Source organism: Lactuca saligna, chromosome 6, assembly GCF_052625555.1.
Source record: "Lactuca saligna cultivar CGN05327 chromosome 6, ASM5262555v1, whole genome shotgun sequence".
Classification (NCBI taxonomy): Eukaryota; Viridiplantae; Streptophyta; class Magnoliopsida; order Asterales; family Asteraceae; genus Lactuca; species Lactuca saligna.
In genome coordinates this window covers 10,466,291-10,538,379 of record NC_136422.1, presented here as the reverse complement: position 1 = coordinate 10,538,379, position 72,089 = coordinate 10,466,291, and the positions used below count along the sequence as shown (strand labels likewise).

General features: G+C 35.4%; 4 protein-coding genes and 1 long non-coding RNA gene across 25 annotated transcripts; all 5 read right to left on the bottom strand.

The window, feature by feature from the left end:
• Positions 1 to 8,213: 8,213 nt before the first annotated feature.
• LOC145001099 (ethylene-responsive transcription factor CRF1-like) lies at positions 8,214 to 9,985 on the bottom strand. Its single transcript, XM_078960433.1, has one exon. The coding sequence runs from the start codon at positions 9,491 to 9,493 to the stop codon at positions 8,462 to 8,464; it is 1,032 nt and encodes a 343-aa protein (XP_078816559.1). The 5' UTR covers positions 9,494 to 9,985; the 3' UTR covers positions 8,214 to 8,461.
• A 16,288-nt stretch (positions 9,986 to 26,273) lies between these two features.
• On the bottom strand, positions 26,274 to 27,920 carry LOC145000136 (ubiquitin-conjugating enzyme E2 10). Its single transcript, XM_078959300.1, has 5 exons — positions 27,808 to 27,920; positions 27,564 to 27,655; positions 26,957 to 27,084; positions 26,769 to 26,873; positions 26,274 to 26,679 (listed from the first exon to the last, which is right to left on the bottom strand). The coding sequence occupies exons 2-5, from the start codon at positions 27,631 to 27,633 to the stop codon at positions 26,536 to 26,538; spliced, it is 447 nt and encodes a 148-aa protein (XP_078815426.1). The 5' UTR covers positions 27,634 to 27,655; positions 27,808 to 27,920; the 3' UTR covers positions 26,274 to 26,535.
• A 4,383-nt stretch (positions 27,921 to 32,303) lies between these two features.
• Positions 32,304 to 36,023, bottom strand: LOC145001016 (origin of replication complex subunit 4-like). The gene is made up of 16 exons (XM_078960334.1): positions 35,889 to 36,023; positions 35,681 to 35,771; positions 35,536 to 35,592; positions 35,349 to 35,396; positions 34,705 to 34,755; positions 34,573 to 34,616; positions 34,221 to 34,284; positions 33,992 to 34,078; positions 33,753 to 33,844; positions 33,546 to 33,627; positions 33,356 to 33,441; positions 33,155 to 33,264; positions 32,989 to 33,081; positions 32,850 to 32,920; positions 32,615 to 32,755; positions 32,304 to 32,521 (listed from the first exon to the last, which is right to left on the bottom strand). Exons 1-16 carry the CDS (start codon positions 36,002 to 36,004, stop codon positions 32,486 to 32,488), a joined length of 1,269 nt encoding a protein of 422 aa, XP_078816460.1. The 5' UTR covers positions 36,005 to 36,023; the 3' UTR covers positions 32,304 to 32,485.
• A 4,384-nt stretch (positions 36,024 to 40,407) lies between these two features.
• Positions 40,408 to 45,615, bottom strand: LOC145001157 (kinesin-like protein KIN-14P). 21 transcript variants are annotated; one of them, XR_013661501.1, is made up of 12 exons: positions 45,105 to 45,615; positions 43,120 to 44,838; positions 42,959 to 43,039; positions 42,780 to 42,879; positions 42,549 to 42,667; positions 42,292 to 42,452; positions 41,965 to 42,092; positions 41,793 to 41,876; positions 41,580 to 41,621; positions 41,424 to 41,501; positions 41,275 to 41,342; positions 40,408 to 40,900 (listed from the first exon to the last, which is right to left on the bottom strand). XR_013661501.1 is itself a non-coding variant. In XM_078960509.1 (4 exons), the coding sequence occupies exons 1-4, from the start codon at positions 42,127 to 42,129 to the stop codon at positions 40,898 to 40,900; spliced, it is 294 nt and encodes a 97-aa protein (XP_078816635.1). In that variant the 5' UTR covers positions 42,130 to 42,285; the 3' UTR covers positions 40,408 to 40,897. The 21 variants fall into 21 exon arrangements, 1 of the variants encoding a protein (XP_078816635.1); XR_013661502.1 differs by having other exon boundaries at positions 42,300 to 42,452; XR_013661509.1 differs by lacking the exons at positions 41,275 to 41,342; positions 41,424 to 41,501; positions 41,580 to 41,621 and having other exon boundaries at positions 42,027 to 42,092; positions 43,120 to 43,380; positions 44,081 to 44,838.
• Positions 45,616 to 65,407: 19,792 nt separating this feature from the next.
• On the bottom strand, positions 65,408 to 67,529 carry LOC144999814 (uncharacterized). The gene is made up of 2 exons (XR_013661009.1): positions 66,983 to 67,529; positions 65,408 to 65,753 (listed from the first exon to the last, which is right to left on the bottom strand). It is a non-coding gene; the product is annotated as an uncharacterized LOC144999814 (long non-coding RNA).
• Between the last annotated feature and the right edge of the window lie 4,560 nt (positions 67,530 to 72,089).

The following is a 72,089-nucleotide window of genomic DNA, read 5'->3' as shown; positions in this document are numbered from 1 at the left end:
TGTTTCTCTGTAGATCTTCACAAAACCGGGCTCCTCGCGGGCAGCGTTTCGGCTCGGGAATAACGCTCTTCGGGATCCTCGGGGCTTCGGATCTTACTTCGAGGCTCGGGAATATTACCGGGGCTTTGGGGTATGTTTGGCACGCAAATCGAGGAAAAACTTTGAGAGAGGGAAGAGTTTGAACAAGAGAAAATGGCTGAATTCGAGTTCTATTTATAGGCTGCTGGGTCTGGGAGTACGCGGGGCGTACTCGGGTTACGCGGGGCGTACTTTGACGTCACTGCGTGCGTTGACTGGTGGCACTCGAGTATTGGTCAGACAAGTTGCAACCGACTGAGTACGCGGGGCGTACTCAAATTACGCGGGGCGTAATTGACTTGTCAAACTTCTAAATTGCGTAACTTTCGCATACGAGCTCCGTTTTTGACGTTCTTTATATCCACGCGAAGGTCAGACCATACTCTACAACTTTCATTTAGACTCCGTTGGCAAATTTTGACTTTTATTTTTATTATTTATTTTTAGAAGGCCGGGACAGAAAAACTTCGTTATAAATTCATAACTTTTTCGTCTGACGTCCGTTCTCGCCTAACTTTTCATTGCTTCGCTACTAACAACAAGATCTTCGATTCTCATTTAGATTGTTTCGGCTAAAAACCGCTCGATCTCAAATCGAGTATTCGGGCTGCATACTGCCACGTCGAAACTTCAGAAAATCATAACTTCCTCATACGAAGTCAGATTTGGGCGTTCCTTTTATGCATGCTCTCGGTTTAACGAAATCTACGACTTTCGTTTAGATCGCTAAGGCTAAATATCGCTCTATCTTAAATTCATATTTTACGTCACTCAGCGTCGTACCGGTTCTGTCGCGAAACTTCGACAGGTCATAACTTCTTCGTTATAACTCGGATTTTGGCATTCCTTATATCTCCGGAATCCTTGTTTCAACCACTACAACTTTATGCAAAGATATCGGGCTTATCTCACACTTTAATTTTGATGCTTATTTTATTCTTAATTCATTAAATTATAAAAATTAAGAAAATACACACAAAAATTACATAATTCAAATAATTCACAAATAATACATTCTTATTATTTCAAGTTGAGTTACAAGGTTAACCTAGACTATTACATCGCTAAAAATGGCAACACTAGAAACACGGGCGTTACAAAAAGTTACACAATTTTAAGACAAACATAAAAAAGTCTTACCGTAACAATAAAAATCATAGTTTAAACTTTAAAATCAATCAAACTAACAAACTTCATAAACTCATAATCTAATCTTCCATTTAAAAGCTAAATTTTTTCAGCTTTGATAACTCTACTTTGAAGGATTGTAACTCAGTGAATTTAATACCAAAATAAATATATATATATATATATATATATATATATATATATATATATATATATATATATATATATTCTAAATTCATCTAAAAACTATAAACTAAATTTTGGAAAAAAACCGGAGGTCAATCCGACTTAAAACGAATGAGTTATGGGTGTTTAAAAAACGTCACATATTACAAAATCTTGCTGAAAAACTGAATTTTTTCAGCTTTTATAGCTCTACTTTGAAGGATTGTAACTCAGTGAATATAATACCAAATAAACAAAATTATAGTCTAAATTCATCTACAAACTATATACTAAATATTGGAAAAAACCGGAGGTTAATCCGACTTTAAACGAATGAGTTATGGGTGTTTAAAAAACGTCACATATTATAAAATCTTGATGAAAAGCTGATTTTTTGTTAGCTTTAATAGCTCTACTTTAAAGGATTGTAACTCAGTGAATATAATACCAAAATAAACAAAATTATAGTCTAAATTCATCTACAAACTGTAAACTAAATGTTGGAAAAAACCAGAGGTCAGTCCGACTTAAAACAAATGAGTTATGGGTGTTTCAAAAATGTCATAGATAACAAAATCTTGCTGAAAAGCTGAATTTTTTCAGCTTTGATAGCTCTACTTTGAAGGATTGTAACTCAGTGAATATAATAACAAAATAAACAAAATTACAGTCTAAATTCATTTACAAACTTTAAACTAAATGTTAGAAAAAACTAGAGGTCAGTCCGACATAAAACGAATGAGTTATGAGTGTTTAAAAAACGTCACAAATTATAAAATGTTGCTGAAAAGCTGATTTTTTTCAGCTTTGATAGCTCTACTTTGAAGGATTGTAACTCAGTGAATATAATATCATAATAAACAAAATTATAGTCTAAATTCATCTACAAACTATAAACTAAATGTTGGAAAAAACTAGAGGTCAATCCGACTTAAAACGAATGAGTTATGGGTGTTTAAAAAACGTTAAAGATTACATGTCCAACCAGTTCTAAACCCGGTAAAAACCGTATCGACCCGGGAAAAAAACTGGACCAGACCGGATAGAAATCTTAGAACCGAGAACTAGCCCGGGGGTCCAAAAAAATGGTCCGTTCCGGTCTGGTCCGGTCCACCGGTCCTAATGCTCACCCCTAGTATGCATGACTCTTGTATATGTTATGTACTTGTATGCTTACCGGGCTTAGTCCGATGTCGGGCGAGGCCCGATGACCATTTTATATGCTATTTATCTATGTGATTATTGAATGTTTATGTTTTTATGTGAGATATGTTTATGTGTATGACGGGCGGGGCTCGATCTGTATACCGAGCGGGGACTGAAGGCGGGTGGGGCCCATTATGTGTTTATTATGTATGGTATGTGGTATCTAAGGGAACTCACTAAGCTTTGTGCTTACGGTTTTCAGTATATGTTTCAGGTACTTCCAGTTCCAAGGGGAAGAGCTCGGGATGATTGCAGAGCACACACCACCTCGTTCCGCATTTTCTTGATTTGCTTTGATGTGATACATTGATTGTTACATTTGTTTTATGTGGATTTTTATGATGATGTTCTTTGGATACTGTATTTATGAATTTAAAAATGAAATTTTTGGGACGTTACACATGATGTTAACAGTTAGATGAAAATGTCTTATCCTTTGATACATATGACCTAAATTAAGATTGTTTTGTGTGTTTCGAACTTCATGACCATTTATAATCCCTCTGTGTTCCCGTCGTTGATTTTTGATACTTTTGACTATTTTTCCAACATGAACTAAATGTGTTTGTGTTGGTGATTAGGTCTAACGCGAAATTTGGGTTAAGGTTTTGTATGGATATTAGGAAAGGAAGGAGATGAGAGGGTCGAGGTAAGTTATCCCAAAGATTAGGTCAAAATGCATCCATTGATGAATCTTTTTTTTCGGGTTTGGACGAAAGAACTATCGTTAGCTTTACTGTTGTGGAAAATATTATGGTTTGCTAAGACAACTGCTATGGTGGTTCCCTTATTTTCTGACAATCACTGCCAATGGAATATTATGGAGGGCTCCACCTTTAGTCTAGTAGCGTTGGCAAGTTTTGAAGAAGTACCATGAATGAGTGATTTTCTAGCTGTTGTAGCATTGACAACTCTTTCTAAAAATTCGTTTGACCCGGCGGTTAAAACGGTTGACCATGACCCAATTACCACATCGGCTCAAGTTTTAACGAAGTAGCATGAATGAGTGATTTAAACATTGAATCTAGGTTTGTTAGAAAGGCCATAAAAGTCCAGGATGGATAAAGTTGTTAGAACTAATGGCTCATACATAACAATGACATATCCCATAGAAATGAAGAAAGGACGAGGTGGATGTTAACGAACTTACCTCCTCGTGTAGATAGAATGATAGTTTTCATCAATGGCCTTCACCATATGATAAGTACAAACCAAAATGGTGTAGGTCAAAGTAAGAAGAAAAAAAAAGCAAAAACTAACTCTGATACTAACATCACAACAAAAGAGAAATATAGTTACATAATCACTGAGCTAAAAAATATGTAATAAAAAATGACATGGAAAAATATGAGAGGTATAAATGTTGGATTTAGGTGTCTAAGCTCATAACTAAATTGGTATATTCGTGTAATTAAAAGCAAAGTTATTTTTGGGTTGCCCTCATAAATTGAAATAGTATAGAATGACATTTGGAGAAAGTGGAAATAATTTGTTAATTATTAATTTATTATGATTAATAAATTAAATAGAAATTGATTAGAATTGATAAAAATTAATTTGGAATTAATTTTGGGGTCAATTGAAATTAATTCGAATTGCAAGGGTTGATTTATATTTGTTTAATAGTTGATCATTTAAGATATTCCAGAACCTTCCATGCTTGGACGGTTTTGGGGATCCCTTTATGGGATTCTAGAAGCCTCCAATTGATATAACAAAACTAGATATTCACTGATTTGAAATAATATTATTTTATGTTCAAATTTAGGGTTTCTAGAGTTTCAATGCAGCTATATAAAGGGTCATAAGAGGAATCATACTTTCGACAATCTCTCTCTTGTGAAGGCATAACCAAAAATTTACTCTCTTATTAAAAGTCTTCTAGTTTCTAGGGTTTGGGTATGAGCCATTAGAGGAACCATACTTTTGGTGTTAAGCTTTCTAATGTTCTACAAGGGAATCAAGGGTATTGTTTGCTATAACAACATCAAATGTATGTAACCCTAAGTTGTAAATTTCGATTATAGAATAAGGTTCTTATAGTTTCATAGTATGTTGCTATTAATGTGAAAAGACATAAATCCTTTAGGTTGCATGTACCCTTAAGTATTTTAAGTAAATTTTCTACATAGACTAGTAAGCTACAAATTCCATCAATAACAACAAAATATTAGGCCAAAGCATGGTCATATAAGGAAGGTGTCTAGGGTCCTGAGCTACTCCACTATTCTAATACTAAGTCTTCATACCCTAATATTTGAGGTCATGTACTTGGAGAAGGCCATATCCTTCAACACTAACCTTACATTGTCTTCTCACTTACTTGTAGGATCCTCTCCTTCTCGTACCACCTATTATTTCTGTCTCTACCCGACTAACGGGATCCATCGATGGCCTCCTTTCGACATACTCATACGAACATTATTGTCTCGATTCCTATTACACAACTCTTATTATTACACTTAGGATTCCATTCAAGAATGTTCCATCATAACATACTTATTTTTGTATCTTCCTTTATTCTTATACTCATTCATCAACCAACATTCGAATACATACAACATGGCTAACCTAATTGACACCCTATAAAATTTTCCATTTAATTTCTACTAATGAATCATACAATAACAATATAATTTAATGGTGTACCCCATCACCCAATCTTGGACATCCTTAAGATTATAAAGATACACATGCTCATATGGACACAATCAATATTATCTCGGTTCCTCTTAAACGTATCTTATTATCACACTTAGGATTCCATCCAAGAATGTTCCATCATAATATTCTCATTTCTACAACTTCTTTTTTCCTCTTATACTCATTTATCAACCAACATTTGAATACATACATCATGGCTAACCTAATTGACACCCTAGAAAATCATACATTTTGATATGTGGTCTAGATCTTGGACATCACTAAGATTATGAAGATATATTCAAACCATTACTAGATAAATCCTGAAAAACCGAGTAAGAATGGCAACTATATCCCAAGCAATAACTGCAGCTGATACCACTTTATGTCTCACTATAACTATTAGATGACTACGTTATACCATGACGACTAAGAGGTATAACAATGTTCCCATTAATCATGTGTTGTTGAAATAAATGGCAGTGGATTTTTGTCATTAACTCACATGATTTGTGGTAGAGGTGGCAATTGGTCGACATGGGTTAGGTTCAGAATCAAACCATTTAATAATTGGGTTGAAAATTTCAACCCAACCCAACCTCTTTATTTCAATGGGTTGATATTTCCAACTCAACCCAACCTTTTAGATAAATTGGTTGTTACTAGGCTGACTTGTTTATATAGTTACCGACCCAATCAATTATATAAATTATCTAATTAAATATTATACCACTGAAATTATTAAACGTAAATAAAACTTCACAATTATGAATAAAGCACAATCATAATTCATAAATAAAAATAAATTTTCCAAATAACATTAAAAATGTTTAGTTTCACAGTGATTTTGGAGAGTGATCAGTATTATCGATGCTAAAAAAAATGATGTGAATTAAGATTGAATTTTTTTGAACATAGATAATAATAATGCAACATTATAATTTACAAATTAATACTTTGATTAATATATAATAATATTCAAATAATATTAAATTTATCAAATGGGTTGAGGGGTTGAAAACAGGTTGATAATTTTTACCTAACCCAACCTATTTAATTAAATGGGTTAGACGGGTTAACCCATTTAAATTAAATAGGTTGAAAATCTCAACCCAACCCACTAATTTTGGGTTGGGTTCGGGTTGTGTTTGCGGGTTGGATCATTTTTGTCAGCTCTAATTTGTGGGTTAAAGTTATTCGTTCTGTTCATGGTAGGAAATGTAGTTTTGGTCTTGAAGACGGGTTAAGTTGCAATGTACTTGGTCTAGAATAGTCACTTTGATAAATGAACCGCATGAGAGAGTCATTTAGAGCGTGTTTAGGAGTTCATTTGAAAATCCTTATTGACTATTTGGAAAAGTCAAGTATTCTTGGCTTTTTGAAAAATACATTTTTATACTTAAAAGTTAATCTTTATCAAACACATTTTTAACTTAATGGCTTTTTGAAAAAACCAATAAGCTAATAAATCATTAAAAAAACCCTTAGTTACACTCTTTTTACTGAAAAATGTTGGCAACGACTCCTATACCATCCTTTTGATGTATGTTTAGCTTGGAAAGAGCCTTCTCCGTCATAGATTTGCAAGACTTTATTTGTTGAAAATTGATAGAACTAACATAATTATGGATCAGATCGTGAATTTCATATGTTGTTGATATTGTTGTCGACTGTAGATAGATTAGGGTGGAGTGAAGAGGTTTGATTTTCGGAGTTAACCCAATTATCACACTCATTTGGTTTTTCATTCAAACCGTATAAATGGTCTTTAAGTCTTGATTCTTCAGGTGTTTTCACATTAAATTCTACCTTAAGCGAGATTAAGGTTACTCTTGATGTGAAAAGTTATGTGACTAGGCGGAATATATTTATTCAAAAGAAAGTTAATATTTTGATTTAGAAAACGTATTAGGATAGGTTGTAGACTCGAAGAAAATTTTCTAACACGAATCTATATTATGCCCTATGTGTCAGAATGAGCTTACTGATCACATTATGATCCAATGTGGGTTGTTGAACGTGATTTGCTCTCAGATAGGTTGTTGGTAAGATTTACACCTTCAACTTTTTTCTACGGTTAGAGAATACTCTCCATGGGTGGATACGGTAAAGATGACGACTTTATAAATGGTGGAACTTCATAAATTCTTTGGTGTTTGAATATCAAAAGTCGGATGAATGATTCTTTGTTTGATAAGATAGGTTTTTTTAGCTAGTGTATACAAACTCAAAGTTGAAAGTCAATTGTATTTCTTGATCATAATATAATGTTGGCTATCACTTCTCTACGAGTGTTTCGTTTTGTTTCTTCCATCTTGCTCCTTAATATCATTAGAACCCTACACTTTGTCTTCATAACTTACACTTTGTCTTCATGACTTTGCTCACCTCAACCACCACAATAACTTGATTATCGGAGTACATTGTTGTGCTCTATTTAAGAGATACAACAAACTATTTTCCTACCATTACCAAATTCATCTACAAAATCATCTAAAATCGTTAGAACCCTACACTTTGTCTTCTTGACTTTGCTCACCTCGACCACCATAGTAACTTGAATATCGGAATACATTATTGTGCTCTACTCAAGGGATACAACAAACTATCGACGTTGCACCTTCCGGTATCGTATAAATACAAAACAATTGTACCATGGATCTCGAATCACCAATTTCTATTCATATCTAATCGGTTGCCTTCATTTAATATAATCGTCATTTCCATTGCCCATAAAACTACTCACGTCATTTGATACCGTAAGCAAATTCACTCTTATTCCTATTCATATCTACTTGTTTTAGATTCACATTGACGCCATCACAACAATATGGAAACAAGAAAAAAACAATATCGGTATTAGCATACGGTAGTATATATAAAATAATAAAATTAAAGAGTAAAGAGATGTTGTACACCATGCATCATGACTGTTATAAAGGTATACGCATTGAATACGATTGCAAAAAATAGGGTAGAAATCAGATAAAGCATGATCAAAGCACGTAGCATTCATTCCATTTCATTCCTCCACCTAATTCGAAGTACCATTAACATTTTTCACTCACGTGCACTAGCACGTGCCTCGCCTTAACGGCATCACTAACTTCAACACACTTTAACAACTTGTCCGTTACTATTAACGGTAACGGAGTTTACCTAAATATTTATATATATAATAAACAAATAATTAACTTCCTAAATTCGTACAAAAATTTCCTCAGATATCCGAAACCCGGTTTTAGAGCGAAACGAGCGGATCCGACCCGAATATATCTCCAAACTCATTGAAGTAATCATCAGCGGGCCAAGCACCAAACCCGACATCAATGGCGGAATCGATGAACATGTTCACAGGATCGGAGTCTTGAAACGGAGTACCAGACAGGCTTGTAGGGTCGAACATGCCGGGTATGATGTCCGGGAAATCGAACAGATCGGAGGTGGAAAGAGGAGCGTCAAAAGCATGGAAACCGGAGAACTTTTCCAACGCCGATGCGTCATCATCTTTGGTGGTATCTGAAGCTTCGTTGCCAGCGTCGTTATGAGTTGATTCGGTGGTTGAGTCGTCTGTGGAAGGGGAGGCGAAGCGTAGAACAGATTTCGGAGATGCCGCTTTGTTATTGTGAGAGTCGTCACCGGAGTTGTAATCAGAAGTCACAGGAGAGGGCTTCTTCTCCGGTAACTGGAAAGTTGCAGGTGGTGGCACAGTGAAGTTAGTAAGCGCGTCGGGTCCACGTAGTTGGATAGCAGCGTGGTCGTAGACCATGGCAGCTTCTTCTGCAGTATCATATGTACCCAGCCATAGCCGTACACGTCGCATCGGATCTCTGATTTCAGCCGCCCATTTCCCCCACGGTCGTTGTCTTACGCCGCGAAACCTTTTACCTGTATTAACTTTTAACCTCTTCTCCGCCGTGGAGTTAACTTTTCCGACGACTTTCTTCCTCCGACTAGACGCCGTTCTACTCACGCTTTTGTTTCCATTCCCGTTTCTCAAATCTTCTCGCGAACGAGTCTCGATTGTAACTTCATTAACAAACTTCCTCACTCTGCGCCGGCCATCACACTCACCCCCTTCGTCCCCGGAAGAATCAGTTGCATAGGCATCAGTCACTGATATCCTAACAACTCTAGGACCGGTGGAGATGGCATTCGTTTCCCGATTGGTGGATTTTTCTCCGACTGATGTGAACAGCGACTTAGTAACCATTGTAGTGCGGGTTTTGTGCTCAGTGAGCTTGACACAATCGAACTTTTCTGGTTTACCCATTTACTCTGCTTTCAGTGAATTAATCAAATATTCAGATTCGCATTGGGTGCAAGAGGAAGATAGATAAATAGGAGCAGAGCGTGCAAAAAGAGGAGATTCCTTTATCGATTGAAGAATAAAGATGTTTCTATGTAGAGAGAGAAAGCGTTAAGAGTACTCGTGCGACGGAGGCCGTGGAAAAATAGAGACAGGGGCTCAATGTAGAGGGGTAACCTTTTTACCGGTAAAAGGAAAAGGGATAGGAATCGAGGAATAAATTGATGTTGCAGAGGTCTGTGATTGTGTACGGAGGTGATGGTATGAGAGAGTGTATCTATGACTTTGCTATTTCCGGTGAGACAAAAAGGTAAAGGGAAACTACAGAGTAGGGAGGTGGAGGGTGCAGCTAGGAGGAGCTCCGGTGTCTGAACTTTCCGGCGTGCTATTGAGGTTTGGAAGGAGAGAGAAAGAAAGTGGCGTGAGGAGTGAAGAGTGAAGACGGAAAGCCTGCACCCAACTTGCTGTTTTATAGGGTCCTATCACCAAGAATTTTTATATTGATTTTTTTTTTTACACCAATATAGGAAAATATACTAATTTGAAATTCAAATAACATTTTTTTCCAACCATTTCTTTTTTAGAAAGATTACGTTTAAATTTACTTTCGTATATAACTTTTTTTTTCATATGAATATAATATCAAAATATCCATTTCAAAAATCGAGCAACATCATTTTAGTAAAGTTCCAATAAGATAACATGCGATCTTTTACTTCTTTTATTACCATGCGAGTATTGAGAACAATAAATAAATTCATCAAATAAAAAAAAAAATCATATGTGTGAAACGGTGCGTATATATCTATGTAAATTATTTTTTAAATATGGTAGTAATTCATTTTCAAAATCTAATTGCTATTATATTTTACCTTCCATTAAAAAGTTGAATAATATTAATGATTAATGATTAATGATTACATGTTATGATGTTAAGTACGATGGAAGTAGAATCCTTGGGAATGGGATTTGATGGGAATCGAATCATGTATGTCGTAACAGAAAAACCGTTAAATGGATTCCGGTAACGTTTTCCGGCAGAGGGAGAGGAGAGGGGAGGAAGAGGGAATCCGTGACACGTGATGTCTGTTTATATTAATGATATTTTGGAAGAGGTTGGTGATGAGTCAGCAAATATTGTGTAATGCGAGCACCTCACGTGACACAAGCACAGTAGAGGACTCCGTTAATTCTCCCATGCTGCCACGTCACTTGTTTTTTTTCACTCCACCACCGCTACTTCTTTTCTTTTTTTTAATCACATCCGTATCTCATGGCTCGATTAATTAAATTAACATATTTTTTACATATGTTTGAAGTGGTAAATGCTCTGTTTTTACAATGGAATTCTAGGATTTTAACGATTGAGGTATGAAATTTTATATTCAATGTCTAAAAGTTCAAATTTTGATTATATAAAAATATTATTAATGTTCGATAATTTATCTTTTACATGGCATATTTTGAAACAGGTTTACGTAAACAATTCAAATAGTACAATTTTGCATTCTTTTATTGTGATATAAAGAGAAAAGGAGGAACATTTATGTGTATGCTATAGGCAGAGTATACATTAAATTACTAATTTATTGTAAAGGTACACAAATCTATCTATAGGTAATGAGCATAATCAATGGCAACTTGATAACTTTACCAAATTTGATCAAACTTATTTATTACACTAAACATAAACGTTTTATTTCTAATAATAAATTATTATCATTTATATGTGGGAAATGATTTAAAATGCTAATAGATTTTTGATTTGTACTGAGTTTTTTTTTTCATCCATGTTATATATTCAATTCTTATATATATACAAATCAAAAAATGATTTAAATTATCAAATATATTACCATTTTAAATCATTTCTCACGTATAAATGATTTAACTTTGCCGACTCATCTAAATATATTATTCTATTAAGTCATTTAAAATTGTATATATTTATGTATTCGTATTTTAGTCTACTAAAATTTTCGTTTAGATTACTCATGTTAAAAAGAAATATATTTTTACTTACAATCTTTATATCCATACGTTTTTTTATTAATGCATGTATGGATGTTTTTTTTATAAAATTGTAAGCAAAAATATATTACATTTTAACGGGAGTAATCTTAAGGAAAGTTGTAGTATACTAAAAAAATGAACACGTGAATATAAAGATCGTTAAAAATCTGATATCGTATGAAGAAGTTGCGACGTTTAAAATACAATGCCTAAGCCAAACCACAAGACCTACACAACTAAGCAGTCGAGATCGCGATGAACATAAGCATCAACAACCCCAACACAACTAATTAATGATTGTTCCACGTAAGATGTCGTGAAAAAACCTACATAAATCATTAATAAGTATCGAATGAGTACAAAAACAAAAAAAACACTCATTTTGTCATAAAAAAAATGTTAAGAACTAAATGTGTATAAAACTATTAAGGACTAAATGTGTACAAAATGAGAAGTATATTATATTATTAAGTCATTTTTCACGGCTAACCTAAAGTAACTGATCATAATGATTAAATGTGTACAGTTTAACAAGTTGAATGGGTAAATATGGATAAAAAAAAAATCTCAGTAACTATATGTGTGCAAATCAAAAAATATAAGCTTCACAAAACTAACCCATAGATGGAATCAACAAACTAATAGCTAAAAATTGTAAGCTAAAGTTGCACTTTTTATATGTAAATATGTGTTCTGCAAAAATATTTGATAACTTTTCACTATATTAAATTACATAAAAATAACTAAAATCCATGTGTGTTGCATTTAGATTAGAAGATTGTTATTCAAAATAATAACTAAAAGTTTAAATTGTCAAACGAATTTTTGTTTTTATTATTGTTTAAACAAAAATATAAAAGCTCCAAAGGCACTCAAAAGTGTTGTGTGGACACTCCCAAAATCTCATAATCCAAAAGCGTATTCAAATAGCTTTGGATGTTTTTAGCTTTTAATTTTTTTTTCAAACAGTTTTCTACAAACAAAAATTACAGTTTCTACCTTCCAACTACTAACTGGAAGTTATTTCTACCAAAATACGTCCATTGTATATATGTATTGCTAGATTATATTTTGAATAACATGTAATGTGTGAATGTGGGAAACTACGTATTTGATCAAGATATTGAATGATGAAGATTACCATTGGCATGATTGTAAATAAAGAAGAAAATAATAAAGACTTTCGTTAGTGAAATGGTTTTAGAGGGTAACATAAATATTTTGTTTAGAATTAAAAAAGATTTGATGGATATATAAGGTAACACCACATTGTTACCTGGTAATTGATTATAATCAGATAGACATTATCACAAAAGAATACATCTATATAAATCTATATAAATGGAGTTATCTGGAAATAATTCTCAAAAACAAAGATATTTTTTAGAACGACACACGTTAATTAATTATACTTCTAATTCTAAATATTTTGTCAACCATCAGAGTTTAAACACTAGACCACTTAAGAGATAGATAGTTGATACCACTAAGATACAAGCTTTTTGGTCAAAATCAAAGACCTTTATTCCATCAATTCTCAGAAAATATAAACCATTCTTACCGGAAGAGAATGATATGGATCGTACATGAAAGTGAAAATATACAATCTAAAAGAAATGATTTATGCATGTCTTCCTTCTTTTCTTAAAAATGAATAATCATATATTGCATCTTTTTCGTTCTTAATCCTGCACAATTTTTGAAGAAAAAAGTTCTGATTTTTTTTTTACAACTTATGATAAAGTTTAAGACAGAATACAATTTATTTAATTTTTCAAATTTTCATATATGTTACATAGATTTTCATATACTTGATTTTTGTAAATAATAAACAAATGTTCATTTAAAAAAAGAAATCATTCAATTGCTAATAATCGATTTTTAAGGTTCCTAATTTTTCATGTTCAAATAAGACGAAATTATCATTTTTATATTTTGGAGGAAAAAAAAACCAACATAAGACATGTTTCCTAGGAAACAACAAGAGTAACAATATCATAAGTATTTACAAATTACAAGCTTAAATTTGGATATTTACTGCTGGACCAAGCCGGCCCAAGTTTATTGGGTTTCTGATGGTCCAAAGGCCAAACAGTTTATAACAACGGATCAAACAAAATATTGCCGTCCCAATTGTTTATTTCCAACGTTCTTTTCTTTTATTAAATTTATATCTAATAATATAAAATCAAATAAATAGTATTTGCCTAGTTTGCTAATGATTAATGTCTATTATTAATTATTGTTTCGAAAGTAACATACTTTCAGTCCATGTTATATTGTTAGAAAATTTTAATATTCAAAAAAGATAATTTGATAATTTGAAGATAAATTCATAAAACACACATTCAACACTCATTTTCTTTCCTAAAATATTAATCAAATGGAATTACTTTTTAATTTATGTATATACATGTAATGTGCCAAATGAGATTTTTAAGAGTTTATAATGTATGAAAAAACCAATTTTAGACAAATATTACAAACACAACGGTCAAATAACTTTGTTCATTTCAACTTTAAATTGCCGTCACGACAACCTACGAAATTACACGTTTTCGTCATTACTAATGATACTTAGGCCTCTAATATTTAAAAAATAACAACAATTTTATTATTATTCAGTCAACGTTATGTTTAAAACAATCATTTCGATCTCTCCTAAGTATGAAAGTTACATGTCCAAGGTGATGGAGTATATAGATGTCATATTTGGTATTCACTAGTGAATAAATATTCTACAAGGTATTATTTTGTAAACATATATAATCAATTAAAGTTGTATATAAATTTTAATAAAATCAACAAAAGAATTTTTGGGTTTTTCTCTATACAACAACATAACTATAATTATTTATATTATAAAGCATCAGAGCACCGTGCTCCTAGAGTTGTGGGTTTTTCTCTACATACACTGTACACAACAAAAAGCCTTTTTATGTGGTTAAAGCTAAAAACAAAAAAGAATAATAATTATTAATCCACATTTGGAAACAAAATTATTTTAATTTTGTCTCAAAAGATGATTCCAAACCAACTTGCTAATTATGTTTTTCCACGACTTATGCCTAAATCATTAGAAAGGGCTTTATAACGTTTTATTACTTAAGTTTTTCGATATATGTCCTATTTTATTAAAAAAAAAAAAAAAAAGCTCTTGCTAAATTCTAATATGATGTTATTTATTTCAAAAATAACAAAGAAAACATGCAACTATCATGCAAGTATGCAAACATGTCTTCTAATTTTTCAACTTCATATATACTTTATATCTTATAAGTTTTCGGCTGCCATATATGTGACAAACATTTTTTGCGTATGCTAATATATTACGTAGGCAAGTGCATGGTGTTAACTTAGAACAATAATTCAGAAGTATGTAGTTAAATTATTGATTGATTAGAGCTATACGTTTTATCTTGGAATATGTTTAAATGTATCAAACTTTCAAAAGCATTATATTGAAAGGTTCTAATTATTATTATTATGACGATATAATTCTTGAAAGTATATTTCATACGTTAATGATTTAAAAAACAATAAAGTATAAGCAAATAATTGTTCATGAGCCGATCATGTTAGGTTGTACTTGTTTAATTCTAAATCTATTTTGCTTAATTACAATTATGAAGGGAAAGTTTAGGAGAATAAACATTAATTAATGTTAACTTATAGCTTAAAATCAAAATAACGTATTGCTTGGGTGTCATCTAACAAGTAGTTAATCATTAAGCTCTCTTAATCAAGGGTAGAGACTTGGAAGACTTCAAAATTTGTCTTTTGAGAATGATAGTTTTAATATAATTAATCCACATGCCGTTTTGTCTCTTATTCAATTTTGGATTATACATTATCATTTGGTGCTTATAATTATCCCCATGTTATTTTCCTCTTAATATATTTGTCATATTCCTCGCATACATTTCAATATAATTTGCATTGGCTTTTGTTCTGCAAAATTTCTAAGCTTTTGTCATTGTTAAATAATGTTTTAGATGTTAATTGGATCACAAGAACTATTATATTTAATGAAGTATACATAGTTCTATGTTAATGTGTAACTATTTATTTAATATCTTGACCTCAGTGGTGGGTATTGAGTATTTACTCAATAACTAGTTGTCCAAAAGACCAGATGAAAGCCATATGAACGGTGACGATTATTACATGTAATTAATGATTAATCATCGTGTTTAATTAAGAAATTCAGTAATGAAAAATAAATAAAGAGCAAAAGGATAACTAAACAAGTATACTAGATGAGACAAAATGCAAGCGAGATGCATATTAAAATAAGCCACTTTGAACTTTGTTTTGTCTTTCTTTCTAATAACTTAAAAACACTTATTTGTATATATCTGTAATTACGATTTGCATGGGGTTTTGGTTAAACATGGTGAGGTAGAAGTCAAAATCTGCATCAACACCCAATTAGCCTACTTTTTGGGCCACTAAACTCATGAACATGACATTAAATACTTGTAAAGTTATGGTAATAGGAAGAAAAAAATCGAGTAAATGGGATTTAGAGGAAAATGTTTGTAATTATTGATCTTCGGTATCCGCTTGAACTTAGGCGGATATGCTGAATTGCTGATGCCTATAGAAATTGAAAGTCCACCACATCTTCTGAAAACCAATGGACCAGGCCCAAAGAAATGTTAAATACAGTATCCAATGTGACAATTTCGGGTATTTAGCATTTCATATATCTTTATTAAACATTAAAACAATATATATATATATATATATATATATATATATATATATATATATATATATATATATATATATATATATATATATATAAACATAAAAATATCAATGATAATATCTAAAATATCTTCCATCTACAACATAGCAATATTCAACAACAATTAAAACTAAACAATCAATACATACATTCTACAAAGAGGGTTAAAGATGAAGTGTTTTGTTTGTCAAGAGATCGAAATTTCAACAATTTAGAAATAGATGTTCCACTATTGTTGTAGTGGTGTTAATCATGATGACATATATGGAATTGATAAGATCTAGTGAATCATAGTAAGAATCATGAACATGAAGAACACAATAGTAAATAAATCATGTAAGCTCTCATTAGATTTTAGAAAGAGTACAAGTGGGTTGTAATATTTCTCTCTCTAAACTAATTCTCTCATAAATGTTCGTTAGATAAAATGAATGTCACTTACTTCCTATAAAGGAAAGACAACTCATTACACACATACAAATGAGTAAGCACACACATGACATCTAAGAGTGACTTTGCACCCTAACATTCTCCCCCTCAAAGTTAGGATGGATCTCCCGACTTCAATATCCAACGAGCTTGCACGATCAAGACCAACTCTCCCTCGAAGTAATACGGGTCTTCAAATCCGCAAATGAATACCCAAGAAGCTTTGAATACCCACTCTTCATTCTCCCCCTTTTTATAATAAAAAAGTGATTATAAAACCCACTAAGGTTGAGAAGCGCCCGATGAATAATCTTCACAAAACTCCCCCTTGATGCGTGCCAAAACTGAAACCATAAAAAACTTGCATGGAAAAACAATCATGAAAAAGTTATAATTTTTTTTCAAGTTTTGTGAAAATTTTCAACTTTTGGGTGAAAGTTGCAAGAATTTCGAAAATCTAGATAAAAACTGCCAATATCATAATTCAGTAGGGACCCATTGCGCCAAAAATAGCCTCAGATGTGAAACTTTACCCTAATTGCGAAACTGGACATAAATCGACAATTCGCATCAACTACAAGAGCCTGAAATGTAAATTTCACCATTTCTCAGAATTTTTAGTCCTATTTCGAAGTTAGGTAGTTTCTGCCAACATTTCAAAACTACAGGGACTCATTGCGAAAAGTTTTCATTCTTCACAATGTTTTTACTCCAATGTCGAATCTGGACCTTTTCTGCTATTTCATTAAAAGTTCAGGGATGTAATTTGAAAATACTTCTTTTCATGTTCACTTCGTTATCAGTCGATTATTCGCTTTTCATCTACAAGACCTCAATAACAAACCATGTATCTGCTTCTCGACAACGAAGCACGTACGGGTCCTCGATAACAAAGCGTGGCTAAGGATTCTCGACATCGAATCCACAGCCTTCGTTTTTCAGTCAACCCAAAACACCCAAGTCGAGACTCATATTTTGAAATCAACAATAAATCCTTCGAACAACAACCATCGATATCGATCCCAAAACCAGTCCTTAGAAATCGAATCTTCATAAGGAACCATCGACCAAATCAAACCCATTTGATTAACCACCCAAACTTTCACATTCCCAAATCTTTCAGTTGACTTACAAGCAACAAATTCGACTCTCAATTCCAAATCAAACCAATCGAAATCGACATTAACTACAAGTTGATTCCAACTCCAAAAATACTTTCGATTATACGCACCTGATTCGATTCTAAAAATCCATTACAGTCGATATCCCATGTGTAAATAATAGATGTTCACCAGTCGACTGTTATTCATGTTTGACTCCACCATTCTTGATTTCAAATCAATCGACCTACCATATGTCCACAAAATTGAAACCTTCTTCTATTGATTCCAATCCAATATCAGTGAAAATCAATTTCGATTAAAACATATATTTCAATATAGACAACCGTGAGTCCTTCAAACATAGATATCACAATTTTGACTTTTCATTTTGTTCGATTATTCAATTCCAGATGTTAAAGTAGTATGGGTTCGTATTACTAGAAGCAGAAGATACGTACTCAAGTCAAGGAGAGTCGCGATAAAACCAGGGAGCTTGTAGAGTTGTGATCCCTCGATATATTTTGATGCATATTTTGATGGTTTATATGGTCTATTTTCAGTATGGTGACATTGCGGGGAAGACCTGTTGGCAGCTCTGATGTTGGAGAGTGCTCGAGCTCAGGTTCTTGAGTCGGGCAGCTAGATGATCAGACTAGGGAGTTCATCTCGTGTGAGATTATGCGTTGCATTCTTGAGCAGACTATTGTGATCTTTGGTACGGTCAAGGAAGGCATTCTGGAGATTCTGGATGATCGGTTGAGCGCCTTTCATTCCGAGATTGTGACCTTGGTTAGGGTGTGTTCATTGACCTTTAAGGAGTTTTGGGCATGTAGAGCTCCAGAATATCACAGGGCGAAGGACTCGCTAGCAAGCAGGAGGTGGTTAGCGGATGTTGCTAACTCCTTCCGCACCAACAATTGCCTCAAGGGGCAAAGGTCAGACTTGTATCCTATTTCTGAAGGACAGGGCATGAGATTATTAGGAGGAGGTCGGGCGTGCAGTTGGTGATGAGGCTGTTGATTTGATGACCTGGGATGATTTTTTGACCCGGTTCAGGGCTGAGTTTGCACCAGTGATTAAGGTGCAACAGTTGGCGCGAGAGTTTCAGGATCTCCTCCAGACTACTAAGACGGTGACCGAGATCACCGCGATGTTTTAGGAGAGGGCACTTCTAGTTCTGCAGACTACTATGATAGTGACATAGATTCCAGTGTCAGCATCCACTACTACAACTCTTCGGATTACTAACGGCTACCAGGGCCGGGCAAATACACATGTGGTGAAAAGCAGGGCTTTTCAGCTGACAGTCGAGGAGGCTCGTGCAACTCTTAATGTGGTGATAGGTATGTATCTTCTCCTTATCTCTTTATTTATATTGAATTGTTTTCTTATATTTATGTGTTTTTATATTATGATCGTTCCTCATGAACGGTATTTTGCCTTGGTATTGTTTGATTTGGTGGCTATTCGATCCTATTTATCGCTTACTCTTAGTAAGAGGTTTGTCGGACCTCCGAGGGAGTTGGATTGTCCTCCAGATGTCGAGATCGCAAATGATAGGTATGTTTGGGTTGCGATGGTTCATCGGGGTTGTACTCTTCAATTATTCAGCAAGTAGTATTTGGTCGACTTGGTTCCCGTTTTTTTGTGTGGGAACAAGGTTATTATGGGTATCAATTGGTTGAGCGCCAATGGGGCGGTGATCGATTGTGAGCAGCAGTTAGTCCGGATTCGAACCCCAAGTAGGGGAGAGTTAGTGGTTTGGGGTGATAGAGATCAGAGTGGGTCGTTATTATGTTTAGCAGCGAGGGCCAATCGCAATTTTCAGCAGGGTTGCTTAGGATTTGTTGCCTATGTAATGGATACCCGCATTAAGGGTAAGGAAACCGTGGATGAAGAACTGATTGTATGGGATTATCCCGATGTGTTTTCAGAGGATTTTCCTGGGGTGCCTCTGTAGAGGCAGGTGGAGTTTAGGATTCATCTGGTTCCATGTACGACTCCAATAGCCAAAGCACCTTATTGGTTAGCTCCTCCCAATATGCAAGAGTTGTTTACACAGATGCAGGAGCTATTAGACAAAGTATTCATTCGACCAAGAAGTTCTCCATGGGGAGCACTAATCTTGTTTGTGAAGAAGAAGAATGGGTTTCATCGTATGTACATTGACTACCATGAGCTGAATAAGGTAACAGTGAATAACCGTTATCCACTCCCGAGGATTGATGATCTTTTTTACCAACTTCAAGGTGCATCTTGGTTTTCCAAGATTGATTTATGTTCAGATTATCAGCAGATGAGGGTTAGGGATGAGGATGTGCAGAAGACAGCTTTGTGGACTCGTTATGGTCATTACGAGTTCATGGTGATGCCTTTTGGGCTCAACAATGCTCCAGTCGCGTTCATGGATCTCATGAACCGCGTGTGCAGATCGATACTGAATCGACTTATAATTGTATTCATTAATGATATCTTGGTCTATTCCAAGACTCAGGAGCAGCACGAGGACCACTTTAGGGGAAGTGTTAGAGACTTTGAGGAGGGAGAGACTTCTCGTAAAGTTCTCCAAGTGTGAGTTTTGGTTGAGCGAGGTGCAGTTTCTGGGGAACCTTGTCAACCAGAATAATATTTTGGTCGATCTGGCTAAAGTCAACGTCTTGATGCAGTGGGAGATTTTGAGGTCTCCATCTGAGATTCAGAGTTTTCTTGGTCTCGCGGGTTATTATCGAAGATTCATCTAGGATTTCTCCAAGATAGTTTTTCCTTTGACTTAGTTGACAAAAAAGATGGTTATATTTCGCTGGGGGCCTGAGCAGCAAGCTACTTTTGAGACTTGAGACAACGGTTGTGTGAGGCTTTGATTTTGACCCTGCCAGATGGTGTTAAGGATTTTGTGGTCTATTTTGATGCATCAATCATGATTTTAGGGGCCGTGTTGATGTATAGGGGTCGCGTGATCGCTAACGCTTCAAGGCAACTAAAGCCTCATGAGGCGAACTATCTGACACATATTTTGCAACATTACCTCTATCGGGTCCGTTGTACTTTACACGGATCACCACATCCTGAGGTACCTGATGGATCAGACAAATCTGAATATGAGGCAGTGTCATTGGTTGGATATTGTGAAGGATTGTGATTATGAGATCCTGTATCACCTAGGGAAGGCCAATACGGTGGCCGATGCTCTTAGCCGCAAGGCAGTCGCGACTTCGATCAGGGATATATGTTTGAGAATGATCGCGATTACTCCTTTGTTGGAGCGAATTCGTGAGGCTCGGGTTGAGCCTATAAATGAAGAGCACCATAAGGTTAAGCGTATTAGTGGTCATGTGGTTTCCTTCGACTATGATATCCGTGGGTTGTTGACTCTGCATCAGCGGGTTTGGGTTCCGTATTGGGGAGGTGTGCGTTAGGTTCTAATGGAGGAGGTGCACAAATCTAGGTTCTCCATTTATCGTGGGGACGACGAAGATGTATAGGGATCTTCGTTCTGATTATTGGTGGTCATGCATGAAGCGGGACATGAACTGCTACTTGAAGCGGGACATGGATTGCTACGTGGAGCGATTCTTGTCTTGCAGGAAAATCAAGGTTGAGCATCAGCGACCTCACGACAAGATGCAGCCATTCAAGATTCTCGTATGGAAATTGGAGGATATTACTATGGATTTCATCACCAAGTTACCCCAGACTACTCGTGGAATGGATTTGATCTAGGTTATTGTGGATCGTTTGACCAAGAGCACGCATTTCATTCCAATTCAGGAGAGTATTTCTACAGAGAAATTTGTTGAGATATATATCAGGGAGGTTGTGGCACGTCATGGGGTGCTGGTGTTGGTAGTTTCCAATAGAGATGTTCGGTTTACTTCCAGGTTTTGGAAGAGGTTCCATGACAAGTTGGGTACTCGTCTTCATTTTAGCACAACATTCCGTCCACAAACCTATGGTCATAGCGAGCGGGCTATTTCGACCCTAGAGGATATGCTGCAGGCATGTGTTTTGGATTTTAGTGAGAGTTGGGATATATATCTCCCTTTAGTGGAATTTTTGTATAACAACAGTTACTACGCCAACATTAATCGACCTCCTTTCGAGATGCTCTACGGGAAGAAATACATGACCCTGATTTGTTGGGGTGAGCTTAGTCAGCGAGTTATAGGGAGTACTGAGGTGGTACTCAAGACCAGTGAGCTGATTCAACAGGTTTGGAGTAGGATCCAGACAACTCAGAGTCAGCAGAAGAGTTATTCCGACAGACGTCGGTCAGACTTAGAGTTCCAGGTGGGGCATATGGTTCTTCTGAAGGTGTCATCCGATTTAGGAAGAGGGGGAAGTTGGGCCCTAGGTATATTGGTCCTTTCGGAGTTTTATTTCGGGAGGTTCGAGTCGCATATCGCTTGGATCTTCGAGATGAGCTCGGTTAGCTTCATAGCACCTTTTATGTCTCTCAGCTACGGAACTGCTTAGTGGATGATTCCGTAGTGGTACCGTTGGAGGAAATTCAGGTGGATAACCGTCTAAATTATATTGAGAGACCAGTGTCGATTCTTGATCGGAAAATGAAAACCTTGATGAATAAGGTTATTGAGTTGGTAAGAGTTCAGTGGCAGCACCGCAAGGGTTCAGAGTAGACTTGGGAGCCGCAAGATGAGATGAGGGATCAGTATCCGGAGTTGTTTGGGGCAGCAAACTTCGAGGACGAAGTCTGATTTAAGTGGGGGGAATTGTAACATTTAAAATGGGTATGTTTCCTTTTATCCCTTCTTAATTAAAATGTTGCATTTTGGTCCTTGGTGTTAGTACGTGGGGGGTACCATAGGGTACACTTAGCGTACTAGCTGAGAAGAAGAAGTTGGAAGACTGGCCTCTTTATCAGCCTCCATTGTCCTAAAACCTAATAGCATCTTTGAGTGTTCTTGTGCCTTGATCTTGATTTTGGTGGTTTGTGCTCCTTAAAGTGATAGAAGAAGAAGTTGGAAGACTCATTCATTGGAGAGAAGCTTAAAGAGCCAGATTTAGCTCCATCTTTTAGTAACTTTTGAGGTATAAAGTTCATACCTTGTCTACTCTTTGCTTTGATCTACTCTTTAGCTTGTTATGGTCCTTTTTGGTCCCTTTTGGTTGGTATTGGTGAGTTAAGATCATTTTAAAAGCTAAATCTTGTAGATCTGGATGTTTGGAGGGTTCCTTAAGCCTAAAGGTGCAAACTTTATGGTGTTTATGGTCTCATGCATGTATTAAGCTCTTTTGAGCTCTAAGATCCTCTTTAAGCCATGCATGCACGTAAAGTTGGCAACTTTACATGATAAACCATCTTGAGGAAGTCAGATCTAGGTTTGGGTTGAAGTCTTAATCGATTAAGAGCTTGAAAATGGAAGTTGGCCAAATAGGGGAGTACGTTGGGCATACAAGCAGGTACACTTAGCGTACAAGCCCTAAAGTGAGTACGTTGAGCGTACGAGCTGAGTACGTCTCGTGTACTCAGTAGGCTGGGCTTCGGACTCTTAGGCTTTCGGTTTGGGCCATGTTTGGGCTTAGATGTTTAGGGCCTTGTTGGGTTATCAAGTTTTGGGCTATCAGTTATTTTGGGTTCTCTTGGAAAAGGCCCACAGAGGGATTGGGCCCAATTTGGAAAATTAGGACTTAGGTGATTAATTTGGAATTGGGCCTTTTGGATTGTAGGTTTGGGCCTTAGTCTTGGACCAAGCTAAGTTAGGGGTAAAATGGTCTTTTTACCCTAATTTTGGACTGGTGGTTATGGATTGGAATCCAATTGTAAATTAGATGTCATTAGTATTGATAGCTTGGGGATTTCTCGGACCAGCAGCCAGAGATTTATCTGTGTGATTTAGCAATTCTAGGTGAGTTTCCTCATTGTGTTTAGTGGTCGAATGCACCAATGCCGACCCATGGTTATGTTATATTAGATTGCTAGATGGCTGTGTGACTCTTGCATGTATTATATACTCGTATGCTTACCGGGCGGGGCCTGATGCCGAGCGGGGCTCGATGACCATTATGTATGCTATGTATCTTTTTGATTATTGCATGTGTTATGTGTTTATATGCTTTATATGTATACCGGGCGGAGCCCATTATGTGTTTATTATTAATGGTGTGTGGTATTTTGGGAAACCCACTAAGCTTTGTTCTTACGATTTTCTGTTTATGTTTCAAGTACTTTGATCCAAATGGAAGAGTTCAAGATGATTGCAAAGCACACACCACTCGATTCCGCATGTTGTGATTTACTCTGATGATTGTTGATGTATCGATACAAATTATTTACCTTGGTTTTATGACAATGATATGGTTTACTATCTTATTAATCAAAAATGAAAATTTTATGGGTTATATATATATATATATATATATATATATATATATATATATATATATATATATATATATATATACTAAATTGTTTTCATAAAGACTTTTTAATGAGTTTTTCATTTTTTAAACTCAAATGTAGGATTATATATAGCAAAACATTATTTAACCTAACAAAATATAGAGTTAATTGGTCCATATGGATTACTGAATATAACAGCTCTAGTCCAAAAGATTCATTTGTCTCACTCTTGGTCCTTGATCCAAGCCTTTATAGCATTGTTGGTCCCTCAACCTAACATTTGTCTCTCCTCAGTCCTCTCCCGTTAAGACCTTCAGTCATTTCACTTTCAGGCTTTCAGCCATTAATGCTTTTCTTTTGCAACAGATTTAGGAAACTCTCTCTTTCATCTGAGCAAACACAAGAATACATAGCACTCTTGGGTTTCTCCTGTTCAATCGATCCGAATCCAACTTTCAAAAATTTCATGCGACCATTCTAATACGTGAATAAGCGTTTTTTTGCTTGCTGATTCTTTAATGAGAAGATTGGTTGTTCAAACATTTCTTCTTTATTATTTTAAAGGAAACACCTAATCGCTAGTAGCTTGCTGATTCATTAACGCACTGTTCTTTGCTTGCTAAAGAGAAAAGATCTAACATGATCGAGTAATATGAAATGGGAAGTCTTATCTAGCATTAAAGCTAGTGATTGCTTACATAAACTGGATCTAGCTGGGCTTTGAATACCAAATGATGTAAGTAGCCTCAAACAAAAAACATAACAACCCAAGAATAATCTCTATGCTCTTATAAAAAATTTATAATCTTTAAAAATTAAACGGGGTATAGTTTCCAACATTCCCCATCGTTTCTGATGGTATTTTTCCGAAAAATGAATTCCCTAATCACCTGTGATTTTGGTTGGTTTTTATGCATTTTAGAATATAACCAAATTAAGTATATGTAAAGAAAAAAAAAAGTGTTAGTGGTTAACATGAAGAAGTTGAAAAGTTTGGTCGTCCACGAGAGATGCACATGTAATGGCTTTGGAACAACTCCAACAAAAACAGTGTTGACATTGGCTCTAGACTCTAGTGTTGATTGGTATGTATTTTGAGAACACGATGACCATGGGCATAAGCACGATCTAAAGTATATCTACTATATCTCTCGTGTTCAGAGTGGAAATAAGGGTAAGAATGAGGAAAAAGTAGAATAGCTCCAAGGAGGAGAATATGGATGAATAGCATATTGTTACCTATATAGGTCCCCATTATCATTAGTGGATTTTCTAAGAACGCATTTTTCAAATAATGAATTATATGTAAGTTTGATTAAACTTAAATTATATATACCAAAAACATATGAACTTGGTAGACTGCATTGCATTGTGCATGGGAAACAATTGCACGTCATAGACGTACCTCTCTATTCTAATCACATACATTGTCCGAAAAGTCTTTTTACGTAACAAAAAATGATCTCGCTAATAGAATAGACACTTGATGCGGATTGTGTGGTCATTTTGTTAGTCTTGGAAAAAGATGCTCATTTTAATGAATTGCTTCAATAATGATCTAGAACCTATGAAGACGTTTAAACTTGTGAGGAAATAATCAACACCTAAACCCTAATAACAAAATAGAGTAGGTTACCAAATGGTCCAAAATTCAAATTACAACTTTAGTCCAACTTTGTATTTTGTTTTGGTTTTTGTCAACTCATAAAATTGATTGATCTACAATTTTGGTCCATGTTGGCGAAGTTGTCTTCATGTACAATACAAGTTTTAAAAAATGGACACAAAAGGTCCTCATGGTTTCAAAATTTATCACGCTGGTTATTTTGTTCAACACCATTAGAGCCCCTCTTAATCAATGGTAAAATATGATTATTTTGCCTTTTTGTGATATTTTAATTTTATCAACCATTTTTAAACATTAATCAATACCAAAATCATTCCTCTGCCATAAGCAGCTTAAAATCAAAGCAGTCCAAATCTTTCCCACTTTGAACAACTGGGATTTTTTATACTATATAGCCAATCACAACTGCGAGAAATAAAAGCAGCAAACTTGAAAATCTTGAAATAAAAAGCAAAGGGTTAAGAAGAAGAAGAAGAAGAATTAGATATAGTTTGGAAAGGCAAATATTTTTCCATACAAAATTAAAAGCAACAGGAAGAGCGTCTGAAGGGGTTCACCTTTTCCCTTTTTTTAAGTCTATCTTACAATAGACGCATATTAAAATTCCACACATTTTTTTTTCTTGAAATTAAAAATAAGCAAAAACCCACAAAAGGAAAAAGATAAAAAGGTGCCCTTCCTTACCAGTAACAAACACAAACACAGCATCATCATCATCATCTAACCCATGGCATACTTTTGGGTCCAGCTCCTTGCAGTTGTCTCATACTTGTTCCTATCCGTCTTGTACATGTGTGCAATCTCAGGGACCAAAGGGTCATCCGGGTTTGGGTCAGTCAACAGAGAGCAAATCGACAACAACACCTATACCAAAAGGGCAAAATCATCATTTCACATTTTCTCATTTCTAATTTCATTTTGGAGTGTGGCAGAATGTTGCAAAAAGTTAAAACCTTGGAAATGGTAAGAGCAGGGCTCCATTGTTCCTTCAAGATATCAAGGCAAATGCTGCCATTGCTGTTGATATTAGGATGGAAAACCTTTGTCCTGAAAGCTACCTGGAAAAGGGGCAAAAGGGTAAATATTTCTTTTAACAAACAGATCGTTCTTCATTCTTCAAAATGAGTAATTTATTATATACCTTTGGTGGCTTAAATGGATAATCTGGAGGGAAATGAATGGTAACTAGAAACACTCCACCAGCATAAGGACTATCAGGAGGACCCATAATTGTAGCTTGCCAGTGAAACATATCTTCTGCTACTGGGCCTAAAAATTAGATAAACAAATCAAGAATCAATCACCTTCATATTGGCTTACAAGTTACAATCACCACCAACAGATGTTCATAAAGTCTGCAGATTCTACCAATTTCAACAGGTTACAATTGGGACACTTTTCCATGGAGGTGAGCCACAAGAAGCAACAGGGATCTGATGTAGAAACTTAAACACCTAATAGTAATAGTCTATTTAATTTCCGATTAACATGTCAATACATCATGGATCTCGTATGACTACAGAATCCTTCATGTAGCAGGTTTACCTAGAGATCGAATCATCTTTCTAGGAAATTGGACACAAAACGAAAAACCTAGGAGTTGTAGTGATTATTTCACCAACGATTAGCGATATCGCAGTTAAATCACAGCTTTGGTTTCGAATTAAACGTAGAACGTGGTGGATCAAAAATAAGAGTCGGGGAAAACACGGAAATATGATCTGAAGAGATCGATGACAATACGATACCTGCGCTGCAAGAGGTAGGAGGATCTTTCTGAAGATCCTTGAGTTCTTTCAAGATCCGCTTCGAAGCCATCCTTTACCGCCACCAGGAAATCCTAAACTTTCCGCAAACACAAACCCTAATTCAAATTAAAACTCGCAAACAACACGATTGAATACATGATAGCTATATATACAGGAATCCATTGAAAATTGAAAATTTTAACAGATAATTTTGAGAGAGAAGGAGAAAAGGGGGGCAAATTACCTCGAAGATCCTCACCTCTGATTATTAGAGTCTACTTTTTTTCTGAAAAATCGGAGGAAGCTTATGGTATTCGGAGAAATGTCTTTTATATAGATATTCTCTCTCTTCCGTCGGCTCTCCATTGGTCCGCATACCCTCGACTTTTAGATTATTACCATTTTGCTCCTCCTATTTTCAGCATATTTAATTTTGGTATATTTGTAAAGATATCAGGTGGTGTTTTGGTCAAATGGAAATGAAAAATGAATTATAGAGTTCATTCTTTTTGGAATTAAATCTCACAACCACACATATATTTGATCAAATACCAAACTCTTCAAAAGATGTCTCCTTTCCAGTATTCAATCTCACAACCACAAATAGCACTTTGAAATATATATTTCCTTACAAGAATGTTGTTCAAAACATTACTCTAAAAATCATAATTTTGTTTGTGAAATCGTGACATATTATATGACCCTATAATGATTTAGACATACCATTTTTTCAATTTGATATTTAGTGTCGGAAATTGTAACCTTCAAACTCTTCATTAACAATAACATCGCATATTAGTTCAATAATCAAAGACAACCTTAAATTTTATTTTATTTTTTCTAATTGAAATGATGTCCAAACACACAAAGAGAGGAGGAAAGGAGAGTTTTTGAGAGGATTTTTTAGAGCATTTAAAAGTAAAAACGAAGATAGTGAGGGGTGGTGACTTCGGCCAAGAGCAATAAGAAGAGAGGAGAGGGATTGATTTTGGTTATTACACGATGGTTTAAGAAATCCTAGCCTAGATTACCATTAAACAATAATTAGGTGGCAAGCTTACAATTAACTTGGTTTCTCTATTTTTTTAACCAATATGTATGTATATATATATATATATATATATATATATGTGTGTGTGTGTGTGGGGGGGGGGGGGGGGGGGGGGGGGCAGAATGGGCTAGGAGAAAAGAGATGAGAAGATCTGGGCCCTCTCTTGTCTTATTTCGAGTTTATGAGGCCCGAAATAAATATTTATCGGCATATTGGGCCCTTATGAGGGTTTACGGCCCAAAGAAGCCCAATAATGTAGTTTACGGCCCATTAAGGCTTATGAACCCAGTTATGGCCCATCATGGCCAATAGGAATAAGATGGATCATCCTAGACTCACATGGCCCAAAAGGCTAAAGTTTTATGAATGTGGGTTCAATTAGGGCCCAAATCGGGTTCCTAGGACCAAAATGGCCAAATTGAAAGTTTATTGGTCCATTAGGCCCAATAAGAGGTTCCTAGTCCATATTAAACTTGAACCGGGATTTTTAGGGTTTCCAACCCATAGTTGACTACATGAGATGTATTGCATTGGGTTTTGAATTTCACGAGTGAATTTCGATCCAATTTGTTGTCATTGAATGAGCATACTGCATAATATCAAATTAAAGTTACAAGTTTCACAATAGTTGATGTTTACATGAACACAAAATTTCCTAGCTAAAATGCTAATTGTGACATATATAGCTAAAATGCTAGTTGTGATATATGTGTTATATGTTTCAGGTACCTCTCAGAATCACGAGAAGACAACGACTTGATTGTACACACACACACACACGAGTTGGAGACATGTTTTAGAGGATCCTAGATTTTTATTCAAACGATTATGGATTTGTGTTTTTAATAATTGACACTTTGGGGTTTTTGTGAAATGTGTTAATGAGAATTATGTGAATTAAAAATGAAAATTTTATTTGAAAATTTAGAGCGTTACAAGCACAAGCTACAATGGCTAGGTCAACCCGTATCTCATTTCTTGGTGGAAATGTCGGGTTGTTTTAGCTACTATTATTTATGGATAAGCATAAGGAACAACAAGTTAGCAACAACATTAGAACAATCAATTAAAAATATATAAATGGCCTATGATACACCCCATCTCTCTCTCTCTCTCTCTCTCTCTCTCTCTCTCTCTCTCTCTCTCTCTCTCTCTCTCTCTCTCTCTCTCTCTCTCTCCAAGAAAGCCTTAATTGTTGGAATATGATGATACTTTATAACATTTAAAATATGCAACAAAGGACCCCATGAATGACAACACTCTTTTAATGTGGATTGAATCCTTGCTTCTTCTTGGATGATGAAGAGCTCAAATCGAAACTCAACTAATGTGGAAGCACCCCAAGAATGACAACACTCTTTTTCTTCCTTTGATAAAAAATGAAAGAGAGGGTATGCCGAGAGAGAACCGAGAGAATGAGAGAATGAAAGGGAATTTATGGCCGATTCTATTTTGTGGGGTCGATTAGCGTTTTTTTCTTTCTTTAATCTAGTTCTTATCTTGGACCAGATCAAAATGTATCTTTATCGTAATTTAAATTATGAATAGTTACGTTTTAACCACAAGGAACCGAGAGAAGGAGAGAATAAGAGAGAACTTATGGCCGATTCTATTTTGTGGGGTCGATTAGCTTTCCAATTACCTCGCCACGAGATAAGTTAATAAATTAGTCATTTATTTTTCTTCTTTTGTTATTTTATGTTTAAATCACTTCTTGTATGTAAGCAAAAATGACATTGTTAGTTTCTCACTTGCACATGTCACAACAACACACCGTTACAAAAAGAGTTGTCCCGCTTTCTTTTTATTTTAGCCATAATTTATCAAATCAAAACATATTATTATCACTTTCGCTCCCACACATACTCTATCTCCATTCCATCCTTACCCACCCCCCCCCCCCCACCCAAACAAACCTCATGCTTCACCCTATCGACACGCCCAAACCAACATTGATTACCACGCAATAAGGAGACTCACCTCGCATTGCTGAAGATTCGTTGAACACTTTTGACTGCTAACCGACACTTCTGAACTACTGATCCTTCGGTTTCCCGAACTATCAATACCCAAACAACATTTAGACCATAATAATCCAAAAGTCAACCCTGATCAAACTTGGTCAAAGTCAACCTCCAGTTAACTTTGTCTCGCCGAGTTGTTCTACCAACTCGTCGAGTCCATACCCCTTCAACCCAATACATCCCTCGACTAAACTCGTCGAGTCTAGCAAGAACTCGACGAGTCCTCCTTCAATCATACTATCAGGATCATCTTCAACCGACTCGCCGACTTCATCATCCCATATGAATGTGTCTATGTTGTGACTCGCCGAGTTGTATAAACAACTCATCGAGTCCATCTCCATAAACTAAGGAGATTGACTTAGATTCATCGAGTTCTTCCTTGAACTCGTCGAGTACGATGAACTTCATGACCATCATGGACTCGGACCGACTGAGTCAAACGTATTAAAAAAAGATAAAATAGACATTTTATATGTACAAGAGTCAAACCTAGCAAATAACTAAACCATGAAAAATGCGAAGCTGGATTAATGTGATGAGTTTTAGGTGCTGTTTGTTTTTTCTGAGGCAAAATGTCTGCAGTCTGCGGACCACATCTGTAGACCTCTACAGTAGAAGAGGTGGACCAAACGTCTGCAGTCTGAAAAAAGAAGACTGTTTGTTTTTTTTTAACATCTGCAGGCTATTAAAATAAACTGAAATCTAAATAAAGTGATTTTTTAAAACTTCAAAGCGAATTTTTTTATATATTTTTACGACTTTATTATAAATATATAACGAATCTAGATCAACTTTTATGTATTATTATATAAAAAATAAAAATAAAAATGGTATTAATTCATATACATATTTGATAAAAACCAACAACTTTGATTGTAAAGTTATAACTAAACATTATAATTAGTGATCAAAGAATTTGATACATAAATAGATGGAAATAAACTTTGATTTTTTCAAATAAATCTATTAAAAACGTACGATAAATATTTTCTCGAGAAATTGATGATACTCTATTAAATAAAGTTTTACAAAATTTTGGCAAAAAAATATAAGAATATATTATGATTTTTTTTTCATATTTATATAAACAACTTCAACGACTATTATTATAATAAATTTTTATTTATAAATTTGTTAAAAATATCATGTTTGTATCGTCAAATGTTTTTTTTTTTAAGTTTTGTAATTTTTTTTTCATATTGTTTATCATTAATAAAGTTGGAAAAAATATAAATTAAAAAAAAAAACTTAAAAAAAATAAAGATATATATGTTTTTTTAAGCTAGAAGATGTCTGAAGATGTTAAAAGACTCTGGTCCACATCTGCGCCAAGAAGAGAGCGCGCAGACATTTTTAGGTCTGCAGTCTTCAAAAAAACAAACAGTCTGCGAAGACTAATGTCTGCGCGTGGTCTGCGCGGCGCAGACAGAAGACATCTCGCAGATCTGCAGACAAAAAACAAACACTACCTTAGTAAATCACATGGGCCATTTTGTATATATACATTATAGGTAAATGCTATGAATGTTTTGCCTGTATTTTATTTATTACTAATGAACTTTTATCAAAAATAAGTGTTTACCATAAATAAAAGATTATGAAATTATAATCAATAATGCATGTGTAGTTAGATAGAAAATAAAATTTCTAATTACAAATGAATTGTAAGCTTAAAGACTTCCTCAAATAAAGATGAGTTATAATGTAAATTTCACTCCATTTCAATAAAAATAGAAACCAAGCCAAGGCAAGTGCCCAAGTGTAGTAGTTTGATTCCAACCGATACATTCTTAGCATGTGTTAAAAAAGCTAATTTGATGTCATCCATCAACTGATTCCCATGTTTAGTTTTTTGATTCCATTAGTTTCTCAAGGATTACCTGCACAATTCATTCATTCATAAGCCAAACTCTAGTTTAGTTACCAGCCCATAATCACATGGCCCACGAAAATGAAATTAGTAAATAACTTACTGGTAACAAGCGATTTGATTTCAAGCCTTGATGAAGTTCAAATGATGAAATCAACAGCTTCACTGCACGAAACTCCATACTCTGATTGTGTCCTCTATCTGCAAACTCGATTAACTGCCGATCAACAAGGTGCTCAAAACCCTGCACATTTTTTCATTCCATAAATACCTTTCAAAAACTAATATTATTATTATTATTATTATTATAAGAAAAAAAAGGAGAAGATGAAACTCACCCTTAAGCATACACTACGTGAATGGTAATCATGTGTCTGTAACTGGTAGGAGTCATGTACACTTTTGTACTCTGCCATGAGGATGAGGATGAGGATGTAAGAGATTTGCATCTTTAATTAGAGGACAAAACTTGCTCACCATTCATTACAGAATTGAAGTTATACAACTCCTGTCCTTTGGTTTCCAACCTCCTCATGCAAACCATTAGATAAAATTCCAGAACTGAGCAATCTGCAACCAAAAAAAAAACAACTTCCTTAAATCCCCAGATGAAAAAATAAAAAGAAAAGATATGAAATCATACCTTTTAAGCAATCCAACTTTGGCTGTCGTTGGATGCTTGAAAGTGCAGATTTGAAGTTGTCAAGTGTCATCAAACCAGATTTCAAATCCATCAAACTTACAGCTGAAAACCTAAAATAAATAAATAAATTTCACAAGTTTTGGAAAAAAAAAAAAAAAAAACCATATAGCAATATGTAGTGTTTCAGAATAATACACTTACAGGAATCTGATGAAATTACTGAAGGTGGAATCGGAATCTGACAATTTATCAATGACTTCCATGAATCTTTTATCTGCTAATATGTTCTGTAACACCCTCGTCAAGGAACTTTGTGAAAATCTCATTGTTGTTTTTTTTAAGTATCATGTCACATGAAAAGAGAATGAATGAATAATATATAAAAGGATACTGAAATTTTTAAATTGAATTCTGTTATGTAGTCATGAGAAAGGCTTGAATCTGTTGGCAATAGTAGAATGTGTTTGAGCAGTCTGCAGGGTTGTGTTGAACACAAAAGCATCAAAGCAAAGACTTGTATGTAACTTTATCAAACTTCTGACCTAGTAAATGATGATGATTGAATCATAAAGCAACAGGTGTCATGAATGATGATCACCTCTGTAAATCATCCTTTGGGGGAGGATGAAACAGTAGTTTCCGATGTGAGAATCGAGATCTTACTCTTTTTTCCAATAACTGATCAGCATCCTGCACACAAAGTGTTTGATGAAATGTCTCAATCAACTGTTCATATTTACTACAATATTTAAAAAACTAACGTCAAACTTTTCAAAATCTTATTCTCAATGATAATAAAAAAAAAATAGTTTTAATGGAGTAAAGTCTGTAACGTACCAATCTGCAACTCACACCAATGACAACAGCTTGAGAAGTTACAGACTGCATTGCATCTAACAAGCTATAGAGTAATCTTTGCTTACCCTGCAATGAATCAGACTCACAGACATAAATAAGTATATATATTTGTTTTGGGAACTTGTAAAAAGGAGTAGCTGAAAAACAATAAATATGACACTTTGAGGATGAAAGATAACAATCCATATATTACATACAATCAGCATACCTGAGCAAATAGGTCAAACTCATCCAATATGAAGATCACTGTCTTGTGAGCTAATCCACATTCTCTGGTTAATGGAAATCATAATTAAATACACAACACTTTGCTACCAACTGAAACTTACAAGTACAATTTAACAAAACTACTCCCTCCATCCCATGAAAATCTCAATGCTTGAGTATGCACATTATTCTACGGACATGCATGTCTTAAATGCCCTCTAATGATGACAAAATAAGGTTTACAATTTTCTTAGGATAGAAGGAATATATATATATATATATATATATATATATATATATATATATATATATATATATATATATATATATATATATTATAGATAGACACTGACCTCAACATGGCAATCATGAACTGAGAATTATCATCAAATGAAGCCTGCAATACAATCACAAGGTGAACAACTCCTACTTAATTCTGTTTAGAATATGTATAGTTCTATTTGTAGATGAACCAGGGGTTGTACCATTTTGGAAAACATCAGCTCGTGCTCTATACATAATTGTCTAGCAATTTCCTGAAATGAAATGGACATGAATTAAACCCAAATGAAGAAAAAAATCTGAGAAAAAGACGTGATAAAATTATGACAGATGGACCACTTGTGTTGATGTAAATACATTGAAGACATGAGCCATAACAAATGGAGTATTATTATACACTACGTAAACACCTATGTGGAGTGAAGAGTTTCTGAATCATGATCCTATGAATATTTGTTGTGTATTACCATATCCCATGATCATAAACAATTTGATCAAAATATTCAAGCTTGGCATATATAGAGTATATGAGCAACTACATGGAAAAGATCATATCACAACAAGTCATCACCTTCTTTTGTTGAGTTTACTTCTACTTGAAAGAGGACTGTGTGAGGATTAAAACTTATGGTGTTCCTTTACAGATGTAATGTGAAGAACAGATAGACAGCATAAAGAAAGAGTGAGGGGAGGTCATTAAGTCACTTATCATGTTCTTAAAGTACTTGTTAATCCATCTCATCCTAAATTATATATCACAAATAAAAAGCATTTTTGGGAAGACATAAAGCAACAAGGGCAGAATATAACTTCAAAGGTAAAAGGAAATTGAATTTGGAAATTTCACCTTTAGAGCACAATTATCATCACAGTGCAAAAGTCCATTTAGTTTAATCTACAACAATCACACAAAGAGCTGATTAGACTTTAATCTTTGTGCCTGAAATCAGTTAGACCTAAAGCAACAGCTATAGAGTATCAGAATTAACAGACGAAAACAAAATATCTTGAATGGATAAAAAACATATATATACCACTGAGATCATTTCCGGATATTCTTTCAGCAAATCCTCTAGAACAAGATCCAACACCTAATTCCATAATCAATGACACAATGAAACCACAGTAAATACCATAAAAAAAACTCCAAGTAATCAACACAGAAACTAGGTATTATACCGCAATTTTTCCGCATCCTCGAGGACCCAGAAGCAGAATCGAATTGTTACAGGCCTCAGTGATCGAACTTGATACGATAAATTTCAACTTGCTGAAATTTGTTCAGAGATTAAATACAAAAAAAAAAAAAAAAAAAAAAAGGGAATACAGTATTCACGTGTATAAAATTGGAAGATATATAGAAAATTCGAATAACTATCAACCGAACCTGTAGTTGCTGTCGGGAGAATCGGAGAAGAGGGAGAAGATGAAATTGGGATCACATAGTCTTCTGCGAAGAAGGACTAAAGCTTCCTCTGCTGTTCCCCGACCCATTGGGCTCATCCGTTACTTTTCTCTCCTGTGGACTACAATTATGAAAATCCGGTGTCAGACTATATATAATGGGAGGTGTCAGAGGAAAATGGCGGGAAAACTTTTCCAGGGTATAATGTAGTTGTGGGCTTGATAACCTGTTAGGCCCATCTTATTACCTATACTTATATATATACACTTATAAAGAATAAAGAATTTGATCCAATTTTAAAAATAACGTGAAACTATGATTACAAAAAAAAACCTTTTGATCCTTAATACATCACATCTACAGATTTGGTGCAAACTTGTTAACTCAATCATACACTTACATTCCTAACTGCAAAAGGTAGGTATAGTATTCATGAAGAAACCGAATTACAACTTACATTTTACAATTACCATTCAAGAACAACATTTTCGTGTCTGGATGTGAAAAATGAGTATTTATGATTATGACTAGCACTAGCTGTACCGCTGATCTCAACCACATAATTAAATGATTTTCATCATTATCTGTGTACAGATGACACAAGTATATCATTTACCATTCAACCAACAGGATCAAGATTTGAAACGCTGAAAATGAAATAAAAAAGGATGTAGTATGAATAACAGAAGGTGCACCTGCAGAAGAGCAAGGGCATTGCAGACTCTATTTGACTGAGCTGGAGTTAGATTGGGTGGTGATAGTTAATTACATAATTGAAGCTCAACTGAATCTTTCAACTCATACAAGAGAAACATTCACTAGAAGGAAATATTGAACAGACATACATGGTATGGAGACCAAACCTATGAGAGACAACATTAAATTGAAAAAACCTGAGAAAAGGGAACCAGTCGATGGATACTCACTCAACTAATAGATACATACACTAATCAATTAACGGATCAATGTCAAAACCAATCGATCACATGGTATACAAAACCAATCTGATTACGATGGTCATTCAATCGAGCACATGGTATGCGATTCAGTTTTGTTCAATCAATACAAACAATGCTAATTACGTACCTTGATATTTCAATCGAGCACATTAGCTTCTTATCTATTATTAGTTTTTTTCAATCGAGCATACCATGGTTGTAAAAAGCTAAGATTTGGAAATATATGTCAATTAAACAAGGAAAAATGGAGAATGACATGTGGTTGGAGAACTAAAATCGCAAAATAGCGAGACCGGTGCAGACGCCGATACCGGATGTGGTCGGCATTCAATTTAGACGGATTGTAATTGGAGAACTAAAATCGCAAAACAGCGACTGTTGTTGAAGCTTTAGAAGCGAACGACTGGTGTGCTTCGAGGACTGTGACGACGGACTGCGACGACGACGGCATTCACTGGAAGAAGAAGATCGTGTCCCATTCGCTCCTTAGCAACAGAGGGAATAAAAACTATGTTTTCCATGTTTATTAAAAAGTGGTTATTGAAGTTTATGGAAAAGCTATTCTCAAAAGTACTTTTAAGTTTGACAAACATTTTTGTTTTGGCTTATTAACTTTTCAAAAAACTAATAAGCAAATAAACACTTTTCAAACACAATCCCAAACACCCCTAGATGGAATGCGATGGATATCTGGAATGACAAAATCGGAAGAAACCCTAGTAGCAATTGACAATTTTTGCATTTAAATGTTTTTTAATTTACGTTGACCAGTTGACCGATTAGGGCATTCTAATGGCATGTTGAAAACCATCATTAGTTTTTATGGTGTCATGTCATTAACTGTTTGCATATCATTAATGCATAAAAAAAACTATTAAAAAATGATTTATATCTAGACAATAACATAATTTCAATTCTTCTTATACTTTTTTTTCATTTTAACTCCTTTAATTTATATATAAATTTTAAAACATACCCTTATTTTTTTATTTTCATTTAAAATTTAAAAAATTGATTATTTATTTGAAATATATAATAAAAATATATCCGAACAACTTAAAGAAAAATCAATCTCATCGTATGCGTTGCTTACTTGATTATTTATTTGAAATATATAAATACAAATATATGTTGATAATCTTAAAATTTATACCATTGACGGTTATTTACATTTATATTTCTTATTTGGTATTATGTACATTAGGTGTGTACCCTCATGTATTACATAGGTGTATTTAAAACAATTAAATATGTATAAACATTTGAGAAATTTGAATTATTAAAATTAAAGTGTTTTTTTCTCTTTTAAATTTAAATAAATCATTTAGATAAAATAATCAAAGCAAATTAATGAGATTTTATTTTTAAAATTTGAAATTATAAGGAAAGTCCATTAATGAAATTTATATGCATTTATTATTAAATTTAAATAGCATATGGAATTTAATAAAATAGGAAAGCCACAAAATTACATATGGAATAAAAATTAATTCAAAATATCCACAAAATGACATGTGGCAAAATAAATGAGAATCTGACAAATGTCAAAAAAAAACCTTCATTTATTAAAGAAGATTAGTATTAATATATAAAAAAAATAAAAATCCTAAATGATTACAAATTATAAAAAACTATCCCAATAATAAAAACCTTTAAATAATTATAAACATTCCGTATTTTATTTTTAGTATTGCTTTAAACTTATATCCACTTTCAATAAAGTTTATATTTTACTAATTGTTAGTTATGTATTTTATTATTTTAAAGTTATAATTTTAACGATCCATCAATTATGACATTTTTATCATTACGTAAAACAATCAATGCATTGTTAAATTAAATTTAACAAGAAAGTTACTAAACATAATTGTGTTGTCGGCAACTTCAGTTTGTGAAGCATTTCTATTTATAATTTTAGCAAGTTACTAGATTTATAATTTTAATGACCGATCAATTTATACCGATCCATCAATTATGACATTTTTATCATTACGTAAAACAATCAATGCATTGTTAAGTTAAATTTAACAAGAAAGTTACTAAACATAATTGTGTTGTCGGCAACTTCAGTTTGTGAAGCATTTCTATTTATAATTTTAGCAAGTTACTAGATTTATAATTTTAATGACCGATCAATTTATACCAACTCAACAACCTTATAGGCATAGTATTTCTACTTGTACGTTTGATTATATGGAGTCTAATTTGTTTGATCTAAAATAGGAACCGTAAGCAAAACATATACTCGTTTCGAGAAAAAATCTACAGCAAAAACACATAAAACACATAATTCATATCTATTTATGATTGAAATTCCAAATGAATTTAGAGGTGCATAAACTTTTTCGAAAAAAAAAAATCGACAACAAAAATGTTTTTGGGTTTTCACAAATATATGAGTTTTGAAAAGATCCTAACCTCTCTCTCTCTCTCTCTCTATATATATATATATATATATATATATATATATATATATATATATATATATATATATATATATATATATATATATATATATTGTGAAAAGAAAAGTGTCTTTCAAAAAAATGAAAGAAAAAAAACAATTAATAGACTTTTTATTTAAATAACATATAAAGTAAATAAATAAATAAAATATCTTAACTTAGTTATATTTCCTTTATGAATTGTATGCTTCCTTAGTTTCAGATTCAACTAATTTTTTCTAACCTTTATAAAAGGAGGTCCAACAACGACGATGCACTAAAAACGTTTTGTATTTTCTCTTAATGCTTGTATTGATATGTCATCTACAAAGTAATCCTTTAGCTTCTGAAAATACATTATTGAATGCGTTCATGCAAGCCATGTCTCTACCTGTTTGTTTTGTATGTCGCATCCATCAACATGACATGTGGGAATGCACGTCACATCTCCAATGATCAGTGGTGAGCAAAAAAAAATCTTGAAGCTCGTTGGTTGACTTATCGGCACGACTATAGTAGATATTGTAGCACCCAATTCCTGGTACGCACTTAATTAAAGTATTTTTTTATGTTTTTCTCTGGGACTCGACGAGTTGGAGGCCCAACTCGTCGACTAGAGTCGGGACCCGCGGATATTTTAAGTGACCTACTCGACGAGTCGGTAGACTGACTCGGCGAGTAGGTGCACTATTAGAAAAACAGCCTTTTACGACGCTCATTGCGCGTCGTAAAAGGCTCAGACGTCGCGCAAATGCGCGTCAAGGAAGGCCATGTTATAAAGAGAGACGACGTGCTTTTGCGCGTCATCTATAGACGACGCGCATGTACGACGCTCATTTACGACACGCGTTTACGGCACACAATGTGTATCAAGGAAGGCCCTGTAATAAAGGAAAACGACACGCTTTCGTGTGTCGTAACCTTACGACGCGCGTGTTAAGGACACGTAATGCGTATCAAGAAAGACCATGTCATAAATGAAGATGACACACATTTTTGCGTATCATAATTTTAAATGTTTAAAAAAATATATTATTTATAGGTTTACTAATTTTCAAATTAAATAATACATTAAAAATCTCATAATACAAAATAAAATACCATAAATAACAAAGATAATTCATTTCACCAATATGTCAAATACATAAAATTATTCAAAAAGTGAGTAAATGTTATAAAAAAAAAATGAACTCATTTATATACAATTGCATCATCTAGCATACTATGTGCCAACAACTCTCTGTGTTTTTACTTTTGCTTGAGTTTCATTTCCTCCAAAGCTTCTAGCCATGCCAAAATATGATATCTTGAGTCTCGTTTCAAGAACCAAAATCACCTTCAATCACTCAATTAAACTCTAATGTTGGTAGACAGAGAGTTCCAGAATCAAGTTTACATTAACTTGTGCATTTGTGTTAACATCTTTAGCACAAGAACCAAAAAGAAGGGTGTTTCTTGATTGTTCAGCATTACTATGTGCAAGGCACACAGTGCATAGTATTGCAGTTCTTGCATTGCCTCCAAGAGAGTTTTGTAGTATGCGTGTTAGCTTCGAGTTAATTGTTAAGGCACATGCCCAATTCCTCCGTTACTGCATCCAAATCATAAAACTTGTCAAACAGACATACAAATTGATTTCTCAAGCTCGAAGCTACTATACTACACCCTTTGGGGGTAATTGTGTCATTTCTACAAAAAGATTACTTTTCAAACAAACCCTAGATGGCCCATACAGACCACTACATAAGACCAGTGGGACCAACTTTGTTATGGCTTAGGGGGACTTTTGTCATTTTAGGAATTCCAACAAGAAATTGTATTCTTATTCATGTTTTTTAAAGTATTCTTATTCATGTTTTTAAAAGTATTCTTATGCATTTTAATATCATGTGAATGATTAAGATTAATCTAAATTGTATTCTTATTCATGTTTTTAAAAGTTAGCTGAAGAAAAAAAATATGTACCAATCGTAAAATTTGATGAGATCTTGAACTCATTTCATTCAATGCAGTCTCCCCAATTTGTCTCTCAGCTATATTTTACATCTTCCATTATATTATCAGACATATTTTTTTGTAATGAGTAAAGAACATGAATGATATTTAGTATTTACCTTCTAACACATAGATGAGTTCCTTTAAATGGTTGCAGTCTCTTAAATTAGCTTATGTTAGTTTTTCTACAACTGTCCCTTTTTAAAAGAACAAGCCATAAAGAACTTGAGAACATTTTGGTTAAATGAATTAAGCTGAGAAATGACAATTCTAACCTCTAGGTCATCAACGACTTTCCTCATGAGGCAAGCAACACGCTGGAATAAAAACATATATATATATATATATATATATATATATATATATATATATATATATATATATATATATATATATTAAAATAGAATATTAGTTTTATATTAGAAAAAACATATTTCACGTTCTTAATTTTACAGAAAGAAGAAACTTTTCTGTAACAGCATGCATACATGAGGTATTTCACTACTCATCCTGTTGATGCTTTCGTCTAGAATCCCATTTACTATGCTTAGAAGCGACTGTGTAGGGGCAATCTGGACAATAAAAGATTCTGAAATTATACAAGTGTAAAATGTGAATATTGATGAATTCACAATGGACAAAAAGCATTAAGGAAATCACATCCAAACTGTTAGATTTCATCAACTCTGAGATTTTTGCTGCAGGAATATCAGAATAGTCACCATGTTTCATCTGAAACACTTCATGAAATCTATGTCCAGCATGATGCATCATGGCACTCGTAGGCTCTGCAGAAAAGGAAAAGGAAAAGGAAAAGGGTATCATTAGTCTCAATGAACAGTAACTCACTCACTATGTATGACCAAGGCAGTAACTTTGTGTATCATGAGCTCCATCATAAAATTCCACACATCAAGGCTATATATAATATTATAATTCAATTTCCGTATAACAAGAAGCAATTAAAGATTATAATCATTATATTACTTGAGTACTTTCATAGGAGTAAAATTAGATTCCCATAAATGGCTCATAAAAGCTCCTTTCCATGTTGCCTTGGCTTTTGTAAGATATTCTGATTTATGGTCAACTTCTGAGGTAAATCCAGCAGGTCCCACCAAAACAAGATGTTGTACACGCTTAGGATGCTTCATTTTGGTAAAAGTGTGAAATCATTAGATTAATGTAATTTAGATTTGAGACATGAAAGTTGTTTTTGTAATATTTATCATCAGGAGAGTTACCTTCAAGGCATATTTAGATACAACATATCCTCCAAAAGAATGCCCACGAAAAATAAACTTATCAAGGTGTTTGGCTTTTCTCCATTCCTCACGGGAATCAATGAACCAATCCTCAGTTTCTGCATTATCATTCAGAGATACAAGTATACAAGCATTAGATACTAAGGTTTTAGGGTTTATGGTTTAGGCTTCAGTTATGACCATGATAAGAACATATTGAAGGAGAGTAACCTTCAGGGTTTTAGGGTTTAGGGTTTCTACATTATCATTCAGAGATACAAGGAGATGTGCTTTTCTTGTTGCTTGTTGGTCGCTTTTTACCCTTGCTCGACTGAATAACATGAGGAAAGTTGTAACAGTAAAAAAGATATATTGAAAAAGTAAAAACTTCAACTGAAATAAATACATACATGTTCTTTCTCTGAAAGTAACTAACTGTTTGTGACATGAGGCTTCAACATAAAATCTATCAGCTTTATGACAACATCTTCCTGTTTGCAGAACATACATAATATTTAATTAAATTAATTTAAAAAAAATTGTGAAAGAAAGATATAAAAACTAAACAAACCTTCTTTGCATAAGTCTTTCCAATTGGCATGTCAATCACAAAATTCCAAAAGCTTCTCTTTATTATACTTGTCAAGCTTTTCTTTCACTTTCAGTTTTTGCTTTTCCTATAACAATAAATATATTTGATTATTATTTATCATGCTTCATAATATTTTAATCGTATGCTATTTAAGATGATATGATATTTTATAAATGAAATGTATCTGCCATCACTCTCTTGCCAGACGAAGCCAGAAAACCGCAAGATATTCATCTTGACCTGAGTAGCTTGCAATTCAAACAAAGAATCCACTTTTAAAGAAAATAAACAGAAATAAAAATAAAATTAAAAAAAAATAAAATTACACATCATACCAAATGCCTATAAATGCAACATATGATGACCGACTTTAACTTATTACATACTTCATTTATCTTATTATAATTTGCACGATCTAACTTTATGATTACTTTATATGATTTCATCATTTATAGAGAATTTTTCTTTTGATATACAGTCTTTGTACTTGTCTCAAACTACAGATTGATAGTAGTTAAATATTTTGATAATAAAATCTTATTCACCCTCGAATCTTCATATTTACAATTAGGGTCTTTTATTTAGGTATAATGTTGTAATAAGAGGAATTACCTCTTTGCCCTTGTCCCACTTTTCTTTTTGTGGTCTCGTATTTTCTTGTTAGATCAAGAAAATCAGGTTAATTGATATGATTTATATATACAGGAGATGAGTTTTATGACGCCCCAAAAGAATTCCAAGACTACCATTGTACAAAAGATGATGAAAAAACCTTACAAAGGGAAAATCTTGATAAAAAGGTAGAAACTTTAGAAAATGAAACAAGTGAAGAAATTCATACCCCTCCACCTTATAAGAGAAGAAAACTAACAAATTCAGCAGGAATTGATGTTGAGGTGAATATTTACAGAGACATAAGTAACGGAAGAACCGTAATTACCAAAATACCCTCGTTAACTGATTGTGATGAAACAGCTGAACCCAGTGAGTCAAGAGACGTGTTGCTTTTATTCAAGTTTAACAACCATGATCTCCCTTTTGAATTAAAGGAAATAATCGTATCAGATTTAAGATTATTGACTCTTCTAGAAGTTGGACTTCCATCTTGGGTAATTTTCTCCCAATCTTACCCTGTTTTTTGCCATATTTATTGACCATGGATGTGCCCTTTAGCAAGAGCTCTATATGTCATCATCTCCATTGTTACAGTTGTCATTGGTTTCTATGATCTTTACAAAAATGTCCCTCTGCTTAAAGCAACTGCTTCACGATTATGTGGGCCATTTTTTGATTGGATTGAAACGTGGGAAATGGTGTCGAGGATTAAGTATTTAGGGACGATGCTTTTTTTGCATAATTCCGAAAAAGCCCTTGTGTGGTTGTACCTAAATAAAAGATGAGAAACACAACATATTAAACTCACCCAATTTGATCCATTGCAATCACCCTGAAATGTTTTGTGAGAGCATCAAAATTTCTGAAGAAGAAGCCCTAAGCAGTTGCATATCCATGAACCATAACAAGAGTTGGTGAATCCTTCTTGCTATCGAAGGTGAAAGTGTTGATAAATCTTGGTTCATTGCTGGAAGAACGAAACCTGAGATGCATAGAGAGTAGATGCATAGAGTGTGTGCGACTGTTACCAAATTATCAGAATGGGATCGAGAAGCAGAAAAGTACGGGGGGAGGATCTCGCACCTAAGAAATCAAACAAGAATGAGAATAAGGGAGACGGAACGAAGAATACCTAAGATGCATAGAGAGTAGAAGTGGGGATCGTGGAATGAAGAGGAGATCGCGGTCTCCTCCACACGGATGTGAAGGAACCCTAACAAATCAACTCCGAAAATATAGGCATCTTTCACTTCGATCGATTGAAGATAATGAAATCGACAGCAGACATTGAAGCGAACGATTGAAGATAGTTGAAGAGATAAGAGTATAACAATATCAAGAAATATTACCTAAAACTTTGAATCAACAATGCTATGAAGTTGAACCGGAGGGTGAAGAAGGTGTGACTTCATCCAAGTTCTCATCGTCTGAATCAATTAGGGATTTAAATCTGGGTTTTTTTTTTTCTATTGGGAATTTTAGGGATGATGTGCTAGGGTTTTTCCAGGATGATGATTTAGGTAGGGTTCAAAATCGAATTGAAATATCGGGGCTTTATATGAATGAATGAAATATGAAACAGCGATTTGATTTTCATGTTGAATATTTTGTGAATGAATAAGAAGATGATTATGGTGAAAGAGAAGGGTGGAGATAAAGGTAGGAGAAAAGTAGCAAGTGCGGATCGATTTCATGAGGGCTGACTGACTCATCATTGTTATCTTCCATCCCTAAAGTCACCGGCGTGGCGCCTTTTTTCTTTGGAGCCACCATCGTTGCGAAGATCAGTGAGATGAGACAACATTTGTTACAGCAATGGGAGATCTCTACGAAATCTTAGGTTGGGTTTTAGGTCAGAGAGAGAGGGGGGGGGGGGGGGGGGGGAGACGAAGACCCTAGGCTTCTTTCTTGCTAATTGGAAGAGGAGGCGGGGTTTTAATTTTTGAGATTTCATTTCCCGCTTGAAACGCGTGTTTCATTAAAAAAAATATAAAGCGACACACTTACATGAAACACATCTTATGAAAGGTATCCTCTGTATTTCTATTTTTTTCTTTTCTGAAACTAATTTTAGGGTGCGCACAAAAAGCACGCCCTCTATCCTTCAAATTGTAGAAGATATGACATTATTTTTGGGGCACACACTTTTTCGTATCATAAATCACCGTGTGTCATTGTTTGCGCGTCATTAAATGGCTTTTTTCTAGTAGTGGTGTTGTTTGAGTAAAACCCTAATCTAAGGGATTGCACCCTATTTAAGCATCTCATTCAGCCTCCCTTTGTCCCTATTGCTCTCAGAACTCTCCATACCAAACCCCAATCATTTGTGTAAAGATCTAAAGCCTTTGTAGTGGTTTTTGGTGATTTTGGAACATAAGAAGGAAGAGAAAGGCTTAAGGAATCAAGAGGAGGCTAGAGGAGTTCGAGTTTGTGCACTCTCTGCAGTTCTTTAGAGGTATAAAGCTAATACATTGCTCTTTCATGTTTTAGATCCCTTTTTGGGGTGATTTAGGGCTTTTAGGAGCCATTCTTGGTAACCAATCATGAGTGCAAGCATGGTTGGGGGCTAAGACTTCAGATCCAAGGTATTTAAGGGGTTAGAAGGTAGAAAGGGATTGATTTTGGAGCCTTAGAGAGCCCCATGCATCTTAAGAGTCTCATTTAGGGCCATTTGAGCTTATAGTCCCATGCATGCACGTAAAGTTTGTAACTTTACGTGCTAGATCGATCTTAGAAGCCTAGATCTATCTTTTGGTCAAGTGTTGTACATCAGAAATCAAGAAATGAGACTTGGTCATTCTCGACTCGGCGAGTCGTTCTTGGGACTCGGCGAGTCCATGGCTTAACTTCAATTTTCTGTTATGGTTCGAGGGAACCGAGTGAGTGTTAGAGTGGTCTTAGAGGGGTCCGGGGGAGTGACCCAACACATTGGACTTAGCCATAGACCTGTAAATCATAGGACTTGACGGGTGTATGAACAGACTCGGCGAGTCCAAGGCAATCTCCCAACTTTCGAAGATGAACTCGACGGGTTGTTCATACAACTCGGTGAGTCAAGGGCAGGACTTGTTCATAGGATGGAGATGAACTCGACAAGTTGTTCATACAACTCGGCGAGTCAGATGAAGGTTCATTCAGGTTGTTTTAGAAGGAGAACTTGTTGAGTCGTTGCCAAACTCAACGAGTAGAGGCGTGAAGAAGGACAGATGAAAGGATAGGGACTCGACGAGTTGGCGGCCCAAATCGGCGAGTCGGTTCAACTGGAATTTGACTTTGACTTTGACTTGGTCAGGGGTAAAATAGTCATTTTTCCTAGTTGAATTATAGAATAGTTAGGTAGTTCAGTGCTTTATTACAAATAAGGCAGTTGAGTACCGATGTGGTTATTTATTACAAATACTACAGTACTTAGAAGTATTACCTTAGACTTAAGGTAATTGGTACGGTTGTAGTTCAGTGCTACACCATAGTACTATTCCATTTTCCCATTACATTCACTTCGTGAACATTCACACGACGCACAGAAATGTAGAAACTATCTTTTTGATTTATGGTAGTCAGACTTGGGAAAATACACACTCATACAAGAGACACACACATACACTAGGTCTTGATAGAAGGCTACATGAGAACAGTTAAGTCTTGGTATAAGACTCCTTTTGTTACTAGTAGGAATCATAGGGATTTCTAGGGTTTTCAAACGTTTACAGTTGTTTTACAAACATGTTCATACTTACAGTTCATTTACATTTTCAATACTTACAATTCGTATACATACAAATACTTACATTTCAAATACATACAAGTATTTACATACAAGTTTAGACACTAAAATACTTATGATCTAACCAGCTTTAAAGCTGATACTCGCTTTCAAAATTACTTGTATCCTCAGGTCATCATAGACAGGTACCGATGCAAGGACTAGGGAAGATGGAGCGCGTTGAAGATTCATCTTTCATTTTGATTTATGCTTTAGTGTTTATCAAAATTTGATAGAACACACTTGTATAATAATTCTATTATTAATGCAATGGATGATGTTGTTGCTTGTTTACTACTTTTCATTGTTGTGATACTGTACATGACGTCCTCCTCCCCAGAACGTTTCCGCCGTTCCTGGTTTTGGGGTGTGACAGAAGTCAAGGAATTAGTTGAAGAATTTGCAAAACACTCTCGTGAATACCACAATCCAAGGAATGAAGGCATGAAAGGAGTTGGGGGTGCACAAACTAGAGAGATGGCTATTATGATGGCAATGCTTAACACTATGGATAGGATATTGACCCAAATGGACTAAAAAATTCATGCAATTCGAGTTGCTTGCGAGAAATGTAGTGGCCCACATTTGAAAAAAGATTGCAACTTGGATGAGTATGGAAACAAGAAAGCTCAAGTTTGCTATTCGAAAGGGGACAAGTATGATGAAGACTGGAGGAAACCAAAGAAAGAGTGGTGGCCTTACGATGAATACAAGAAGCAAAAGGAAGAAAAATATAAACAAACTAGTAGAGGTTTCTACCAAAGAGAGCAACCACTAGTTGAGAAGAAATTAGAATTAGAAACCATGTATATGAAATTCATGGAAGCTTCAGAAAAAAGACATGATGCTACTGAAACTGCAATGGAAGAACAAAGAACTATAATGAAGAATCATCACACAATGATGATAGATTAGCAAGCATTAATAAATAATCAGCAAGCCTCCATTAATAACCTTGAAGTACAACTTGGTCAACTTACCACTTTGGTTAATGAGAAGATGTTCCTGAAAATCCTGAAAATAAGACCCAATCTCACGTAATGGCCATAAAATTAAAGAAGAGGCGATTTATGAGTTCCTATAAGCCTTAGAAGTGGAGTCACAACAGCTCGATCCAAAGCCAAAGAAGCCAAAGCTCTAAATTGAAGAATCTGCTAAAATACCCAGTTCACGTCGTGAGCCCGCTATGCTCACGTCGTGGGCTCAGTCTGAATAGAAGAAATTTGTATCTGTTCCAGCTTATAAACCACCTTTTCCATTCTCGTCTAGAGCTAATCTTAGTCCACTAGAGAGAGAACATCTAGAGTTTATCAAGCAATTGAAGGGTATTCCTATCAATAATCCTTTTATTGATTCACTTGCAAAAGTTCCAGAATTTGCTAAGTTCCTAGAAGACTTGTTAGACACTCGTTAGCAATTAAAGGAGAATTCTAAGGTGATTCTAAGTGAGCAAAGCTCAAAAGATGTGTTGGGAGAGATACCTAAGAAGATGGGGGATCCTGGACGACTCACTCTCCCATGTGAGTTTGGGAATAATATGATGGTTTATGCTTTAGCCAATTTTGCGGCTAGCATAAATTTGATGCCTTATTCGTTTTATCAAAAATTAAATATTCAGAAGTTGAAGGCTACAAAGATGACTATTCACATGGTGAACCGTTCAGTGACATAGCCCCGGGGCATTGTGGAAGATATTCTAGTGAAAATTGGGAAATTCGTTTTTCTAATAGACTTTGTGGTTTTGGATATGAAAGAAGATCCCAATGTACCAATTATTCTTGGTCGATCGTTACTTAACACTGCTGGAGCTCTGGTTGATATACGCGAGTCCAAGCTCACCTTGAGAGTTGGGGATGAGAAGGAAATTTTTGGAATAGAAGATGGTTTCCAATTGAATCATGCTCAAGAAGAGGTTTTCAACATTGATAAAGAGAATGAACTTGACGAATTAGAGAAGCTCATGGAAGAAGAAATCAAAACAATGCAACAAGTTAAAGAACAAAACCGAGAGCATCTGTTCCATTTTTAGTTGAAGTCATTACCTACACGAATCCAACTTCTTAGGTAAGCAAGGAAGATGATGAGATGTCGAGTGATGAAGAGGAGGTTACTTAAAAAGTAATAAGTCCAGTAGTGAGAGAGGAGAAGGAGACTATGGAGCTTAAAGATGATGAAAAATTAAGGATTCAAGGGATCAAACACAAGCTCGATGGAGATGAAATCAAGGATAAAAAGGAAAATTCTAAAAAGGCATATATTCATCGAGTGCAATCATACAAGAGGCGTTTCAAGGAGCAAAAGATCCTAGTGGTGGACTCTTCATATGATTCAACGTAGGAGGCATGGAGTCTAGCTTAAGACTCCTGAAAAAGAAGCACTTCTCGGGAGGCAACCCGAGTTTGGTTTGCGTTTTCTTTCTTATCCTTTTTAGTTTTTAGCGTATTTTTAGTTCTTAGGAAGTCGATCATGTCATCCGAATTATTATCTATATAATAAATTACCAAGTAAGGAGTCATTAAAATCAAGTGGTAAAACTTATTGAATGTCTTACAAAATTAAATTTGGAGAAATTAATAAATTTCATGATCAGACATACTTCACGACGTGAACCGTATGGTTCACGACGTGAATTCGGATGGAATACGGGCATGATTATTTTATATGTTAATCATTTTTTTGTAAGCCTTCCCACTTTCAGTAATGACCCAATATATGCCTTAGCCCACTTCCTACTTAAATGGCCAAATTTTAGAGTCCAGACAGGACTCATGACATGATCCATTACGGATTCACGACGTGAGTAGTAAATTACTCGGGACCACAGATTAAAGGATACATAATCAGTCTGTCATACCACTTTGTTTATTCCTCACGAAGTGAAAGAGGCATCTGGTCCCCTCCGTTCGATATTGGCCGACAACCACTATATTTTCCTTTTTTGCTTACGTAATACTTCAATATTAGGTAATTATTCTTAATTATTAAGTTTAATTCTTCTCTAATAGTTGAACCTAGGTTTAGGGTTTGTTAGTTAGATGAAATGTAGAAAATATGCCCTAAAATTCGTGAAATAACCTTGGAATGTAGATGATTTATGGTCAAAAGTAACATAGGAGTAAACCCCAAGCATTCTATTGGCCGATTTGTACAATAACTAAACAGAATGTGACATCGCTGATGAACTCACGACGTGATTACCTAGGAATTCACGATGTGATTTCTGGACTGGACAGTTTTCTGTTTCTTTTATTTCTAATCTTAGGGGTTGTTTCTTTTGGCTGTGTTTGTTGTTTGTTTTTGCATAAATAGGTCCTAGAAGGGAGGTGCCTATTGGAGTGGCGGGTTTACATCCGTTTTATACTTTCCCAACTTCAATTTCTCAAGGAGTTTTGACCCGATGGAATAACAGATTGGGGTGGTTATACAACCGCGAGATTGCAGTCTCTCCCACCATAAACTGGACACGCTTGAGGGAGGTTGGAATCGTGGAGAGGATGTCCCCATTTTTTACCAAAGTATTTTATTGGGGATGTTTTTCTTTTACTTGCACGGGGTGGCAAAAATCTTTTCCAAGTTCAAGAGCAAGTTTATAGAGAATTTTTTGTGGAGTTTTTCTCCACGGTGACATTCCACGAGAATGTCCAAGATCCACGGTATCCGCAAGCACTGGTATTTCATCTTGGGGGGAGTAACGGGAATGTAGCCTTGTGGAGTTTTCGTGGAGGGTTGGGATTTATAATCCCCAAGAGGCAATGACTCCCGAGTGTGACATTTTTTTAGGGAGGCAGCTCGAAGTTATGTTGATGGTGTCACTGGTTATGATTTTTGGCATAGTATTGCCTCCAGGATATTCAATTCTGGAGTGTCCCCCAAGACCAGCATTCGCTCTCCTATTCACCGTCTACTCCACCGACTGGTCACTTTCTTAGTTAATCATATATGGCATGGGGACAAAGTGACAAAGCAAAATCTTTTTTTTATGGTGCAATTTACAGCCGGGAGTGTGTTGCAACATTCCTTACTTTTTAGCATGCTTCTTGGCTGGCTTTGCTGCCAGTTCTCTCCCTGGGAGCCCTATTTGTGGAGGGCAATTCATTACCCGGTTGGCCCGATTGTATGGGTTATTAGTTCCCTATATCACTCGTTCCATGACCCGCATGGATGGTCATGAGTTTTGCATGGGGTACTTGGAGACCATGCGGGTGGTCCAAAATTTTGGAACCCACTGGGGTATTGTGGAGTCGGATGATGAGGGTGGTGAGCAGCAGTGTGACCAACCCGAACCACAACAAAGGCCAAGGCAGAGGAACGTGAGAGGAAAAGGAGAGAGAGGGCAGCCATTGCATCCACCCGCACCCATGGTAGGATCACATATTGGGGATGATATGACTGGGTATTTCGATCAACTCTCTTTGAGTGTTAACTGGATTGGAGGGACTATGGAGAACATGGTTCAACATTTCTATGTGGGGTAGCCTCCTCACCTAGGGTATCATTACCCAATTCGCCCGAGGTGGACAAAGTACCGTGGACAAGGAGGAGATAGGGCGGGCACTAGTGGAGCTCAGGATGAGGAGGAGGATGATTGATCGCTAGTTGTTCTTATTTATTAGTTTTTATTTTGTTTGGTTGTGATTTGCTGGTTTGAAAACTTTGTATGAAGAAAAATGAACAAACTCCCCTGGGATAGTGGCGTGATCATCTCCAAAAGTGTGGTTGAAGTATGCATCTCGAATATTCGCAAGTTCAAATCCAAGTTCTTGTTTTTGAGGAGGTCCAATATTCGAGATGCATATTTCAACCACACTTTTGGAGATGACCACGCCACTATCCCAGGGGAGTTTGTTCATTTTTCTCCCTTTTTCTTAATTTTAATTCATTTTATGCATACAATGAGGGCATTGTATGTAATAAGTGTGGGATAGGGGGTAGAAAAAGTAAATTTCTAGAAAATTTGGTAAATTTATATTATCTAGAAAATTTGGTAAATTTTAAAATTTTAAAATTTTTTATTAATTGGATCTAGTAGTAATAATTCGAGTTGCAGTTGTTAGTATTGCTATGGGATGATCCGATAAGATCTCAAATGTTTAGTTGAGCCAATACATGTTATAATGCATTTGTGGCTTCCCTTATTTTAGTGAAATCATGAAACAAAAACATAACCCTACTTATGTTGAAGAATGCAATATGTTTAGCAACCTAAACCTGAAATGTATCCAGGAAAGATATGTCTTAACCAATAAAGGTTGAAGTTAAGCACCCCTGCTTAAGCATATATGTTTTTGAGTGATATAAAAAAGTGAGATACATGTAAAAAGAAGAGAGAGAAATTACCAAAAGTAAAGAAATTGAAGAATTTTGGAGCATAAAAGTATCAAAGTTTGAAGATCAAAAGATCAAAATTCTAAAAGTTGAAAGTTAAAGATGCCAAAAATCATGAAAGAAGTGAATTCAAAGAAGTCAAAGATCAAACATCAAAGAAAATAAGAATTCAAGAGCTCCAAGATGTGGTATCTTCTAAAAAGTTGTGGTATCTTTTGGGGATGGATTCGGAGGGTTGCATAAAATGAGCATTTTTCAAAAGAAATGGGCAAGTGTTTATGAGGATTGTGAGTATTTAAAATTGAGAGGGGTTACTAGGAAAAATTTTAGACACAAATGCATGTGTTGAGGTCTTGGCATAATGGCTGAGCTGGAATTGGATTGTTCTATGTCATGCTAGTGATGAAGGTTTAAGTTTAAATAAGTAGATTTGCTTGAGGGCAAGCAAAGCCTAAGTGTGGGGTATTTTGATATTGCCATATCTATACAAATTTTTAGGCAATATTGATCTAAATTTTTATAAATATTTTGGTTATTTGCATAGAATTATTGTACTTATAAGGATAAATTGTTATGTGCAGCCAAATAGAAGTATTTTCAAAGAAAGGGACCAAAAGTGACAATACTTGGAACTTTGGGGGGCTTGGTGAAAATAAGGATGAAAAAGTCAGCAAAAACCGTGCTCACAACGTGAGGAAGTTGGATGCCACGAAGTGAGTAGGAAATTCTAGAAGATAAGCATTCGGGTGAAGGAATCCTTGCCGAACACAATTATCTCGAAGTTCACAACGTGAGACTTACATTCTCATGACGTGAACGGTAAATTTCAAGATATTATAAATACCTTTGACCATTACGAAAAGAAAGACTTTTGGCTGGCTTAGAAGGGTTCCTAGAGATGAAAATCAGAGGAAGAGAAGATCTGGAAGTTGGTTTTAACACCAAGGAAGAAGAAGTTCATAAATTGGTTTATAGATTGATACACTTAAAAATATCTTTGATTATGGTTTTTGTTTGTTGAGTTGTTAGTATGCCCAACTAAATCTAGCTGCTTCTGTTAGCTAGATGAAGCTGGAACTCATGGTTTTAATGCATTAGATTTGACTTTACTTGTTGGTAATATGCTTGTGTTGATTGATTTTACCTCGTGTGCTTAAATTAAATATTTGATTCTTTTAAATTCTTGTTCTGTGTAGTTAGTGAATACAAATCTGCATGAATTTGAATACCTAATAATCCAATGAACACTAGTTTATTAGAGCTAAGATCAAACCAATCTTAGATAAGTTATTGAATCATTGAATTGAGTTGTGCTAGAAAACTCATATTATGACTGTAATTGTGTTTTGATTAATCAATCTTACATGGCTCCAATCTCATTTAATAATTGATTATGTGTTAACTATTATGTGACCATACATAGATTTACATGAATTGATTAATAATTAGTAGATTTAGAACTAAATTGATAATACTTCATTAATTGGTAACTAACTGTAATAGTTATATCTAATGTATAACCATTGAGTGAAAGCGGATTCAAACCAACAAAATTGTTTTGTTTATTTATTGAGTTTGTGTTAAAGAATTAAGTTCATCTAAACTTGCAAAATTAGATAAAAACCCTTCCTTTGTTAGTAATTAGGTTAATTTAGTAGTAGATAGATTAATTAGTAAACATTATTCCCTACGATCGACACCCGACTTACCTAACTATTCTATAATTCAACTAGGTACACTGCCTAGGTGCATTTTAGTTAGTTAAGTTAGTTAGGTTATAAATTATAAAATTAGTGGGTACTTTTGTGAACATCAAGGTAAAATAGTCATTTTTCCATAAGAGTAGTTATCAGTGTATGATTAAGTGTTTTATGGATTTATAGCCGGAGGATCATCGGAGCAGCACTCAGACATCTGTCGATCAGGTTTTCAGCAGTCAGCCTTACGAGGTGAGTTACCTTCGGTAGCGGTGGGTCTACGGCCACAATGCCGGCCTACCAGTATGATTTGTATGTTAGATGATTGTCTTTGTGATATTCATATAGGTTTGCTACTACTTGATATGTTAAATGCTGGCATGATATGTTATATGTGATATTAGTAGAGTTCTGTTGTTAGGACCGAAGGGTAGGTCGGACACCCCAGATATGTCTGACAGTATGTTAAGATATGTTTATATGTGATAGTGGTAGTAGGAGGGGAATAGTCTCCATGTTCGGTTGATAGGACCAAAGGGTAGTTCAGACACCCCATATATGTCTGATAGTATGTTTATGTTATGATATAAGTGATAGTAGCAGTAAGGGGTGGAATAGTCCTCGAGGTTTGGTTGTAGCACCGAAGGGTTGGTCAGCGCCCCAGAATGGCTCGACATGGGTAGGTCAGTACCCCAAAATGGTTTGACATGGGTAGGTCGGCACCCCATAATGGCTTGACACGGGTAGGTCGGCACCTCAGAATGGCCGTACCCGGTAGGTCGGGCACCCCATAATTGTCCTACAGTATGTATGCTATATGATTGTATGGTATGTGGTAAGATGGGGGAAATCACTAAGCTTCATGCTTACGGTTTGTAGTTTTGTTTCAGGTACCTCTTCAACGAAGGGGAAGGAGCTGGCGCGGTAGCTGCACATCATACACACTTGGGATTCCGCCTTATGAGATGTCTTAGGATTGTACTATGACATTGTTACTACTTTTATGATATGATTTTCAGACATGAGATTATGGTTTTATGAAATGATATGACACAACGATGTTTTATGATAAATGTTTTCTAAATTGTTATTATCAAAATTGAAATTTTTGGACTCAGAAATTATGGATGTTACAAGTTGGTATCAGAGCCTTGGTTTGAGGGATTCGGACACACCCTCGGGAGTGTCTAGACTCAAACCGAGGGATTAAAAGATTTTTACAATGAAAATGGTTTTCTAAAATCTAAGTTAAAGAGTTTTGAGAGAGAACAAGGTGTGTGATGTGCGCGACCGACCGAGCTCAGGTAAGTTTTCCCCAAAGTACTCATACAAGTTTATGTTATGATTATCAGCTAGTAGATCAGCATGCTAGATTAGGACTAAGGATCTAGGAAGGATGCCTTAGGTGCCTGTTATATGTGCTTTGAGCCGCATGATAGTGTTGATTAGACAGAGATAGGATAGCCTGTTTAGGTATGCCTAATTATATGAGCTTACATTGCATGCTAGTACAGATTCTTGTTATGTGAATAGAATTGCTTGAGTTTGTTCCCTTTTTGTCTGAATGTTGCTTGCTTTTTGCTTTACGGGACTTTGAGTAATGGGAGTTAGCTATTAGGTGAATACGTTAAAGTCACATGCAATCAGGGTTGAATAATCTTATAGTATTAGATTTGACCCTATTGCATAGCTCTTGTCTGAGTCTTAACCATGGTAGGGATGAGTCCTTTACTCGAAGGATTATCCGAGCCTCGTTGCATGTTATAGTATTTAGGTGGTAGCTAATTGGCATTGCGAAGAGGCCTTCAGCAGCTGAGGACTGATTGGAGTCAGAGATTTCCCTATGGTAAGCCTAGGATGAGAGTAGCAGAGAAGAGTAGTAGTAGAAGGGACTTGATGGAGTCAAGGCAGTTATTGAGGAAAGTACGGATAGATGTGGAAGGTAGTATGAGCCCGTACTACGGAAAGTAGAGGATCCGTACTTAAGTCAAGGAAAGATGAGACAAGACCAGGGAACTTGTGGTAGATGTGATCCCTCTAGATATATCAGTGTTTCTGACGATTATCATTATGTGTTTGCAGAATGGTGGTACTACGCCCTAGACCAACAGTTGGCAGTTCAGGAGAGGGATCAGGTTCGGGTTCGGGTTCCGAACCAATGGATGAGAGGCTATGCGAGTTTATCGCATCAGAGATTACTAGAGGTGTCCTTGATGCGACCCCGGTTATCTTTGGGTCGATAAAGGAAGGGATAGTAGAGATGATGGAGGATCGCCTCAGGGCGTTCAGGAGTAACATGGCGACCAGCCAGTTAGGATCACACACACTATCCTTTAAGGACTTCAGGGGAAGTGGTGCGCCGGATTTCCATGGGGCGAAGGACCCCATTGTTTCCAGACGGTGGATTTCAGACATTGAATCTGTACAGTTGACCAGCTTCTGCCCCGAGGGGTCGAAGGTACGATATGCAACAGGATACTTGAGGGAAAGGGCCAGGGATTGGTGGGAATCGGTTGGTTACTCTCTGGGAGCCTCGACTATTGAGGCTATGACATGGCTGAATTTTGTGACCCGGTTCAAGGCTGAGTTTGCACCTGCGGTGGAGCTTTAACAGTTGGCCCGGGAGTTCCTGGATATGAGGCAGACAACTGAGACAGCGGTAGAGATCACCGCTAAGTTCCGAGAGATGGATTTATCGGTTCCCCAATATGCGGGAGACGAGGATATGAGGAGGACCCGCTATCACGACATGTTGCGAGCCGATATTCGGGAGCATGTCAGCTTTTCAGTTTGTCCCACCCTGTAGTCCATGATTGCCAGGGAAAGGGAGAGAGAGATTGATTTGGATCACATTCATAAGAGGAAGGCCGATGAGGGACAGGTGACTGGGGCTTCAGAGAAGAAGCCCAAGGGATCAGACACTAGGCCGAAAGGTCAGTCGGGACATGGCCGCTGCAGGAAATGCGGTAGCCCACATGAGGGAGCTTGTAGGTTAGGATCGTCAGGCTGCTACAAGTGCGCCAAGACGGGGCACTTCAACAGGGATTGTAATGCCCCTATACCTACTGTTCAGATATCCGAGTTGTTGTGTTTCCACTGCAACCAGAGGGGCCATAAAAAGGCCAATTTCCCCTAGTTGACAGCAACAGCAGTGCCAGTGAAGGTGCCAGCTCCAGTAACCCTACGGATTACGGATAGCCAGTAGGGCAAGACAGGGGCTCCAGTAGTGAAGAGTTGGGCCTTCCAGTTGAATACCGAGGAGGCATGCGCCGCACCCGATGTGGTGATGGGTATGATTCCTTCTCTCTGGTTTTTATTTATATGATGCATATGATATTGATGTGTATGTGCTTTGTTTAGGACTGTTCCATGTGAATGGTATTCCAGTTCAAGTATTGTTTGATTCGGGTTCTACCCGATAGTTTGTCTCTCTTGCGCTCAACAAGAAGTTTCCTGAGTCTTCAGGCATGTTGGATTGCCCTTTGGAGGTTGAGATTGCGGACGACTAATCAGTGCGAGCATCAAAGGTCTACCGAGATTGTGTTTTGAGGCTGTTCGAGGAGCGTTACCTGGTAGATCTGGTTCCCATACCTTTACGGGGGAACAAGGTTATTATTGGTATGGATTGGCTAAGCCCCAATGGGGAAGTGATTGACTGCGCACAACAGTTGGTGCGGATCAGGACCCTAAGTGGGGGAGAGCTGGTGGTTTGGGGCGAGTGGCCACAGCGAGGGCTAGCTCTATGTTCAGTAGCGAGAGCTAGGCGCTACCTTCAGCATGGTTGCACAGGATTTGTCACTTATGTTATGAATACTCGGGAAGTGGGTAAGGCGACGGTGGACGATGTGCTCGTGGTATGAGAGTTTGCGGATGTATTCCCTGAGGAGTTGTCTTGGGTAGCTCCGGAGAGGCAGGTAGAGTTCAGGATCGACCTAGTCCCTGGTGCGGCTCCGATAGCCAAGGCACCGTATCGGTTGGATCCTCCTGAGATGCAGGAGTTGTCTACGCAGCTGCAGGAACTGTTAGAAAAGGGATTCATTAGACTGAGTAGTTCACCCTAGGGAGCCCCAATTCTGTTTGTGAAGAAGAAAGACAGGTCGCATCGGATGTGTATAGACTATCGGGAGTTAAACAAGGTAACGGTGAAGAACCGTTACCCACTTCCGAGGATATATGACTTGTTTGACCAACTTTAAGGAGCATCTTGGTTTTACAAAATAGACTTGCGGTTAGGCTATCATCAGATGGGGGTTAGAGATGAGGATATTTAGAAGACTACTTTTCGGACTAGCTATGGCCATTAGGAGTTCGTGGTGATGCCCTTCGGGCTCACCAATGCGACCGTCGTGTTCATGGACCTCATGAACCGCGTGTACAGACCGATGCTGTATCGGTCTGTGATAGTTTTTATTGATGATAGCCCGATTTACTCCAAGACGCAGGAGCAACATGACGAGCATCTGCGAGAGGTTTTAGATACTATGAGTAGGGAGAGCTTGTACGTCAAGTTCTCCAAGTGTGAGTTCTGGTTGCGTAAGGTGCAATTTATTAGGCACCTTGTCAACAAGAACGGTATTTTGGCTGACCCGACCAAGGTGGAGGCCGTGATGAGATGGGAGGTTCCGAAGTCTCCATCTGAGATTCAGATTTTCCTGGGATTAGCCGGCTACTATTGGAGATTCATCTAGGATTTCTCCAAGATAGCCATACCATTTACTCGACTAACGAATAAGGTCAGAGTCTTTTGCTGGTGGCCTGAGCAGCGGGCAACGTTCGAGACACTAAGATAGAGATTGTGTGAGGCACTAATCTTAGCCCTACCAGAGGGCATAGAGGATTTTGTTGTATACTGTGACACGTCTATTTCGGGTTTGGGCGCGATATTGATGCAAAGAGGGCATGTCATGGCCTATGCCTCGAGGCAGTTGAAGCCCCACGAGGCGAACTACTTGACGCACGATTTGGAGTTGGGGGCGGTTGTCTTCGCCCTCAAGATTTGGCGACACTATCTCTATGGGGTTCGATGTATCATCTACATGGACCATAAGAGTCTAATATACCTCATACATCAGTCAAATCTGAACATGAGGGAGCGTCGGTGGTTAGATGTTGTGAAGGATTATGATTGTGAGATCCTTTACCACGCGGGGAAGGCCAATGTAGTGGCCGATGCGCTTAGTCGTAAGGAAGCGCCGATCAGAGACTTTTGCATGCGGATGACAGTAGTGACTCCACTGTTAGAGCAGATCTGATAGGCCCAATAGGAGGCTATGAAGGAGGAACATCAGAAGAGTGAACGTATAGTGGGCCAGGTTTCTTCCTTCGACTATGATAGACAAGGGTTATTGACACTACACCTCATAGTGTGGGTTCCATACCACGAGGGTGTGTGCTAGGTTCCCGATTCTCCATTCATCCCGGGGCGACGAAGATGTATAGAGATCTTCATCTTGACTATTGATGGCCCTGCATGAAGCGAGATGTAGCATGGTATGTGGAGTGGTGCTTGACCTACAGGAAGGTCAAGGCCGAGCACCAGAGGCCACAGGGCAAGATGCAACCGTTAGATATTCCCATGTGGAAATGAGAAGATATTACCATGGATTTCATCACCAAACTTCCCAGGACCGCGTGGGGAGTAGATTCCATAAGGGTCATCGTGGATCGATTGGCCAAGAGTGCCCATTTCATACCAATCCAGGAGAGTATATTGGCCGAGAAGCTGGCCGACATCTACAATCGAGAGGTGGTGGCTCGGCATGGAGTGCCAGTCTCCATGATTTCTGATAGATATGTGCGGTTTACTTCCAGATTTTGGAAGAAATTCCACGACAAGTTGGGTACTCGTCTACACTTTAGGACCGCTTTTCACCCGCAGAAGGATAGGCAGAGCGAGCGGACCATCCAGACACTAGAGGATATGTTGCGGGCGTGCGTGTTAAACTTTGGTGGTAGTTGGGATGCCTATCTTCCATTAGTTGAGTTCTCCTACAACAAAAGCTACCACACGAGTATCGATCATCCTCAATTTGAGATGTTATACGGGAGGAAGTGCAGTACCCTGATATGTTGGAGTGAGGTGGGCCAGGGTCATGGGAAGCACCGAAGTGGTGCTCAAGATGACATAGAGGATTCAGCAGGTCAAGAGCAAGCTTCAGAATGCTCATAGTCGGCAGAAAAGTTATGTCGACAAGCACCGCTCGGACCTGGAGTTCCAGGTCGGAGATATGGTCCTCCTGAAGGTGTCGCCATGGAAGGGCATTATTCGATTCAGGAAGCAGGGCAAGTCGGGCCCCAGGTATATTGGACCTTTCAGGGTTATAGCCCGGGTGGGCAAGGTGGAATATCGGCTGGATCTACCGGCCAAACTTAGTCAGATTTACAGTACGTTCCATGTCTCCCAATTGATGAAGTGCTTGGTGGATGACTCGGTAGTGGTACCTTTGTAGGATATTCAAGTGGATGACAACCTAAATTACATTGAGCGGCATGTGGCAATCCTTGACCGGAAAGTCGAAGGGTTTGAGGAACAAGAAGTTCGAGCTGGTGAAGGTGCAATGGCAACATCGAAAAGGATCATGGACGTGGGAGCCGAAGGACGAGATGATGGAGCATTACCCAGATCTTTTTCAGGATCGAGCAGCAGACTTCGAGGACGAAGTCTAAAATAAGTGGGGGAGAATTGTAGCACCCGATTCATGGTACACACTTAATTCAAAGTATATTTTCTGTTTTTCTCTGGGACTCGACGAGTTGGAGGCCCAACTCGTCGGGTAGAGTCGGGACCCGCGAACATTTTAAGTGACCTACTCGACGAGTCGGTAGACTGACTCAGCGAGCATGTTTTGTTTTATTAAAACCCTAATCTGAGGGATTTCACCTTATTTAAACATCTCATTCAGCCTCCCTTCGTCCCTATTGCTCTCAGAACTCTCCATAACAAACCCTAATCGTTTGTGTAAAGATCTAAGGCCTTTGTGGTGGTTTTTGGTGATCTTGGAACATAAGAAGGAATAGAAAGGCTTGAGGAATCAAGAGGAGGCCAGAGGAGTTCGAGTTTGTGCACCCTCTACAGTTCTTTTAGAGGTATAAAGTTGATACCTTGCTCTGTCATGTTTTAGATCCTTTTTGGGGTGATTTAGGGATTTTAGGAGCCATTCTTGGTGACCAATCATGAGTGTAAGCATGGTTGGGGGCTAAGACTCCAGATCCAAGGTCTTTAAGGGGTTACAAGGTAGAAAGTTACTAATTTTGGGGCCTTAGAGAGCCCCATGCATCTTAAGAGTCTCATTTAGGGCCATTTGAGCTCATAGTCCCATGCATGCACGTAAAGTTTATAACTTTACGTGCTAGATCAATCTAGAAGCCTAGATCTATCTTTTGGTCAAGTGTTGTACATCAGAAATCAAGAAATGAGACTTGGTCATTCTCGACTCGGTGAGTCATTCTTGGGACTCGGTGAGTCCATGGCTTGACTTCCCTTTTCTGTTATGGTTCGAAGGAACCCAATGAGTGTTAGAGTGGTCTTAGAGGGGTCCGGGGAGTGACCCAACACATTGGACTTAGCCACAGACCTGGAAATCATAGGACTCGACGAGTGTATGAACAGACTCGACGAGTCCAAGGCAATCTCCTAACTTTCGAAGATGAACTCGATGAGTTGTTGGACTCGACAAGTTGTTCATACAACTCGGCGAGTCAAGGGCAGGACTTGTGCATAGGATGTATATGAACTCGACGAGTTGTTCATACAACTCGGTGAGTCGGATGAAGGTTCATTCGGGGTTGTTTTAGAAGGAGAACTCGTTGAGTCGTTGCCAAACTCGACGAGTAGATGCGTGAAGAAGGACGGATGAAAGGATAGGGACTCGACGAGTTGGCGGCCCAAATCGACGAGTCGGTTCAACTGGAATTTGACTTTGACTTTGACTTGGTCAGGGGTAAAATAGTCATTTTTCCCTAAGAGTACTTATCAGTGTATGATTAAGTGTTTTATGGATTTGTAACCGGAGGATCACCGGAGCAGCAGTCAGACATCTGCCGATCATCTTTTCAGCAGTCAACATTACGAGGTGAGTTACCTTCCGGTAGCGGTGGGTCTACGGCCACAATGTTGTCCCACCAGTAAGAGTTGTATGATAGATGATTGTCTTTGTTACATTCATCTAGGGTTGCTACTACTTGATATGTTAAATGCTGACATGATATGTTATACGTGATATTAGTAGAGTTCGGTTGTTAGGACCGAAGGGTAGGTCGGACAGCCCATATATGTCTGACAGTATGTTAAGATATGCTTATATCTTGGCATGATATGTTATATGTGATAGTGGTAGTAGGAGAGGAATAGTCCCTAAGTTCGATTGATAGGACCGAAGGGTAGTTCAGACACCCCATATATGTCTGATAGTATGTTTATGTTATGATATATGTGATAGTAGCAGTAGGGGTGGAACAGTCCCCGAGGTTCGGTTGTAGGACCGAATGGTAGGTCAGCGCCCTAGAATGGCTCGACATGGGTAGGTTAGCACCCCAAAATGGATTGACATGGGTAGGTCGGCACCCCATGATGGTTTGACTTGGGTAGGTCAGCACCCCATAATGGTTGTACAGGGTAGGTTGGGCACCCCGGAATTGCCCGACAGTATGTATGCTATATGATTGTATGGTATGTGATAAGATGGGTGAACTCACTAAGCTTCGTGCTTACATTTTTCAGTTTGTTTCAGGTACCTCTTCAGCGAAGGGGAAGGAGCCAGCGCGGTAGCTGCACATCATACACACATGGGATTCCGCCTTATGAGATTTCTTGGGAAATTACTCTGACATTGTTACTACTTTTATGATATGATTTTCAGACATGAGATTATGGTTTTATGAAATGATATGACCTGGTGATGTTTTATGATAAATGTTTTCTAAATCGTTATATCATAATTGAAATTTTTGGAGTTGGAAATTGGGGATGTTACAGATATAGTCATTCTCAGCCAAAAAAGACATAACAACTTGCATTTGTGTTTTCACACTGTAGCGCCCGGTTCCTGGTACGTAATTTAAATATAAACTCTTGCATATGTACTATGGGAATCGACGAGTTGGAGGCCCCAACTCGTCGAGTAGAGATTAAAATTGGACACGGGTGGAAGGACCTACTTGCCAAGTCAGATGCCCTGACTCAACGAGTAGGCCAGTCTGGATGAAACCCTATTTTTAAGGGTTTGCACCCTATTTAAATGCCTTAACACCCCCATTGTGGCCTCCCTCATCGTCTCCCTTTGTCCATAAAGCCCTAATTCGAAACCCTAACATTGTTGGAGTGTTCTTGAGCCATTTTTGTGTATTTTGGTGGTTGTGAAGCTTCAGAAGGAGAAAGAAGCTTGGGAGTTCAAGAAGAAGCAGGAACAGCCTAAAGTTGTGTTGCATTTCCAGCTCCTTTGAGGTAAAAAGTGTTGGATTAGATGTCTAAGCCCATAACTATTATTGGTATGTATTCGACCTGAGAGTAGCATGGTCTATTTGGGTTGAATGGCATCGGAACAATTGGATAGACAAAATGAGAAAAATGATACATGAGAGTAGCATGATCCTGAGTGCAGATTTTCGAGTTTTGATTTGATGGTAGTGATATTCATTTACACCGCACAAAAATAAAGATAGGATATTTATTGTAAATGCAGGGTAAGTTAAAGGACTATAAATGTAAATATAGTTATATTATTTTGATTTTATCGTAGCGGTATTCATTTATACCGCATTGAAGTAAAGGTGAGGTATTTATTATAAATGTAGGGTAAGGTAAAGGACCATAAATGTAAATATAGTTTTTAGTTTTGTTTAATACAAAAAATATCATATTTCGCTTTGTTTATATTTAAAAAAATGAGAAAACACATTAAATAAAAGGGTGAGATCAATTGCACAATGATTAAGATAAATGGAAAAGGCAGGGAGTGTTATTATCTTTTAATTTTATAAATAATTTGTTAATAAAAAATTAATTAAAATAGTTAATAAGGACATAACAGTCTTTTTAGGTCTGACTAAACAACAAAAAGATGTACTAAGGACCGTCTGAGTTAAGAAAAAAAATTATGTACCAAACTCATAAATTACCCCTAACCATAGGGATCATTCGTGTGTATATGTGTGTGAAAAAGTTAAAATATTAATATATACTAAATTGAGATAATAAGGACGGAAAGTAATTTTTTAAAATAAAAAGGGTATAAACTGAAAATATGTTTTAACTATAAGGGGTAAAAATGTTAATATTATTTAATCTTTTATAATAGATTATAAAATAAAAAATATAAAGAATACGGAAAATATGGGATTATATATAACTTTGATTAGACTTAAAAAGAAAAAAAAAAGAAAAAAAAATATTATGCAAAATAAAGTTTCAAGTGTAGGTAGACAATAATAATTAGACCTTCCGATATACCGAGCATGAAAGACTCCGTGGTTGACGTGGCAACGAGAATCGTTCATGCACACCACCCCTATACACCGTTATCCTTCATCTTCGTTGTCGATTGTGGTGGGCAGGACGAAGGAGAACGCCCAATCATTCTCTTCTCCTCTCTCTTCGTGGTTGTGGTGAATATCCCAGTTGTTTGGGTGGTTCGTGGTTGTTGATTTGGAAGCTCTCCACGACCCTTGCTCGTGGAGAGCATTACGGATGACCTTATAAAATTCATGTCAATTTGGTTTAATAAGTAAATGTGCTTTTCACTTTTTTCAAAATATGGTTTTGACCTAAAATTCGGGTGTGAATAGCAACACCCCACCTAGACCCGATTATCTCTGTCTTTGACCACGTCCGATTATAGAGACCGATTAGGTATAAACGTTATCGTGGGAGGACCGCCAAGCGCCTAGACGCCGATTAATCGGCCGCCTAGGCCGATATTTACAACACTGATATATATATAAATTTGGACTTTTACATAAAAGCTTAACACTTTGACCTCAAAACCCACTAGCATTTTCCTACTAATCTTTTTTTTTTTGTGTAAAGGTTTTGGGATAGTGAAAAATATAATAATAATAATAATAATAATAATAATAATAACCACACAAATGTACACTGTCTGTACACTGTCTGATGATGATTTAATAGGGATCTTTTGTAATTTACAAATAGCTTGCATATGCATTCCCCTCACTTGTTTGTTCTTCAAGAAGCTTTTGGTCATTTACCTACTTGCCTACATGATATATATAAACGCAACAAATAAGTCAGCATTGACCAATCTACCATATTAGATTATTGACTAAATTACAGTTTTAGTCTATAGTTCTTATTCTCACATAGTTTTTGTTCTAAGTTTTAAAAAATTGATATAAAAATGTAGCACAATATGAAAAGTTTTAGAACGCATCATGCTTGGTTACTTTTTTAATACCATTACCATTACAATTTTATATGTCAAACAAATTGGATCAAAATTAAATTATTATGAATAAAGTAAACAATTTAAAGACGAAATAATGTTAATTGGGCTTGTAGATGCAATGATAAGAAGATAAGGATTCTTAAGAGAAAATTGTAATATATTATCATTTAACTTTACATTTATTTTTGTTTTATGTAAAGTAAAAGGAGAAAATGGGCAGAAGAAGAATTATATGTTTAAATGAGAAAAAAAGGAAACAAATGAAAGGCTTGTATGCTTAAATGAAATCATTGCAGCTATTTCTTATATCCAAGTAAAATTGATATTGTTGCAGTGACCTCATTCATTTCATATATAAAATGGAATAGTTGATGGTCGTAACATTTGTGGTACAAAGATATAGGCTGTTTGAAAAGGATGATGACATGTTTCAGTATTAAGGGGTTACATAGGCTTTTAGTTGTTGAGATGTCATCTAAAATTTTGGAACACCCTAAAAATCCACCAAGAGCAAGTATATGTGCCCTGATTCTCTCTTTGTAATTTCAGGCGGTACCTTTAAGAAGCTCCTAAGCAGTTGTTCTTTATCCTCTCCAAGATACGGATTTATGTTCACATAATTCTAACATGGTTGAAGCATTTTATCGAGCAGTTGGTGTGTATCATGAAATTTTGTTTTAAATCTCAATATCAAGACGAAAAGGACTTATGGTCTGATTGTTGTGTTCTTTAGTTCTTCTTAGAACACAGGTCAGGTGAGTAAATTTCCCCAATATTCCAGACATGATCAACAAATCAGTTGCTTCTCACTTGGTGGGAATGCTATAGCCATAATGTTTAAAAAATAAAATAAATGAAAGAAAAGTCGTTAATGAAGTAATGGTAGTTATCGGAAGTCTAATGTTATCTTTATATCCCTCTTTTCTCCGTTTTTCTTCTATATTTAGACCAAGGGAGGCAACACGTTTAGAAAACCAAAAGAAAGCGTACTGTAAACAAAAAAAAAATGTACTGCATGAAATTAAAAGGTTAGGGTTTACCTGAGAAAACCAATTGAAGCATCTGTTATGAAAAAAAAAATCCTTGAAATCTTAAATTCCAGCAAGAGCAAACCAATCGGAACCTGACCGTTTGTTCTGAATGGTTAACTGGAGTCTAAACTCTATAAAATGAATAAATAAATTGAGAAATATACAAATTCTAGAGGCAGGACGGCCATTAGTTGCTTACAATCGTTATGAATACCTGAAACAAAGTATCGAATATGTGGTGATAAGAAGAGCAAGTTCTAATATCAGAAACAAATTAGAGAAGGCAAGCGGAATACGAATTAGGTGGAAAAAGAAAGAGTCGATCGAAGTCGACGTGGCTCCTTTTTCAAAAAGAAACAAAAGATGGAGACGGTGGCTCCTTTTTCCCATTTCCAGCTGTTGTTCGATTCACCCTCAATCTCTCACTTCGTCTTTCCCCCTTCCCTCTCAATTTCAGGGTCGTGAACGAAGCAAATCCAAATAATTACAGAGTGAGGATTAGGCATACAAATCGAACTTGAAAACGCAAACCCATTTTTAGTCCTTGAAGACGCAAACCCATTTACCCTTTTAAAATATCATAAAAACCGATTTTTATATAAATATGACTCTTTTAGTCCTTGTAAAAAACCGTAAGTGTCATAAAAGTCTCAACTTTTTGTTTATTTGTCAAAAATGCCCCCTTTACCAGATTTTGTTTAGATATTATCAATGTTTTAGGAAATATTTTAATTGATTTGAGATTACAATTTAGTTTTTACATTTAACACTATAATTGATAACTTATAACTATTTACAAAATAGTCATTGGATTTTCTTTAAGTTTAACTGAAATTTCCATTTAAGTTAATACTTTAATACTGTATTTAAATTAATAATTTAAGTATTTTATACAAATTATTCAAAAGTTATGACTTTAAACTGACAATTTAAAAAATAAAATATCAAAACTAAGTAGAAGTAAAATATGTTAATTTAATATTCAAGTTTAGTTAATTTTAGGATTACAATTAGCGTTTTACATTTATTTAAAATTATTAACCAATGTATAATCATTATTAGAAAAAAGTTGAAAAGTAACGAGAGTTTCAAATACATGCGGTAAAATGAAAAATATATCTTTGAGATTTACATGGAAAATTTAAAATATTCATGACTTTTAGTTGGTTACTTTTTTGAAGCGATACAAAACAAACGATAATATTTAATATATCTAATTAAATATTATCCGTATCATGGTATATAACATATGATCCCTAACATCTATCTAATCTTATATATATATATATATATATATATATATATATATATATATATATATATATTAATGACTAAACACAACATACAACAATTGTATTAAAAGAATCCAAAACCAAGAAAAATATAAAAATAATTAGTATATAACAGACTTACAAATTAAAAGCTATAACGTAATAATATATATCGAATGCCATAAGACTTCAAACCAACACAAAAACCTTTAAGGTTGTTTTCTTTATGAAGTTTGTATGTGATTTGTATGGATGTTTATCCAAAAGATTGATCTTTTAATAGTAAATGTTTCATTAAGTGCTTATTAAACATAATATAAGTTATAAAACCTTTAAGTATTAAATCATTATTAAGAAGACTTTTGACTTGTATTAGTTAAAAGATATGAGTTTCAAATGAATGTGGTTTGAGCAAATATGCTTCTATATATTATTGGGAGTTTCAAATGCATGGGGTTCAAGGAAAAATATTAGCTTTATAAGATATATTAGACGAATTCTCGTGCGTTCCGCAGCGTAGGTTTAAAATATATTGTTAAAATGTTGAAAAATATATGTTTAAAATGATTATATTATTGACGTTAACTTTGACATAATATTGTGAACAATACATCAATCCACATTCCTCAATAATGAAATTATAAATAATTATCTATTTAATATTATTTTTAACAATTTTTATGATTGATTAATTTAAATGTTTACTTATGCGATTATTTTCTAATTTCAATAATGATGTTCATTTAAAATACAATTTATTTGTTGTTAACGTTATGTAATTTATAAATTGATTTTATTATCATTTAAAGCTATTGTTCTTTAGTTTTAAACTATTTATTATTATTATTAATAAGTTAAAGAAGACTTTTAAGAAACTCTTAATACTACTATTAAAATGTAAAACATACACTAAATAATAAACTGATAAGATAGATAATTTGCATTTCAAAAGAGATTTGCATGGATAATATGACATATCCATGATTTTTATAATTTGATTTTATTATTTATAATTATGGTTCATTAGTTTCAAAACCACTTATTATTATTAATAAACAAAAGAAAACTTTTAAAAGACACTTTTTATTATAATTAAAATGTTAAACATATACTAAAATATAAAGTGATAAGATAGACAATTTACATTTTAAAGAGATTTACATGGATATTATGTATAATATTGCATATCCATGATTTTTTTTTATTAATTATTACTTTGAAGCAACGCAAACATACAAACATATATATATATATATATATATATATATATATATATATATATATATATATAATATTAAATTAAATATTATCTATATCACTTTCCATAACATATGATTGATAATATGAATCTAATCTAATTTACATTAAAATTTCAACCACAACATACAATGATTGTTTTAAAAGAATAATTAAACCAAGAAAAAAAATTTGTATATAACAAACTCTCAAATTAAAAATTTTAACATAATAACATGGCTCGAAAAATTTTCAAAGCCCTCAAACCAACACAAAACATTTAAACTTGTTTTCTTTGTGAATTTTGTATGTGATTTGTATTTATGTGTCTAGTCAAAGAGAATTACATTTTTATACTAGACTATTAATTAATTGCTAATTAAACATATTTTATAATTATATAAGTTATAAAAACCTTTCATGATATTTGATTAATTACTTTGAAGGTGAAAAGGTGTGGAGGTTTCAAATGCATGATATGCTTGGAAATTTATGTGGGGGTTTTGAAATGCATGAGGTGATAGGAAAAAAGCCTCCTTTATAAGTATAGTATGATATAAATTATAAAAATATCTTTATGAAATATTTTAGTTCAAATGATATTAAAATTTAGTTTTTGCATTTAGCACTACAATTTATCACTTTTAATTATTCACAGAATATTCTTTGGGTTTTTAAGTGAAACTGAAACTTATATTTAAGTTGACACTGTAATATTATTTTTAAATTAAAAATTTAAGTATTTTGTCCAAATTGTTCAAAAGTTGTAGCTTTAAACTGATAATGGTTTACATATAACAACATATTAAATCTAATAAATTAAGTATAATATGTTAAAAGTTAATGACATAACTTTATAAGTAGAAGTAAAAATATTATTTTAATATTAAAATTTAGTTTATTTATGATTACACTTTATGTTTTATATTTATTTAACCTTATTAACAAACTTATAATTATTATTAGAAAGACACTACAATTTATCATTTTTAACTATTTACAAAATATTATTTGGGTTATTTAAGTTGACTTATAATGTTATATTTAAATTAACAATTTAAGTATTTTATACAAATTGTTCAAAAGTTGTAGCTTTAAAATGATAAAGGTTTACATACAACATCATATTAAAACTAACAGGGTAAGTATCATATGTTAAAAGTTAAAAATATAACATTGTAAGTAGAAGTAAATATATTTTTTTAATATTGAAATTTAGTTTATATATGATTACACTTTAGGTTTTATATTTATTTAACCTTATTAACCAACTTATAATCTTTATTAGAAAGAAATTGAAAAGTCATGAGAGTTTCAAATGAATGTGGTGAAAGGAAAAATGCTTCCTTTATAAGTATAGTGGACGAATTCCCGTGTGTTGCACAGTGTACGATTATATTGTTTAAAATCTTGATTTTTATAATTGGTATTTAGTTGTTAGGAGTTACTATGACCAAGTTAATAAAATTCATCAGCGTCCAGATTAAAACGCAAGATTTTCAATCTAAAAGAAAAACCTCTACTAAGTGGGTTAGTCTTACATTGACATTTAGTTAAATATACATTTCAGTTTAGGTTTTATATTTAAAAATATACATAATTTTTAACTATTAGAAAATTTGTCTTACGATATTTTGATTTATGGTTGTGATTTAAAACCATTTTTATTTTAACCAATAAGTTATATGTATATATTAGGTTGAAAAAATGAAAAGTTGGTTTGAACTTAGACTAATAATTAATTTTAATGTATTAAATAAATCAAATTAAGGAGGTTAAAGTGAATGCTTTAATTAATTTTAAAAAAAAAAACGAGTATGTTTGGTTAATTACTTGAAAGATCAAGAGTTTTGTGTAACTTTCAAATGAATATTTTGCATTAATATGACATTTATTATAGGGATAATGACTTAGGAGGGTAATAACGTTTCATGTTTGTCCATTTTAGGTCCCTAACGTATTTTTTGTGCGTATTACACCATTAAGGTTATTATAACCGTTTACAAATAGTCATTTTAACAGGAAGAAGCCGGTAAAAGGATTATTTATAAACGGTTATAACAACCTTAATGGTGTAATATACACAAAAAATATGTTGGGAACCTAATATGGACAAACGGGAAATGTTATTACCCTCCTAAGTCATTATCTCATGAAACTATAAACCCCTATATTAAATTTTTACTTTTTAAATAAGAAACTTGTAGGTCTTGAGGTTGGTAGTTTGGATGTTTTTAACCTTGGCCTTCTTTATAAATGGAAGTGGCGGTTTCTTAATGACAAGGGCGCTCTTCGGGTTAAAATTATCAAATTTTGTCATGGGGAAGGTGGTGGTTTTTCGGAAGATTCGAGAATAGGAATTGGAGGGGGTGTTTGGCAAAAGATTGTAGGATCCATTAATCACCTTCATGAGAATGGTTGTATTCCTTCTAATTACATGTATAGAGTGGTGTGGGTGAGACTCAAACGAGGTTCTAGAAGGATGTTTGGTGCTTGGATATTCCTCTTCGGGAGTGGTTCGGGAGGCTCTTTGCTTTGGCCTTTAATCAATATGCTCGATTAAGTGAATAATGGGATCCAGAGGGATGTAATTTTCATTGGCGCCGGGG

Coding starts and splice junctions, on each gene's coding strand:
- LOC145001099 (XM_078960433.1), bottom strand. CDS start 9,493: ATGGGTAAACCAGAAAAGTTCGATTGTGTCAAGCTCACTGAGCACAAA.
- LOC145000136 (XM_078959300.1), bottom strand. CDS start 27,633: ATGGCTTCGAAGCGGATCTTGAAAGAACTCAAGGATCTTCAGAAAGAT. Junction 27,085..27,563: donor TCCTACCTCTTGCAGCGCAG/GTATCGTATTGT, acceptor TCTAATTTTTAG/GCCCAGTAGCAGAAGATATG. Junction 26,874..26,956: donor ATCCATTTAAGCCACCAAAG/GTATATAATAAA, acceptor CCCCTTTTCCAG/GTAGCTTTCAGGACAAAGGT.
- LOC145001016 (XM_078960334.1), bottom strand. CDS start 36,004: ATGAGCCCAATGGGTCGGGGAACAGCAGAGGAAGCTTTAGTCCTTCTT. Junction 35,397..35,535: donor ATCCGGAAATGATCTCAGTG/GTATATATATGT, acceptor TGATTGTTGTAG/ATTAAACTAAATGGACTTTT. Junction 32,756..32,849: donor CACGTAGTGTATGCTTAAGG/GTGAGTTTCATC, acceptor AAAAATGTGCAG/GGTTTTGAGCACCTTGTTGA.
- LOC145001157 (XM_078960509.1), bottom strand. CDS start 42,129: ATGATACCCTTTTCCTTTTCCTTTTCCTTTTCTGCAGAGCCTACGAGT. Junction 41,877..41,964: donor TGAAATCTAACAGTTTGGAT/GTGATTTCCTTA, acceptor TTTATTGTCCAG/ATTGCCCCTACACAGTCGCT. Junction 41,622..41,792: donor TGAGTAGTGAAATACCTCAT/GTATGCATGCTG, acceptor TTTTTATTCCAG/CGTGTTGCTTGCCTCATGAG.